At 45.2% G+C, this 72,089-nt stretch overlaps 1 protein-coding gene and 1 pseudogene across 4 annotated transcripts; one reads left to right on the top strand and one right to left on the bottom strand.

The window, feature by feature from the left end:
- Nucleotides 1-23,273: 23,273 nt before the first annotated feature.
- Nucleotides 23,274-49,163, bottom strand: LOC127300944 (protein DCL homolog, chloroplastic). Of its 4 annotated transcripts, none has more exons than XM_051331140.2 (4): nt 48,811-49,156; nt 37,684-37,798; nt 23,829-23,995; nt 23,274-23,756 (listed from the first exon to the last, which is right to left on the bottom strand). In XM_051331140.2, exons 1-3 carry the CDS (start codon nt 49,074-49,076, stop codon nt 23,831-23,833), a joined length of 546 nt encoding a protein of 181 aa, XP_051187100.1. In that variant the 5' UTR covers nt 49,077-49,156; the 3' UTR covers nt 23,274-23,756; nt 23,829-23,830. The 4 variants fall into 4 exon arrangements, 3 of the variants coding, with proteins under 3 accessions (XP_051187100.1, XP_051187102.1, XP_071680715.1); XR_011749667.1 differs by lacking the exon at nt 23,274-23,756 and adding an exon at nt 24,845-25,095 and having other exon boundaries at nt 23,828-23,995; nt 48,811-49,162; XM_051331142.2 differs by lacking the exon at nt 37,684-37,798 and having other exon boundaries at nt 48,811-49,158.
- Nucleotides 43,811-48,221, top strand: LOC139833075 (uncharacterized; annotated as a pseudogene).
- Nucleotides 49,164-72,089: the final 22,926 nt, after the last annotated feature.

The raw sequence follows: 72,089 nt of genomic DNA, 5'->3' as shown, positions 1-72,089 counted from the left end.
CTCCAATCCGGACGAAAATTTCGCCGGATTTGGGCGTGGGGAGCGCCAACGAGTGGGGATGCTCTAAGGATCAGAGGGATGTGCTAGGATCAAGGAAAGAGAATGGGAACAATATACTACAACTAATACCTTCAGCGGCGACGGAATACCGGCGGCAGTGTTCGAGGGCGTTGTACCTCGATGACGGCGGCGTGGTTGCGGGTGTCGGTCATCGCGGTGAACTGTGACAAAATGATGAACCATCATGTCCTGGAGGTATGCCAGGATTAGGAGAGGACATTGTTTGAAGGAAATGAGTTAGAGATCACTAGAGACGTCCTACCATCGTGATGAACTCGGCAAGATGTGAATGAAGACGTCGATGGTACGGCAAATATAGGTCACCATTGAAGAAATTTTGTGAAACAAAGTGAAGGACAAGAACAAGGGGCGCACGGTGCTCTCCTTGGTTTATCTTACAATGATCTAAGGAGGGAGATCAGGAGACGTATGCCGACGGGCGGCATTCGGGCCACTGTTTTCCTTTGATCAATTACGTCAATAAAGAGGGGAAATAATTCCCTGAATGGAATCTCCATTGAATTTGGAGCATTTTTCGTGTTGGAATTGAATGCTAAATCTTGATAGAAATTAGGGAATGGAGGTGGGAAAGTTTACTGGCCATGGAGCTGTAACGCTCCAGCTCACGAGCTTCATCGAGAAGGAAGACGATGGATTTTGGTTGGGCTGGTCTGTTTAGTGGACATGGGCCATGAGGAGAAGTGCAGCCATCAAAAGAAAAAAAAATAGATGGAGTGAGGCCACGGTGGGCTGGTCTTGGCTGCCTAGGCCGGTCCGGTTGGCCCAGTTGGTCTGGTTCACTTTTTTTTTTCTTTTGATTATTTGCCTTTTCTGATTTCTTCATAACTTTTTGGATTGGGCCTCAAAAATAATTGGAAAAATACAAATGAGCTACCGTTGGATTCGTTATGAAAAATACTTCAACATAAGACCAAATTTAGAACAAAAAATAAACTTTATAAAATCAAATTTTGACATACATGTCTATGTGGCTATAGTGCCTTTTTAGGGTTTAAACCGTTTCTCAAAATAAAGATTTTATAAGTTTCAAAACCTCCGAACAAAATAGAGTATTGTTGGAAAATCTTTTGAAAATCAAGGTTTATGAAAACTCTATTTTTGGCAAAACCTTTTTAATAAACACAAAAGTTTTAAAATCCTTGTAAAATTTCAAATATGACAAACAAACAAACACTCGTTTTATTTTATTTTCACATTCCAAAATTTTGAAAATTTCAGGATGTGACAGTATATATTTAGGAAACCTATAATGGAATTAATTAAGAGATAGATATATTACTTGGATGAACGATAGGATAATTTCCAGAAACAACACGGCATGAATCCAAACCCTTTAATTTATCAATGGAGAAAAACACCTTCTAGCCAATATGAACGCAATATATTCTACAAAATTCCTCCCATACATCACCACTAACGGTAGTTGTTTCTGCTTCATTTGTAACCGTGAACAGAAATTTAAAATTCTCTGATGTAAGAAATGAAGCATGGAATATCTTCTTTTCATCTTTGTTCACTCCATATTTTTTGAGGAAAAGTGATCTTGCGTAGCATGGTAGAATCTACATGTATAACACAATTAGAGGAGGCATATGCTTGAATGGAATAATAAAAGATCACCGCCTACAACATTTCTTTAGTACATGTAAGTCCCCTAGATATGAAATAATAGATTAATGAACATACGTAAACAATGTGCGAGTTCATATGTATTTGGATAACAGCTCGTACCGTCCTCTTCTCGAATCCAGGACATAGGGTAAAATCGAAAAACTTTTTCATCAAAATGGCGGCAGCACCCAAACCCTTAGTGTCAAAACAAACACCACATTACATCGTACACAAATAGGATTGTGAGTACAATCGCTCAGATCTACAAAACGTGCCGACTATTTTCAACCCAAAGAAAAAAGAACCAACGAGATGGAGGTCATCTCGCGTTGGGAAAGATACATACCTGCACATTCGCCATAGCTCTCCTTCTATACATACTACCACTGCGACGACGTCGGTAGATGAAAGAGAGGGAGGACAGAAAAGAAGAAGATGGTTGCGATTTCGGTAGAGGGAGCATGCGATCCAGATCGTCAACGGGCCTTATATATATGGCTCCCAAGACTGTGTGTATTGCTCTGAAGATTGTGGTTATTGTTTGTTTCACCTAACAACGAAATTTGGTCCCCCAGCCCACAAAAAAAGTCATGTTATTTATTTCCATGTATATTTTGCGGCCAATATTGTGCCAAAAAAATTCAGAAATTATTTATGGAAAGTAATAACTACTAACCTTTTGCGGCAGATTTTCCTCTAGTGCTATGATATTCTCCATAATTTGTTCTTGAGCTTGCCAAATGTTGTTTTAAATAACACACACTTTTCCGGGGTAATGTGGTGATGCCAAATCGAACCAGCATGTGCTTCCAATTCTATGAGTATCCTGCTTGGTACTTGCTTCACAAATGGTAGCCTCCGGTTTGAGTTTGAGTGTGATTTCAGTTTGGTTTGAGTTCATCAAACCAAAATGGCTACATATCTTGGTTTCATCATTACCAATGTGGTGATGCACCCATGTTCCAAATTTCACACCATTTGGACTAAGATAGATCAAAAAAAAAAGTGTGCACGGGTGCCTGTTTAGGGTAGACGGGCATGACCGTTGAACTACACACTCGATCACTTCCTCTAGTGCTATGATATTCACCACATTTTTCCATGCATGATATTTTTTATCCAACTTATTATCCACACATTGAGCAAAACTCAAGGTTTCACAGCAATTCAACCTCTTTTTCATTTTTTTTAAATTTAAAGTGCTTTTTCAAACCTAGGTTTACCAGAGCCTACAAAGAGCTTGCCAAATGTTGTTTTAAATAACACACACTTTTCTGGGGTAATGTGGTGATGCCAAATCGAACAAGCATGTGCTCCCAATTCTATGAGTATCCTGCTTGGTACTTGCTTCACAAATGGTAGCCTCCGGTTTGAGTTTGAGTGTGAATTCAGTATGGTTTGAGTTTATCAAACCAAAATAGCTACATATCTTGGTTTCATCATTACCAATGTGGTGATGCAGCCCTGTGCCAAATTTCGCACCATTTGGACTAAGATAGATCAAAAAGGTGTGCATGGGAGCCTGTTTAGGGTAGACGGGAATGACCGTTGAATTACACACTCGATCACTTCCTCTAGTGCTATGATATTCTCCAATTTTTACATGCATGATATTTTTTATCCAATTTATTATCCACACATTGACCAAAACTCAGGGTTTCACGGCAATTAAACCTCTTTTTAATTTTTTAAAAAATTTAAAGTGCTTTGTCAAACCTAGGTTGACCAGAGCCTACAAAGAGCTTGCCAAATGTTGTTTTAAATAACACACACTTTTCTGGGGTAATGTGGTGATGCCAAATCGAACCAGTATGTGCTCCCAATTCTATGAGTATCCTGCTTGGTACTTGCTTCACAAATGGTAGCCTCCGGTTTGAGTTTGAGTGTGAATTCAGTTTGGTTTGAGTTCATCAAACCAAATTGGGTACATATCTTAGTTTCATCATTACCAATGTGGTGATGCACCCCTGTGCCAAATTTCACACCATTTGGACTAAGATAGATCAAAAAGGTGTGCACGGGTGCCTGTTAGGGTAGACGGCCATGACCGTTGAACTACACACTCGATCACTTCCTCTAGTGCTATGATATTCTCCACATTTTTCCATGCATGATATTTTTTATCCTACTTATTATCCACACATTGAACAAAACTCAAGGTTTCACAGCAATTCAACCTCTTTTTCATTTTTTTAAAATTTAAAGTGTTTTGTCAAACCTAGGTTGACTAGATCCTACAAAGAGCTTGTCAAATGTTGTTTTAAATAACACACACTTTTCCAGGGTAATGTGGTGATGCCAAATCGAACCAACATGTGCTCCCAATTCTATGATTATCATGCTTGGGACTTGCTTCACAAATGGTAGCCTCCGGTTTGAGTTTGAGTGTGAATTCAGGTTGGTTTGAGTTCATCAAAGCAAAATGGCTACATATCTTGGTTTCATCATTACCAATGTGGTGATGCACCCATGTGCCAAATTTCACACAATTTGGACTAAGATAGATCAAAAAGGTGTGCACGGGTGCCTGTTTAGGGTAGACGGGCATGACCGTTGAACTACACACTCGATCACTTCCTCTAGTGCTATGATATTCTCCACATTTTCCATGCATGATATTTTTTATCCAACTTATTATCCACACATTGACCAAAACTCAGGGTTTCACAGCAACCTCAATTGCAGGGAATATTTGAGATGGACAGGCATGATTATCTAGCCAAAAAGTCTGCACTGACATTATTCAAAACGGTATTCGCCAACAACGGTACAGGCTGAAGAAGGCTTACTGGGAAAAGGTACAACATCTCACTCCTGAGCAAGCTTACTTGATGAAGCCAGGCAATGTAGATGAGGGAAGCTGGAAAAGACTTGTGAACAGTTGGTTCGATGAGCACTACCAGGTAAATATTTTTTTTGCTCTTATGTACAATCTGCATTCAACTACATGTTATCTACATAAGTAACATATTTACAATGAACATAGCAAAAATGTGAGAGGAATAAAATTAACCGTGAAGTTGTAAAGCAGCCGCATACAACAGGACCTAGAAGCTTTGTTGCCCACTTTGAGCATGTCGTGAGTATTTTACCTCTTCTTGACATAAAAATGATAAATATAAGAGTATAGTACTAAATCATTTCATTCTCTGAATCTTGCAGAAGAAACAACGAACTACGGAGGAGGAAATAGGTGCAACTGAATATGCTTGCAAGGATGGTCTCATGAGCGACACAGCACATGACGTTTATGTAAGTAAATGTATATGCTTGCAACTACATTTACTACAGTGTAACATAACTTATGTATTAATTAAAAATTGCACACTTTATTATTTTCTAATTAACATGCTAACACGGTGTTTCAATCCTACTGCAGGTGAAGATGGTTAACATGAAAATGGGGCCACACATGGAACACGAGCCTGTCAAATCTGATCTACAGATTGTTGAACAAGTTATTAAGGAACATAGTTCTTCGCGATCGAGTACCTTCCTATCAAGCATTGAAGGTGTCAGCTAGCTCCAGGAGGACTTCCACTTCAAACGCACGGATTAAAGAGCTAGAAGCAAGACTGGCAATTCAGGAGCAACAAGCTGTAGATGCAAGTGCAAAGTATCAAGAAGAGATGGAGAAGAGAATGGAAGCCCAGGAAGAGAAATTTCAGGAACTGAAAAGGAAGCAGGCAAAACAGCTTGAAGCTGCCAACAAGGCCAGCAAAGAGACTCGTCTTGCATTTAAAAAAAGGCATCAAAAATGGATGTAATGCTTAGTTTCCTCTTAAGGACATCACAACAGTCCTAGGGCAACGCCAATCCATGATCACCAGCAAACTGATGATATACTGTCCATCAAAAAGAAATTGCTACAATGATTAGTTGTCTATTTTTCCTACTTTTCGTCCCAATTTTTGTAACAAGATTATTCATTTGGGTTACAATATTATGTGGTTCCAATCCGAAATTTATTGCCATATTATTTTGTTTTACATTATTCCATGCAATGCCCGTATTTTTTGTTTCCCCAATTTATTTATTTTTATTTTTAACGTGGCAATAAATTATTACAACGGAAAATGTAGTGTTGCGCCAAGTCTCAGTCACCACGACTACCTGTTTTGTTCACATGTTGTGATAACTTGCCACCACGAACGAGAGTTTTGTTTAAATAGTTTTTCTCCACTAACATTCTGGACGTTGTGATAGAGTAGCGCAACGAATAGTTTAAACTGTTGCTCTTGTTTGTAGCTACTAATATTTAGGCCGTTGCGACTACTATTTGGCGCCAACAAAATAATTTCTGTTAAAATAAAGTATCGCCACGGAATTTTCCATTGTCGCAGTAGTTTGTCGCTTCAACTAATTTGGCCGTCGGAATAGCAGAAAATTCTTTTACCACAACTGAGTTGTTTGTGGTCATTCGTTTTTTTCCACGCATATAAGGTTTGTTGACATAGTTTCTTGCCACCAAAATAATTTCTGTTGAAATAAATTATTGCCACGGATTTTTTCATTGTCGCAGTAGTTTGTCGCTTCAACTAATTTGGCCGTCGCGATACCAGAAAATTCTTTTACCACGATTGAGTTGTTTGTGGCCATTCGTTTTTTCCATGCATATAAGATTTGTTGACATAGTTTCTTGGCACCAAAATTATTTGTGTTGAAATAAATTATGGACACGGAATTTTCCATTGTCGCAGTAGTTTGTCGCTTCAACTAATTTAGCCGTCGCGATAATCATAGATTTGACAATGACAAACAAATGTAATCTGCCACCAGAAAGTAATCTATGAAGGAGATTCCATGACGAACCTAATGACGAACAAATTTTATCATCCGAGAGTAATACATGACAAATTTGGTATATTAGGTGACAAAAGTTGTTTGTCATTAAAAATAATATGTGGCGTAGTGCTAGGAGAAAAAGCGCTGCCCTTTTACGCGCTCATCAAACAAGGAGAAAATTTTGAGTGGAACGAAGAAGCATATGGGGCTTTCGAGTACCTCAAGCGCACAATCTCGACACCCCCGGTACTGGTGGCGCCAAAGGAAACAGAACCTCCCTGCTGTATATCGCGGCCACACCTTAGGTGGTCAGCACAATTCTTGTGGTAGAAAGGGAAGAAGAAGGGAAAATCCATGGAGTCCAGAGGCGGTATATTTCATCAGTGAAATTTTATCGCCTTCAAAACAAAGGTACCCGCATTATAAGAAGTTGGCATATGGAGTGTTTACGACCGCAAGAAAATTGCGACACTATTTTTTGGCAGATCCGATAATAGTGGTCAATGAGGCGCATTTATCAAACATCTTAAACAATCCAGAAGCTACAGGTCGTGTCTCCCGTTGGGGAATAGAGCTTTCCCTTCGGGACATCACGTATGAAAAACGAAAAGCAATAAAGTCGCAAATTCTGCCAGATTTTGTTGCGGAGTGGATGAGGCTGCAAAATACGAGACCCCCTGATTTGTCGAGTACTTGGACCATGAACTTCGACGGGTCCAAGAGAGTAGAAGGAGCTGGAGCAGGCGTGATATTAGTTTCACCCCAAGGAGAGAAGATGAAATATGTACTACATATGACGTTCCCAATGCATCCAATAACGAGGCGGAATATGAAGAACTCATACATGGGATGAAGATGGCGAAGGCGTGTGGAGCAACTCGACTGAAAATCTTTGGCGACTCCCAATTGGTGGCTCAACAAGTGATGAACCAGTGTGATGCAGTCAATGACAATATGATAGCATACAAGGAGGTATACAATGAACTCGAGAAACTCTTTGATGGATGCGAAGTGAACCATATCAGCAGACTCAACAACGATGAAGCCGATGTTTTGGCAAACATCGGGTCACAGTGCTTAGCAATACCACCTGGCATATTTTGGGAGGAAATAAGTGAGAGATCAACTAAGGAGAAGAAAACACCAAAGCAGTCGAAGAAGAAAGAGAAGCCCGAGAAGGACTCGGGGGCTCCAAGAGTCCCAGAAGCAAATATATCGGGAGATGAAGAAGAACCACACGAGGTTATGATAGTGCAAGTTCCTTGGATTCAAGTTTACGTAGCATATATCCTAAGGAAAGAAATACCTGAAGATCCGGTAGAAGCAAGACGAGTTATTCGACGATCTAAAGCCTTCACCGTGGTCAAGGGGGAGCCGTACAAACGGAGTATATCGGGAGTATTGCAAAGGTGTGTTACACCAGAGGAAGGAAGAGTTATATTGAAGGATGTACACGAAGGAATATGTGGCCACCACGCAAGAAGCCGATCAATAGAAGCCAAGGTTTTCAGGGCAGGTATTTATTGGTTAATAACGGTAGAAGACGGAAAAGATATAGTCCGCACCTATGATGCGTGCCAAAGGTTTGCGGCAAAACCTCATTCTCCGGCAGCAGAGCTAATGCCAATACCATTGTCGTGGCCTTTCGCACAATGGGGTCTCGACATGGTGGGGAAATTACATAAGGCTTGGCCAGGAGGATACGTATACATGCTCATGGCCATCGACAAGTTCACTTAATGGATTGAAACGGTATCAAGAAACGGCTGTTAACACCATTGGAGAAAGCTCGACATACTTGGCCAGATGAGTTGCCTAGCGTGCTATGGAGCATACGAACAACACCCAATACAACAACTCAGGAAACTCCGTTCTTCTTGGTCCATGGAGCTGAAGCGGTGCTCCCGATAGAAATAGAACACAACTCTCTGAGAGTAGCATAATATGATGAAGAAATTTCAAGAAAGGCGCTGGAGGACGATGTTGATGCACTCGACGAAACCAGAGATGAGGTGCTGTCAAGAGTCACCAAGTATCAGCAGGACCTGAAAAATTATCATAGTCGACGTTTGCGACCGAGGTCTTTCCAAGTTGGCGACTTAGTTCTTCGGCTTACAGAGAAGAGCGATGAAAAATTTGAGTCACCCTAGGTAGTACCATACATCGTCACCGAAGTGATCGTTGGAGGATCATCAGATTGAAGGACAAGAAGACATGGGTCGCAGAACAAAACCCTTGAATGTGGCGCAACTTCGGCATTTTTACGCGTAGAAGTCGTTATACATGTAAACATACAATGTACTGAAAAGCTTGCGAGTTTTCAGACGCACTCTTTTCCTTTCAGGGCACCGAGTGGGGCTAAAAGGTTTTTAATGAGGTGGGCTCGCGATGCTGCAATATTGTAAAATTATTGGTGATATACATCTTCTTCGTCAAGGCTCGGGGGCTTACAACCCGCAAATTTAAAGAATATATACTTGATCCTTACAATATATAACTCCAAATATTATTCGCTTTGGTTTAAATACCTCGCGAGTAATAAACATACATACACCGAAAACACTCGGGGGCTTGAGAAAAAGAAAAAACAAACAAACTTATTTTTACTATACATGGTTCTCGCAATATACAGAATTTATCTTTTCTCAGATAAAGTTCGGCAGCATGAGAAAGAAAGGGCTCAAATAAGGTTATCTATGTTTATTCTTTCATCTTCCGCAGAAGCACCCATAGTATCAGCATAATGATAAACATTGAAGAAATCAGCATCCATCTGGAGAAGATCTTCAATCATTTCTTCAGCTACGGGTGCCACCGGATCGTTGTTCTTGTCAACGTTCCTTTTTATTTTTCTTATACTGGCGTGACAACGGTCAACAATGTTGGACATATCCAATTTTGGATAACAGATTTGCAACATGATCAAAGAAAACCTAGCACCAGCCGTTAACTGGGTCTTCACAAATTCGTGGATTCGATGAATACTCTTGAATTTGTCCATAAATTCAGGAAGTGTTTTAGGTTGAGGATTCCGAGGAAACATGGCGTTATAAACTAGGGCCAGTGTCTTTGTGCAGAACTCAAGAAATTCTCGGACCTGAGCAGCACGATCTTGGAATCGAACAATTTGACGGGAGCGATCCTCACTAGCCCAAAAATTAACACCGTTTTCTCTGGCAAGTTGGAGAAGGGTTTCAACTCGCGAGTTAACGCGTTGATCTTCAGCAGAAGCATCAGCAAAGGAACCTAGGACCAAAAAATAAGAGGCAACATATGACAAGATATACAAGTAATTTCGAGGAAAAAGTAAGAAGAAGTGTAACGTACCAGCCATGTCTTCACTTGCGTCGGTCATCAGCTCAAGCATGCAATTTTCTCGGGCAGTAGCCTGTAAAGCTTCAGCTACTGCAGTTTCTTTCAATTTTCGAGCTTCCTGAGCTTGTCCAAGAGCAATTTTTTCGCGTTCGGAGGATTTGCGGGATTGATCCATGATAGTGATGGCTTGTTTTTTCATGGCCTGAAGTTGTTGTCGAAGTTCAGCCATCTCTTGCTGAGCTGAGTCAGCACCCGAAGAATCGCCTGGCAAAATATCGCTAGGAGTTTGTTAAGAGCGAGACGGGGCAGGACAAGCAGAGGATGGTCCACCGGCCACGAAATAGTTATCAAATACAAACTTGAAGAAGGAAAATGTCGATATCAATCATTCAGCAAAAGTCATCGTTTTTTCATTGATAGATGAGATATTTACATAATTTGGGCCCCTCACAAAAGCTAGTTCCTAAGGTAGTCGCAGATCGTAAGGATAGCGACAACTACAAAAGGGAAAAGAAATACAAAGAGGTAAGATGGTCTATTTGACCTCCGGCTTGGCAGTGCTGGTGGATGTAGAAGGTTTGTGTCCCAAGACTATGAGGATCTTCTTCGAGTGAGGCTTTGGAGCCTTCACCAAAGTCTTCCACTTCTGCGTGTTCATTCCCTTGGGGTCGCCAACCTTTGCCCAATCGACATTTTGGCGGCTGTCGGCAACAAGAGCAATGGTTCCTTCAACTCCAACCTTCAGGTTTTCTTGTTGATAAGCCAGCGCAAGGTCTTCTTAAGGAAGGAAGCGCCTGGCAAGCTTGGAGAAAATTTGCGGATGCGTCTGCTTGGGGAAGAAATGGGGAAGAGGCGCGTGAACGCAGCCCGCACATCGGAAATATTGGTGCGCGCCAGATCCCCGTGCAGTTCAAGGATTGAGAGGGTGTCGAAAAGGCGATCCTCCTCAGCCGCATGCAAGGTGAAATGTTCACCCATTATTCTTGCTAGAGCAAAAATCGAGTTCATCAAAATATACGGAAAACCAATTTCAGAAGCTTGGAAGATAAAGGTGAAAACTTACTAACAAACCGTCGATTCTGAGTCTCCAAACGAGCTGTGATGGCGTTTTTGCGCGCTATCTGTTGAGAGACCTTATCACTTAGAGCTTCTTCAGCCTTGTGAAGCTTTTGTCGAAGATCTTCAACAGTAGCGACTTCTCGTTCAGCCTTTTCGCGAGCCTTTTCACTTCGCTCAAGCTTAGCGGCAAGATCTTCATCATGTTTTTCGGCTCGCTCGAGGTCCTCTAAAATGGATCCGAAGGAAAAAATAAGTTCAGATACATAATAACTTTGCCGAGGAAAAAGTGGAGCACGCAAAGGATAGAAGATATTACCCCTCAGATCTTCGGCGGCGTCGCGAAACCCAATAAAATGGGTACCAATCGTGATGAGGTGCTTCATCAAAGGATGTACACAGTGTCGGGTAAAAGTTTAGAAGAGGAAAAACTTGGCAGATGATCAAAAAAGAGAGTTTCAAAGCAAAATAGTAAATCGAGACTAACAGGAAAACTTACATCCTCCAAAATGGAAGTCGAGGGGCCTCCTGCAACAATCGCATGGCCATCACTAGCCTCGATCCTTGCTCTCTTTGGTGAAGGGGCTCGAGGGCTGGATGTAGGAGGCGAGGTTTCCATGTCTTGTTGAGAGGGAGGTGAGGATTCCTCGGTAGCACGGCGATCTTCAGAAAGAACCAAAGTTTGGGAGGTACTCGTAAGAGCCGCACCATGAACCTCGTTTTCTTCTCTTTCTTCGGCGTCGCCGCTATCAACATAGAAAAATGAGTGCGTAAATACAAAAAAGAGAGGAGTGGAATAAGTAATGATGGTAAAGAAACTTACGAGCTAATGGAGCCTGCGTCGTCATAAGGGTTGAAGGCACCCTCTTCCTCGGGTGATGTTCCTTCGACAATAGGTTCCGTAGGCTTCGAGGTGCCAGAATCTTCGACTTCATCCCTTTTCTCTTGCTCCTTGGAGACACAGCGGAAGGAGGAGAATGGCCTGATTCAGAAGGCTCCGATTCAGATTTTTCGGAGGAAGTCGCGGATTTTTGAGATCCTACGACTTCACTCTCTGGACGAGAGGGATCTTGCGAGTCATCATTAACAACAGCTCGCTCGTCCACTTCTCCACCTTCAGGAAGAGGAAGAAGGCAAGATAAAATTTGGTGGTTCTGCAAGAAGGAAAGACAAGGTCAAAGTCAAGATAAAACATTAGATAAGCAAGTAGTCGACATATAGAAGTACAACTCGAAAGACGAAAGTTACTTACTTCAGAAAGGGCGTGGCTGCCGCTATATGGCTCCACGCGGCAGGAGGTTGGAACATCGTTTTTCTTGCTTAGCGAGGAAACACGTCGGATGAGCTTCGCCAAGTCCTTCACAGAAAGATCCTTGGATAGGCGGTCAACATCCTTCTCGCCAGCATACATCCAAAGTGGGTTTTTGCGAGCCTGCAGAGGCTGCACCCTGATCCTAAGGAAGTAGGCGGTAATTTGGACACCCGACAGTTCTTCACCGCAGGTGTTTTGCAGTTCGTGGATGCGCTTCATCAGAGCATCGGTAGCCGATTTTTCTTCGGCAGTGGCTTCAGCGTCCCAGGATCGGCGCCTGAGGATTTTTGCGGTACCATCAAAGGGAGCAATGTTGTATTCTTGTGAGTTGTTGTGCTCCTCCTGGATGTGCAGCCATCTCCTACGCCACCCTTGGACGGAGTCGGGGAATTTGACTTCGAAGTAGTCGACGTCGGGACGGATGCAGATAGCAATATCGCCCACATTGTAGGCGATATTGCTGGAGCTGTTGCGGCAAAGATAGAAGATGCGCTTCCACGGGCCCCAATGAGGATGGGTCCCGAGGAAGCGTTCACACAAGGTGATAAAGATGGAGATGTGGAGGATGGAGTTAGGGGTCAGCTGATGTAGCTGAATCCCATAGATAAAAAGCAATCCACGAAGGAACTTATGGATAGGGATGGAAAGGCCACGGATGAGGTGGTCGATGAACGTTACCCGGTATCCGATGCGCGGCGTAGGGAAACTTTCGTCGCCAGGAAAGATCAGCGCTTCTTTTTGCTTCAGCAGCCCGAGCTTCTTGAGGGTGCTCACATCTTGTTTCGAGATCTTGGATCTCTCCCATCCAGAGATCTCCATCTCCTCTGTCGGTGTGTTGGTCCCTGGAGCGGTGTGCTTGAGGAGCTTAGTACGTGGTGGAATTCAAGCAAGCGTTGGGGGAGAATGGAGATGAGCGGAAGCGTGAGGAGCTTGGGGGACATAAATGGCGATTTTGGAGAGAGAAGGGAAAGTTGATCGGCGCAGCGAAGGGGAGATTGAGGAACAAGGAGAAGATTTATACCAAGTAATCGATCCGTCGCACCGTTGGATAAAAAGGAAATGAATCTGGTGCCCTACACGTGTCATCAGGGGTATAATCGTATTTTTACTACGAAGTTACTGGACAGGTGCTACAGCGCGCGTGCCAGGAATTACGGAGGACGTGTGTCCCTCATTTGCGCAACGTGTCAACGACGCAGAGTTTTGGACCCACATGTCAGCGAAGTGACAGGACTCGCGCCTTTCCAATGTGAAGGTCATGGCCATCGTCAGCATTGATGTCGCCACAAGAAAGTGGCGACTAAGTTTTCTATCAAAATAGCGACAGAAAAAATGTCGATCATACAAGTAAAATAAATTCGTGAGCCTTTGATCAAATACAAGTATTTGTTCAAATGCTCGGGGGCTACTTTTTATCAGAAGTTTGGTATGGAGTTGATTCAAAGAAGACAAAAAGATGAGCCTACAGCCAAGTATAAATACTCGACTGTAGCCTCGGGGGTTACTCCCATCGGGAGCGCTGGTCGCGCACCCGATAAAATATAAGGAGTCAAATTGAGTATATTTCGAGTTAAAACATAACTCTTCATATACTCCCATCGGGAGGTCAAGATAGCAAGTTATCATATGATTCGAGTAAATATGCCATTCCAACAGCCAAAAAAGGCACTCGACAATATATTCTCAGAGTGCGTCCATCGCGAATAAATTTCTGAATTCGTAATACTTTATGAAGGTAAGACCTCGGGATCCATCCTGCGTGGCGTGGTATCGCACATGAATGCGCTCTGCTACTTTTTCCGTATCAACAGATGCGAAGAAAAATCCTAACAGACGCATTACGTACCCGATAAAGTATGACTGGAGTTCGGCATATGGTAAGACCTTAAGCGGCACATGTCGAATTACGCCAGTATACCGGGGTCGAGTCCAGGGACTTGACCTTGAAGTAGGTTTTTGCGGGATTGCTACGAGAGCAGTTAACTGGTACCTGATCCGTCAGATGAACCAGCCACATTTACCATTATCAATGTGCAATATATGGCTATTTTATGAAAAATGTTTAGTGTCTTGAAGAAATTATGTGTTAATTCTAATGATTGAGATTTTACTCGATTCTCCGATTGAAGCAAAATCTCGGGGGCTACTGACATAGGCATCCCCAAGGGCCTGCCGAAGAAGGTACCCGGGGTTTACTGAAGGCCCATAACTCGAAGAATACGAAGCCCGGAAGCCCAATAAGGTGTCGATATGGAAAGATATAGTTGTATTAGGAATAAAGACTTGTAACTAATACGGAACGAACTCAAAGAGTCTCCCGCTGTTTGTAACTTGTACATCACGAAACCCTCGGCTCCGCCTCCTATATAAGGGGGAGTCGAGGGGGAAAGAAAGGATCGATTTCATTGTCAACACAACCCTAGCTTTTAGCAGTCGAGTACCTTTTCGGCTGAAACCTTCGAGATCTACTTGCTCTCTACTTTCTACGAAACCCTAGTCTACAACATGTAGGCATTGACAAGTTAATACCTTGTCCCTAGGGGAATTCATCATGTATTTGGCTACTAATTGTGGGGTTGCGGGAGCGACAGAAACCCCAAAGTCCCGTTAGGAAACCGGTGCATGAGGGAGTGTAGGATCTCATAGTTTAAGGTTGTGGTTAGATTTATCTTAATTACTTTCTTGTAGTTGCGGATGCTTGCAAGAGGTATAATCATAAGTATGTATTAGTCCAAGTATGGGGTAGTGCATTAGCATAGATTCACCCACACAACACTTACCCAACCATTGAATATTATTCAGCTATGTGAAGCGAAAGCACTTGACGTAATTCCCGTGTGTCCTCAGGGACGTTTGTTCATCATAAGTAAAACAACCGGCTTGTCCTTTGCTCTAAAAAGGATTGGGCCACTTGCTGCAATTATTATTATTGCACTTTATTTACTCGTACTTTATTTATCTACAATACCAAATATCCCTGCAAACTTGTTTGCTAGTGTTGACAGTGAATCCTCGATCAAAACTGCTCGTCGACACCTTCTGCTCCTCGTTGGGTTCGACACTCTTATTTATCGAAAGTACTACGACACACCACCTATACTTGTGGGTCATCAGTGATATTGTGCTATGAGATCTGATCATATTATGTGCAAGATGTATTGATAGATGCATATTATTTACCCCGTTCTTAAGTATTTGTTCTGATCAAACATCTATGCAACAGCGTGTGTGGGGTGATGTGTGTATTAGATAGAGTAACATGGTTTTAATGATTAGATAGTGACAACAAATTCATGATCTATTATGGTTTTGCCTTTTATTTTGCTACCTCACTAGGGATAAAGTAAATGCATGTGTTATGTTTGTCATGTGACAAAAGTGATAATCTTGTTTGTTCAACGTCATATTTGATATTCAAACATCATGTCAAAATACTTATGGCTCTGTTGTGTTAATCCTTAATACAAGATTGCATGAATTTTCCCTTTCTTGTGGAGTATAAAAGAAATATGTTGCATCATCTCTATGTTAGGACGTGATGCCCATATGAATGTGTATCTTTCACATGTTATTATTTTGCATCTTCATATCTGATTGATGAATTGCTATTGTCCACTACAACTTAAAATGCAGAATAGTCAAGTGAACCCATGAACCTGGGTTCACTTTTTATCATAAGAAACACCTTTATATTGTTTTATCTTGTTTTCTATTTGCTACACTATTTTAATCCGAAAATACAAAAATAATTTTTTTTCTTATTGCATCCAAAACACCTAAACAATCAACTATTTTACTATTTTTACTTAGTTACTTTATTCTATCTAGTTTTATAGTCTTTATTACTATTTGTGTTTTATTTACTTACGCGAAACCTTGATCTTGACAACCATACGATGGAGTTGGGGACACAAGGCTTTTATTTTACTTTGCAGGATTGCTAGAAGAAGAGAGGGAGAGAACGCTCTTTGCTTAATTCCCCGAGGTTCGATATAAACCCTCGAGTCACCCTTGTGGGGAAATACTCTGCTGACACAACACTGTACACTTGGGGTCCCAACATCATCAGACGGCCACCCATCATTTTGATGAACTCGCGAAAGACCCATCTGAAGCTTGCTATCGTCTCCTCCCACAGTCAACACACCGCCAAGAATGATGCTCTGGAAGTGGTTCTTCACGCCCACAAACAACCCAAATGGCATGTCGTACAGATTGGTCATGTAGGTGGTGTCAAAGGTTAATATCACCAAAATTGTGGTACTGGAGCTTGCTCCGCCCATTTGTCCACAACAACACCCTGATCTTACTATCATTGCCAACTTCAACAACATACGAGAAGTCCGGGTCTTCGGCTCCCATCTACGAGAATACATCCATAGTCTTGCGGATTTCACCATCTTCCTGCCCCCTGCTGAGCTTACCGTAAAAGTTCCGGAGGACTCTCTTTGTGAAAGGAACATTTTCATCTCTCCCGAACAAGCTCCCTATGATGATGTATACCTTGCTGAGATTAACAATGTTATCCCTCAGCTGCTTCACCAAGTCTCTTGTGTATTTGTCTATGTGTTTGTGCGACTGGCAATAGATCTTCTATGCGCAAGTCTTCAACATTGGGTGGTTGTGCGTCACCCTATGCTCGCTAACGTACCACCCATGGTCATCTATGCGCAGCAGCCGCATCATAGCAGGGCAGTTCGTCTAATTCGACGAGCTGTTATCCTTGATTGGTTTGCCCTGGTAAAACACGGTCATAAGAACATAATTACTATCAGAGTGTGCACATCCCTCAAACATGCAACGAACAACTAACAAAAAGTTATTTTTTGGTGCATACGAGTAGATCAGGAAGAACTCACCGCACACCCACACACTATTTCTTGCATACACTTAGATCCACGGACATTCTGCCTACTCTTGTCATACCTAATGCCGAATCCACTCTCCCACGAATACATATTGTAAAACTCGTAGGCCTCTGGAAGTGAATCAAAGACAGCTCCCAACGTTGGATGGACAAAAATATCTGTTTGGCGATCAGCGAAGCCACTGCAACTCTGCCGGCCGCCAAGGGCTGGTCATCAGGTACTGCATCACCCCTAGTCTTGTAGATAATTAGAAAGCAGCCATCAGTCATGATGGGTTCATTGCAACTGATCCGACAATAAATTGAATCCATACATACACGTGGCGGCAGAAAATCGCTGCTTTTCTATTTCCCAGACATTTTTTAATACCACCTATGTTCTGTTGTCAAGCTAAATGTAGATTGTCTCACAAGTTTTAGCACCTATGTTTTTGAAGACAAATGTAGCTTGTGTCCAACAATCATGTTTCTACTGACATAAATTTTTATTCGTTCGTACTAAAAAAACACTTGATTATTTGGTCGTAGTGTCTGCACAACAGACACGACCGTTTTTACCATGGAGGGTAGTTTCCTACACAGATTTCCTCTAGACATTACCGCATGATTTATTTCGGTATCTGTTGCCCATGAGAAAGCACATTCCGAGAGGATAACCTGCATAGTTCTTATCAAGCGGTGTGCTTGATTAGCAATCCAAAAACCAGCAAAAACCTACAAGTGATCTTGCAAGCTATTGGGACCGTGATCACAAAAAACACTTTCCGACATCCACCAGGAAAACATATATGCTTATGCCGAAAACTAAGCATACAGCTTTGTCACAGCTCTTATTAGAAATGTTCATGGGAACATGAAGCTAATTTGTCAGAGTCATCACAAATCGCAATGGGAAAAAGACATGCTGAATAACAAAATTCATACTCTAATGTATTTTTAGAACTATGCTGCAGCCCCTGTGTTAGCTTTTAATCTTGATGTTTGTATCTGCATATTTAGTTTGAGTTTTGCATGTAGTTAGATGTTCATACAGGCGAGCCGTGAGCCACTGAAGCTTTAGCCGTACGTGTGAATGAGGCGAGATGCCATGCTGCCGTGCTATGCGGCGAACACGGTGAGATGCCGACGTGGTCGTGCGATACGGCCAGGCCGTGAGAAGCGGCAAACACGTTACAAAGACTGGAGTGTGACAGGCTACACTATCAGGCTGAGCCGGGTGATCCGGTTGTTTTGGCTGGGTCAATGGTCGTTGAGGAGGCTGCGGAATCGCTGAACATGGACGTGCAAGTAGCTAGTGGTTGTTAGCTGCATGAAAGTAGTTATCTAATCTAGTGCGTGTGTGCATGAAATTAGTGGAGTTAGGGCATGTACTAGTCCATGTCATCTATAGATAATGATATAGACAGTGTATACAATAGTCTGTCTGTAAGTTATATATTTTTAGCTATAGCTATATGTGACTATAAATTATAGACACCCTTCATACAACAATAAAAATGGTGTCTGTAAGCTGTCTGTAAGAAGCTTACAGACTGTATGGAACTTTACAGACAACCTCCTTCTCTCTCCTTATTCTTTTTCTTCCACATCACTAAAATCACCTATAACTACCTCTTACAGACAGCTGACTCATCACCATTGTACATGCCCTTAGTGGGCGAGTGTGGCCGATGGCTGTGCGTGTGTTTGCCTATATAAGGCACTGTAACTAGCATGTTTATTGGTGACACATATAGAGATCAAGAGAAAAGCTGGCTGTGAGAGCCAGGCAGCCGGCATCAAAATTTGTTGAGTCTCCATTGCCATTCTTTGTGAGCTCGAGGAAGAAGAAGGAGCTGTGAGTTGCAGCTCCTACACCCTGCAGCCCATACAGGTGAATAAGAACAAATGAAGAAACTGCTGCTAGCATGCGTTTCCACACAGCGGGATCGCACCGAGCATGTGTTGTTACGCATGAGAGACCAGAGCTTTCCTAGAGAATCACCTGCCTAGGTGTACTAACACACGATTTCTGATGAGGATATCCCTACCAAATTACTACCTCCGTTATTACAAAATAAAGAGAGTAAATTACACATACATACCACTTTTCAGGCGACGGTTATGAGTTGGTAATTTTAACAAGTAACTACCACTTCTAGGGCAGGAAGTTATAAATAGAGCAACTCTTGTGTTGACACTGATTTAACTGCATGGGCCCACATGTCAGAGCAAACGGTCGTCAGCCAGCCGTTAGGGCACAGCCATTAGACATGTCTGGTCGTACTCCTGGTCGTCGCACAGCTCACTCATTCTCCCGCCGGTCCGCTCATCGCTTTGAGAAGTTTGGCAGCAGCAGCACGCTGCGCTTGCTGGCCGCACCCCCGCGCTCGCCGGATGTCGGATGATGCTTGGCCAGCTTGCCGCGTCCCCGTGGTAGCTCACCCGCTTATGCTCGGCCAGCTTGCCGTGCCCCCGCGCGCTAGCTCGCCCGCTGATGCTCAGCTAGCTTGCCGCGCGCGCCCGTTGATGCTTGGCCAGCTTGCCGTGCCCCCGCGCTCGCCCGCTAATGCTCGACCAGCTCAACGCGCCACTGTGCTTGTCGGCCGATACGAGTGGCAACAAAAGCTAGGATACATGCGTGAGCTGAACACGCCCATTACGGCCGTGAGGACAGGTAAGTTTCCACGGGAATTTCTCCATTGTGGGTCAGACAGGTCCTGCGATATGGTAGCAGGAAATCAAACCGGTGGCTCTAAAATTTGAGGTGAGCTGAAGACAGACTAGAAAAAGCGATGGAGCGACTTCCGGATCATGACGAGGTAGAAGACCAACGCGTAGGCGCACACTGGGGATGTGGGTCGAACGGTGGTGTTGACCTGGTGCCGACGGGCCACGGCTGTGCGCGCGCGGGTGGGCTTCGCGGATGGAGCAACGAGTGGAGATGCAGCGCGGCGTGGTTCTCAGGCGCGGCAGCGGCACGGGTGGAAGACCATAGCAAGGTGCACATGCGTTCGCCGAGGGTGCACGACCTCCGCAGTAGAGCTTGCGGGCGCGCAGGCGTCGCAGGCGAAGGCGCGAAGGAGCTTGCGGGCGCGGCAGCCGGCACGGACGGAGATGGTGCTGTCGCAGGGCGCGGTCGAGGCGGGGCCGGACGGTGTTGGCGCAGGCCAGCATGCGCGCGCGGGCGGCGCGGACGGACGGGCGCGGGAGACGGCGGTCTGCGGCTCGTTCTTGCCGCTGCTGGGTTGCCGCACATGCGCGCGCATGGTGCACGCGTGCCTGCTGGTGCATCCTTGGACACTGCTGCTGCTTTGTTCGTTGGGCTGCTTTAGGGTGCGCACGCCATGCACGCGCAGCTGCTGCTTGGCGCGAGGAGATGAGCGAGGAGGTACTGGTGGCAGCTGCATGCAGGCGGACGCGACGTCGCGCGGAGGTGCCGGTGCACGCCGTAGGTGTTGTGTGCACGCGGAGGAGAGGTCGACGGGTACACGCACGGCCACGGTGCGAGCGTGAGCAGCGCAAGCCGTGGTGTCGGTCATGGCCTTGGAGAAAGATGGGTCAAAGAAAGAAGGAGAAGATGGGAGTTGACTGGTGGTCCCCGCGTCCATCTCATCTCTTTTTCCGTGAAACAGCCACGTTTCGTGGCCAAATCGGTCAACCCCACGACCGGATATTCACCAGCGTTAGTCTAAACGGGTCAACTAGCATGGTCTCTTATCTACTCCTCCTGCCCTAACGGCTCGCACACGAACGTTAGCTATGATAAGTGGGACCGCGTGATTAATTCGTTGTTAACTACAAAATTGCTCTATTTGTTACAAACTGCCCCAGAAGTTGCACTTACTTGATAAAATTACCAGAGTTGGTACCTACTCGCAACCGTTGCCCCAAAAGTGGTACCTATATGTAATTTACTCAAATAAAGACGATGTTGGTGTGAAGCTCAAGTCCAATGAAGTTAGGATTGGACCCATTACAAGGACTCGTGAGAAGCTACTTAAACAACAGGTGAATTCGCTCCTAAATGATACTTCGATCGATGAGAACTTTATACTACCTAACTCTTTCCACTTATGTATGATCAGGTATGAAGGTGGAGCAAGCGTCGCACGAGGAGGAGATAAGCAGCTGGACATGGTGCTGGACGAGAAGACATCCCACGGATGCGCGAGGGAGGAGAGAGAGGCATGCGCGAAGGAGGGAGAAGAATCGTCGAGGCCGGCGCCATCGGGTGCCACACCGGATGGGCCGGTCCAGACTGGGCCGCACACCAGTGCACACCAGGGCAAGTTCCAGTAAAGAAGCCGCGCTGGCCCGGTGCTCACCCGGTGCCAGGCCCGGCAGTCGCTGGATGGTCAGGTGCCACGGCCGGTCCCGCCGGACCATGCACCGGTTGTGTCCGAATCAGTCTTGACCGAAACCAGATCTGGGTCGGTTTGTATCAGTTATTTTCGACCCCTGGTCGTCCTGAACCCTATATAAGTGCCCAGGATGCCCCCAAATTAGGTTTAGATCACTTTTAAGATAAATCCTATTTCATAGTTGTTTGCTGAGCAAAACTATTGATACCAACACTCTTCAATTTGTGTAGATCTGAAGTTTTATGCTACTGAAATTTACTGTGATATGTTGTTCCATTGGGGATTAGAAGATTGCAATTTACCGTTTCGTGGTCGGTGGCCACGTGCGCAAGTGTGTGGAGTTACGAATATCTTGCAAGGTTGAGAGTTGTTGCATTGGCGACAAAAATCAATCGAGGGATTTCGTCAGTGTCATACAAGTTATCTCCACTTCATCATCATGTATCTCCGTTGTGTTCATCGCGTGTTCATCACCATTCACCTCGCTTACTGAGAAGATCGTGACACCCCTTATCAATTCCTGCATGGTTGGACCTGCACGGCCGCCGGAGACCACGTCGCCAGCGGCGCTGGAGATGCAACCGAGTTCAGCCGTGGTGTGGAAGAGATCCCGGTGTGGTGGGCTGCTTGATCCGCCGCTAGAGTGCCCCGATCTGTCTCCAGATCCCATCGCGAGATCCCAACCCGCCACAACCACCTCCTCTACGGGTATTAGATCAGACATCAGAGGCAAGCAGTGGTACATCGGGATCTACTATTTGCGGGGGCTATGGTGGCGACAGGTGCGGCGGCTGCAGTGCGGCGGTGTGCGACGATGTTCCGACAAACGACGGACACGTTTGATGTTAGAGGGGAGGAGGCAATGCTCATCGAGCGATTTTTCGCGGCCCCGTGATCTGTGCAGGTAGGCAGGATAGTACAAAAGTAATTCTCACTTTGCACGCCCGGGCAGGAACGGGTGTTCTGGTGGTCCATCCTACATGCACTCCTTGTATCCCGGGTGTGGCTCTGACAGTGTTAAGCTCTGGTCCACTGGTAGATGCCGTAGCCTTCGTCAATCTCAAGACCCGCCGGATTAGTTCTTCAACACGGTCTTTTAGAGGTGTTCATAGAGGTAAGGTGTGCGTGTGTGCATTCATAGGGGTGAGTGTGTGTGCATATGTATAGCGTCTTTGATTATACTGTGTTTCGCAAAAAAAAAAAGATGCCATAGCCGACGGGTATACGCCACATTGCTGCTGGCATTGACCATTACTTTGGCTCAGATCGCGAGGTAGCGCCTGCGGTGAGATATCCGAGAGCAAGTGCCGACGGGTTCTACTTATTCACTCTCCTATCTAGTTATCTCTCTGTCTTCCTCGCCTCCTGCTGTTTCTCTTTTCTCTCAGTCCAATTTCCCCAAGCCCTTCCTGCTGTTTCTCTTTTCTCTCGGTCCAATTTCCCCAAGCCCTTGTGCGATTTCGATGCCAACCAGGTCAGGTCATCCCAATACATACAAGACTTATGGACGGCGATCATCCTGATCTGCTGGTGCACTTTGAGTCACAAGAACGACATGATCTTCAACAGAGCGTTGGCATCTCCGGTGACTGTTGGAGATGATCAAGGCAAAGCAACTCTTCCATGGAACCACTTTCTCCTTCTCGGAACTAAGAGAGTTAAAGTGGAACCACTTTCTCCTTCCCGGAACTGAGAGAGTTAACGTGGTAGTAGTTAGGAGAGCAGGCTTTGGGGGGGAGCTGCCTTTTTTGGCATTCTTCTACTCCTATGTGATTGATATACACCTTTCTATGGTGTATCCTCGAAATAAGTAAAGTTCTCAAGTTGTTCTTGTGTAAAATAACATACTTATTAATGGATTCATTCTTGATCAATTATAACATATGACCTTTAAATTTTGCAATTTCAGTCAATAACATATGGACTTTTGAAGTAGAGTGAAGACTGTCATCATAAGTTCCAGATCGTACTTCAGCATACAGAAGGGTTTCATTCAGATGACGAGGCTGATATGCTCTAGATTGATATTTGAAGTTCTGCATCTGGCCGCCATTGCGGTCTCCAATTTGGTCTCCTTTTATTGGCTGATATGCTCTAGATTGATATTTGAAGTTCTTCGTGCAGCAGAGCTGTGTAACTCAGCGAGTCTACCAGAAAAAAAAAGCATGAACAATGCAACGAACTTGTCTATGCAGTGGCCTCCTTTTCTTGGCATGTTTCACCATCACTGTTAGTTCTGAACCAATACCGGGAATTATGCCGTTTATAATTCAGTTCCGAGAATACGTTTGGCATATGCCTCTGAAATCTTTTGTCTTCTTGCATTAAACCTTGTAAGTGTGGTAACAGTTTTTTTTTCCATGCACACATCCTCTAGAGATTATTCCTGTAGGAAATGAAACAAGCAAACATAAGCGGGGGGCTCAATAACCTTACATCATCTTTGCACTACACCTACCTTCAGGTTCGCTTGAAATGTTCTTGTATAAATCTCTCTCCATGCGATGGATACTTTTTTCGGATGTACTCACGGATGCACTTCTGGTATGAGAAATCAATCCATACGCCATCCGTGCGAACAACAAAGAGGCATCTTGACTTCCTGAACTGTGGGTGTCTATCAACCTTCAAAGGGAAGTTCAAAGTTATAAGATAACGCCAATAATCACTTGCATTTGGAATGTTGAATATGTGATGTGTTGTTGAGGATACCATTAATCAAGTGCATATAGACTGTAAATTACGCTGTAACATACTATATCCACTAATCTCTACTAATAAATTATGGATCGGTGGTGTTGGTAGGTCAAAAAAAAAAATGTCCAGTGCGTCAAACAAACCAGTGCATCGTACGTCAAAGAAACCCGGAACATGTCCCCGTCAAACCCGGTCCATCGTATGTCAAACAAACCCGGAACACATCCCCGTCGTTCCTAAAATTCCCCCGACCCGCAGAACCCTCCACGCCGCCGGGCACGACTCCCTCCACGGCCGCCCTGCTTACTCCCAGGCGTGCGGGCCAGCGGATGTTGTTGAGAAGGGCTTACTCCCGCCGGTGTGCGGGCCGACGGAGAGCGTCGACAAGGGCTAGCAACGGGTGTGGAGTCGGGGCAGGACGACCCGGACATGAGCGGCGGGGGCAGGCGAGGGCTTTGCGCGACAGAATCCAGCAATTCCCGGCCAAAGGGGCGCTCCTACCAGTGGTATTCTGTTGGTATTCCCATGCCGGAGATGATGGTTCCGTCGTCTTCCACAATCTCCTGCTGCCGGCCTGTCACCGAGCTGCTGCGATGGCACTAGAATAACAACAATGAATTTCTTTTTATTCGATTCAACACACAAAAATTGATGGAGAAAAGCAAGCCGCAAAAAATTGATTCACCACACGAAAATCGATTCAAGAAAGCCAGCCAAGTCTGTCATGCTAGAAGTAGCAGGAGCTCCACGAAACATCGTTCCAGTGATCTGGCTTACCAACAACGCCTCTTCTTGATCTTGCAGCGTCTCATCTCCGTTCAAAGCAGCAGCATGTGCAGCCACAGATGCCTAAGTCCCATCCAGTAGCCGCGTCGTTTCTTCCCTTCCTGCAGTCGCGTGCGTCGTCTCCTCCCGTCCGACAGCTGCTGATACAGCCTCCTTCAACAAAGCTGTCCCGCCTACATTGATGTCCAGCCGATCCGACCGCTACTCTCTTGTCCGGCAGCTCTTCCGGCTCTCGTCCATGTCTGATTTGGGAATTTCGGAATTGGCAAGAGGAAGAGAGAAGTTGTGTGAGGAAAGTGCATCAGGAGAAAACATTACTCGTGGGTCCCGCGAAGAGAACTAAACACTGGACTGGAGTAGACTCGAGTCAAATATTTTACTAGCTAGGCTGGCCGGCCTAGGAGTGTGCTATGGTTTCTTTTTGTTGTTGAATATTTTTTTGTTCTGCTTCTATTTTTCATATAAAATAAGAAAAATAAATGTTAAGAGATATTTTAAAAGGGAAAGATATGTTTAAACTGAAAATAACTTTGCAAACATTTGGCCAAAATACTCACTGGTCACGAGGGTGCATGAGTTTGGGTTGTCCTATTTCTGGACAGACCGCATGAGGTAACCATGGCTATAGATGACGCACATGGGATCATCGTCGCTATTAAATGATCTTGTTACCTATGAGTTCTTTGTTGGATAATAATGTCGCTTGAGCTTGACGGTTGTTTTCCCCCACGCGTCAGAGAGCATAGTCCTAGAGTATGTGGTACATAGTACATACTATCTCAGGCCATCGGTGCTCCTGCTTTGGGTGAAGGACCTCGTGTCATCTTGACATATCGATTTGCTTCTTCGTACAAGGTGTTGCCGCATAGAACGACAACGCCCGACACATGCCAATTGGCTTAAATCATCAGGAGATTTTCATTATTGCATGTTTTAAAATTGTGATGTTCAGTAGTCGCATGGTTACCATCCGGGTAAATTAAGGACTCCCTAACATTTAGATTCGATTGAAGTAAGGATTTAAATGTATAAAATATTGTTCACTTAATTTAATGTGCCCGTAGCAGCGCACGGGTTTTGTGCTAGTTACACATAAGGTATTGACTTAATTTTCTCAACTTCATCAACCATACAGAAGATTCTAAGTTCATTGTTTATAGGATCAACATTCTGGTTGAGAATGCTAAAATCACGCGACTTCTTGTAACATTGTACTTCTGTAGTTCTGTTTACAAAAAAATATGTTTTACATGTAAATAAAATGGGTAGGAACTATACATGAATTAACGTAAGAGCATTACTAGCATAACCCTCCAACTGGTCAAACCCTCAAATTAACTGCTTTTTTGAGGGTTGAGGCTCGGCTCTCATTTCCCATCCCAACCTGTACAAACACAGGTTGAGAGGCAAAATACACAAGGCCCTTCATCCGGTCAACGCCGCGTCGCAGGAGGGAAGTTTCCTCAACTGCTTCTCCTTCCCTGCGCCCCGCTGCCCCTCGTCTGCCCGCCGCCGGCCATGGAGGCCCCGAGCGCCCCCGTCCCTGCCCCCGCCCCGCCAGCGAATCCCGCGCCCGGTCGTGGCTCGAGCGGCCCCGCGCCGCCGCCTCCCGTCCCGGCCCCGAGCGCCGCCGTGGTGGCCGGTATGGTGGACTCCACGCACGTCGGCGTGAAGAGGAGGCAAGCGCACGTCGTCCTAGGCCGCGCCACCGTCTCCCCCGCCCCGGCCCCGGGCGCCCTCGTCCCCGCCCCGGCCCCGAGCGCCTCCGCCCTGGCCCCGAGCGCCCCCGCCCCGAAGAGGAACAAGCCGGCCAGCTTAGGGCCAAAGAAGGCCCGACCGAAGAAGCCTTCGACCGGAGGAAGGCCGCTCCTCTGCCCGTATCCGTCCCTCCGCTCCCAAGCGCCAATGAGGTGCTCGACGAAATGGAGGCCCCAACTTATTACATGGGACGTCTCAATGATGCCGAGGTGAACATTGGGGCTCCTCTCCTCGATTCGTTCGACTTTGAAGGTGTGGAGGAAGAGGAAGAGGAGGAGGAAGAGGTGGTCGAGATTAATGAGGCGGCATTCGAAGCCGCTCAAGAGGAAGGTGCTCGCCGGCCCGTAATCCGATCGTCGAACTACACCGAGGTTGAAGATGTTCTTTTGGTTCGTGCTTGGTCGGAAGTTGGGATGGATGCGGTTCATGGCACGGATCAAACCGGGAAACACTATTGGCAACAGATCGAGGACAAGTATTGCAAGCTCAAGCCCAAGACCGTCCGCTTGGTCCATCGTTCTTACCGGTCACTTCAAGGACGGTGGGAGGTGATAAAGCCCGCTTGTGCTCGCTGGAGTGCAGCTATGGACCAAGTGATCAACGCTCCACCAAGTGGCACCGTTGAGAGTGACTATGTGAATAAACTCAACCTCACTCTTTGGTCATGCTATGCTTCCTATTTTTACATTATGCACGGTTGTGATCATGCTATGCTTCCGATTATGCATATTGTAGGAGACATATGCGGACTTGCGGTACAAGGACATGGCCGGTTCCAAGGGAAAATCTTTTGCCTTCAAGCATTGTTGGGCATTGCTTAAAGATCTTGACAAGTGGAAAGTAAGGGATCAAGAATCTAACCCCAAGAAATCGGATATGCTCAATATGGATGATACCGATGATGAAGGAAGGAACCATGGCAAGCCTGAGGGATCCAAGAAGGCCAAGGAAAGGATGAAGTTGGAAGCGGATGCACCAAGCTTGAATATTGTGTGTTGATTACTTGTTGTGTTGAATATTCTGTTCTGTTTTGAGGGTTGGATTGAGGGCACTGATCTGCGCCGGCCGTTTTGGGCCTTCAAATTCGCGTTTTCTCGACCCTCAAATTGGCTTTGAGGGTTTCCAGTTTGAGAGCACTACTAGCTCTAACAAATAGCTTATCAGAAGCTGGGACACCTAACGAGGCATGGGCTGCCGCATCCTGACACATGTCTCTATGTGATGATGTCATCGGGAAGAATCGGGCTCGCACTTGATGGTCAGTCATCCATTTACCCGCCAGGAAGGCTCCAGGTTGTCCCATCTAGGGATGATGTTCTCATCTCCTACCTTTGCCCTCCAAGACAGCAACAACGACGACTACACCGCTGCCATTTGGAACTCTCCGGTTCCAGGCAGGGTTTAAATCTTTGGATGGCTATTGCATCTTAACAAGCTAAACACAAGAAGCAATCTACATCGCAAGACCATCATCGACTCCCCATTCTGCTACAGATGCCCTCACGTTACTGAAGACAGACAACATTTGTTCCTCGATTGTCCTGGGGCGCGTGCATTCTGGCAGCATGCAAAGATTGAGCCGCAAACCCTAAACTTCCCCGACATTTGGCGAGCCCCACTATCACCAGATATACCATCATCCACATGGCCAACGGTACTGCTCACCACCCTCTGGAAAATCTGGGAAGCAATGAATGCAATAATCTTCACAGAACAACTGCTCTCTACCCAAACCTCCTTCTCAAATGTAATCTCTGATCTCTCTCTATGGCTATACCGTTTTAAAAGGCCATCGTATTAAAAGGCCATTGCAAAAGGAGGACGCCATGTGATGCGGCCCGACCTTCGGTCTTCACCGCATCATGTGCTTCAACGCCAACATCTCCATCAAAGGTGAATCTGATCCTCTATGCGAGTCACTTTGCTACCCTCTTGAATGGTATACTACTTTAAAATCCATCCCGTGTCAATGGTAGGGATACATCATCATGGATGGAGAGAAGAGAACGAAGCATCGAGGCTCGAGGAGGGAAGGCCAAGTTCACGGAGGAAGAGGAGAAGCTAGATGCTCCAGGGCCAGCAGTACCGCCAGCGACCGGCGACACTTCCGCCAGACGCCAGGCCGGCAGTACCGGCCACACCCCAGTGGCACCACCACCGTCCCATCACCAGGATTCGCCGGCACTACTGCTAGGGCCAGCCGGCACTACCGCCTTGACCACAACCACCTACAAGATGAACTGTTTGATGCCACATGTGTGGTTGTGATGTTTCTTATCTTATGCCTAAACTACCACTCTTAGTGGCTCCCTATATGTAGGCTCCCATCTCCCCCTTCATTAGGAAGACTAGGATGAACCAACTTAGGCTAATGCCTCCACCATCCCTAGTGGATTAGGGAAACCCCCTCCTCTCTTAGACATCAATCTATGAGTTGTATCATGGCACTCCTTATATGATTAGTCTTTCAAATTTCTGATTCTATTGCGGTCTTTCACATGTGTGACTCTACCGATCGTATACCGATCTTTCTCTCAAGATTCAACCTCGTGTTTTTCTCTCGAGAGATTCTATCGGGATAGTGGTCCGGGTTGTCGGGAGTAAACCGAATTGTATCGGGTTGTATTGCATGTGTTCGTCGTGTTCTTCGTGTTCTTATTCGTGTGCTTCGTGTTCATCCCTCACCCTCTCCATTTCTTGGTCAATTCGTGAGATCGGGCCACCCAATCGAGGCTTAGCCCACATCATATGGTATCAGAGCTCTAGGTTGCCACGAATTTGACCCCCACCGTTCCAATTTTCGCCCCAATTTTTTTCTGAAAAAATACCCAAAAAGTAGCTCGAAATTTGATCTCCAGATTTGTTGTGTATTTTGTGGTTTTGATCCACATATCTGTTGTCTTAGTGGTTGATCTACAATCCCTCAAATTTTGGTGCTCCGATTCCTTCTAAATCTCCCGGAATCGACGGATTTTTGTTTCGCTTTCCGCTGCAATTCATCGTTCGTGCTCCAAATTTTCGATAGCTCGGCTTGTCCTCACGGCACTGCCGCCGGCCACCTTCACTCGCGCCTCCGGCCAACGCCATCCACCGCGCTACGCGCCTCAGCTCCCCAGCCAACAGCTTCCAGGCCCTGCCGCCACCATGCGTTGCCTGCCCACCCGCCCCGCCCCTGTGCTCGCCCCAGCTTGCCCTGCCCGGCGCTCACCCCACGCGCACGCACGTGCCAAGACCTCAACCGAGCCGCGCCTCACGTTGCGCGCCCGCTACCGCGCCTCGCTTCACTCACACGCGCGGCTTCGCGCGCGCACACGTCACTACGCTCATGCTCCCCGTCGCGCCGCCATCCACTCGCGTTGACCTCCGCCAAGCGCCGCCCTACTCGCATTCAGTCGCCTCCGCCCCTGGCTCTCACGCCCGCTCAATCCCTAAGCCGCCGCTGCCACCAACTCCCATGTACAGCAGCGCCCGCATCCAGGTCCTGCCATCCTCGTTGTAAGCTCGCGCTCGCTTTCCTCTCCACGCGCGCAGCATCCACAGACCGGCACTACCGCTAACCCGCACGCAAGATCGCGCTGTGTGAAGCGGCATTTCATTGACATTACTCAAGATCGCTGCCACTTCTCGGTACCGCCGCCAAGTTCCACGGCACTATCGTTCCTGTGCAATTTTGACCAAACTTTTGGCAGAAATTTGAAACAGTTTTGAATCTAATTTTGGCCCAAGTTTTGACAACTTTTCAGACCACATTTGACTTCAAATTTTGACAACAATCTGACACCATTTTGACTCCAATTTTGACAACTTTTCCGACCCCGTTTGACTTCAAAATTTTGGCAACTTCGACCGCTTGTTTTGACTCAAATTTTCAGGCATTGATTTCATTTGCTTGGTTTCCGATTTGGAGTGCATTGGTTGTAGCATACGCGTCCACGCCTACATCAACACCGCGGCGACACCTTTGGCACCCCGGATTCTGGCGCAACTTCGACACCATCATTGACATCATCGCAAGTTGTGTGTTCCGACACCGCCTAACTTTTTCATTTAGGTATAACTTGCTTCACCCCTTGTAGCCCCATTTCTTTTCTTTGTGTACCTAGGCTTTCCGAGTGTTGCGAACCATTGCACAAGTGCCACGACCGTGAGAGGGTGTGTATGCGTTGAGTTGAACAAAGCTCCGAAGCAAGCACGGTGAGAAAGGTACACAAAAGAAGAAAAAGTGTGACATATAGAGAAAAAATAAAGTTTCTAAGCATAGAGAAAAAAAAGGAAAAGAAATAGATACAAAAAGAGTGTGTTTGCCACCGATACAAAGGAGTCGAAAGCTTCTAAGCAAAGAGAGATAAGAGAAGAGTGGCATTTTATGCAAATCTTGTTGCTTCTTTCTTGTAAAACCAAGTTACGGTCTTTCTTGTGTTGGCGTGACACCGAGCTTATAGTCTTTGCTAGAATAATTTTTGTTACTTGCTCACTTCCTTGGTCGCGCTAACCCCACTGTTCTCCTTGTGTGCGTTTCCGTGTTTTCTTGACATAGATCACCACTTTTGACATTTGACTTTGGATTTTACCCACATTTGATAATAGACTTTTCTGTTGGTATTTTTTGTTTGCTATCCACCCCACTCCTACCACCATATAGAGTTCTTAGCCTTTTGCTCATGTTTTAAGTGTGTGTGTGAGTACCCCGATACAATTTGACTTTGCTCTTGACTTGAACCATTTTTCCGGAGGCGGGAATAGTAGTTGGCTTCGTGAAGGCGGCAGTACATCAACACCTGTACCATCACATAGGTGGTGCATAGGACGTGCTAGACTTCATGAACAGTGGTTACTGGTTAGGACGTGCTTAGACATCATGAATAGTACATAGGACGTGCTAGACATCATAAACACATCACATCGGACTCCGATGTGATATTACCTTTTGGCTTTGTGGTCACTTGGCCAGCTACATATAGGGCCATGAATGAATGAGAAAGGTGTGCCAAATCATTTCTTTATTTCGATCAGCCCTTCCTTTCTTCTATTTTCAGTTCGTAGATCGGTAAACATAGTTTGGTTCAACAATTGGTAGCACAGCCAGAGTTCGTGAGAGTTTGGCGGCGGAGATGACCGGTGACAGCAAGGCTGTGGTCACCACCTAGGAGAACGAGTAGGAGCTCACTGGCTTTCCAGCGGTTGGTCCGCGAAACCGGTAGTTCGTGGCTGATGCTGACTCGCAGGAACTACGCACATTGGGCCCTCCTCATGCAGGTCATGCTGGAGGTGCCAGCTTTGGGTCGCCGTCACAGACGGGACACTAGAGCGCGAGAATTACAGCACTGCTATTGAGTGTTACAGCACTGCTATTGAGTGCCTGATGCGGTCTATCAGGCCGGAGATGGTCTCCACCCTGAGTGGGAGGCTGTGAAGACAAGGTGGCTCAGGGTGCCCTGAGTGCGTAGCGCAAAGGTAACAGGGTTGAAGAAGCAGCTTGAGGCCACCAAGTTAGGCGACGGCAAGGTCATCGACAACTTCGGCATGCGTTTGTCGTCACCCGTGTCACAACTTAGTGTGCTCGGCGTGAACATCAGTGAACCATACCTCACCCATAAGTTCCTCTCCGTAGTCCCCAAGAAATTCTCGCAAATGGCATGTTCCAATCGAAACCTTGCTCAACCTCGACACACTCTATGTGGAAGAGCTCATCGGCCAGCTTAAGGCAGATGAGGAGTACCACGAGCATGAGGGGCCAGAGGCCAAGCATGCCGGCAACGCGGAGGCGTCAAGCCGCGAGGCCGTGGACATGGCAACCTAGGTGCGCGAGGCACCGGGAACCACGACACGTCGAAAGACACGTATCGGTACTACATAATCGCTAGCCATTGGGCGTGGGATTGTCGCAAGAAGCGCGAGGAAGTTCACCTCGTGTGCGGCAGAGCCGATGATGACGTGTTGCCCATGATGCAGGTGTGCACCGTGGCGTCCGCCCCGCAGCTCCAAGTGTCGACTGGCCAGAGCGTGGAGTCGAGCACGTTGGAAGACACACCCTCGTCTCGACCGGTGGCAGAGTTGGTGGGAGAGTCGACTCCTCCAGAGGAGCGCTCCTGGATCCGCTGGACAGCCCGTTGGGATCTCAAGCACCTCGACTCACAAAGCCGAATGTGGTGAAGTTGACTGCAGGGAGTCAACCCTCTTCCTGGTGAAGGGAGAAGGCGCACGTCAACCTGGCGCAAGAGGAGGACACCAAGGAGGGTGCCTGGTACCTCGACTCGGACGCCACCAATCACATGACTGGTGACCGCGCTGCGTTTGCAGAGTTCGACTCGAGCGTGACCAGCTCCGTCAAGTTCGGAGCCGACCCCACTGTCGACATCTGCGGGCAAGGGATGCTTTTCGTTCGTCTGCAAGTGAAGCAGCATATGGTTGTGGAGGAACAACTCCACCATGTTGCTACAATGTGGAAAACACAAATGTTGAAGGAACCGCTTCAACATGATGCGCTAGATATCGCTCTAGGGGCGTAAACTAGATATCTCTCTAGGGGCGGGGCTGTCAAGAGTTCAATCCAAACTCTCAACACAAGATCTAATCCAAGATCTTAAAACAAGAACAGAAAGTTCTCTTTATTGATAGGTAGATGGTACATAGTCTGGTTCCATATGTAGAGCCTAGACCTCTATTTATAGGCTGTATGAGCCTTCACTCCTTAGCTCTACTCACAACTAGAGTGTTCTAGAGAACACTACATAAGCTAGGAAAAGAAATACAAATATTCTAGTTACAACATATAGCTAGACCATGCTAGAAACTATTACAACACATGTGACTAAAGGATTCTATTTCCTAGAATATAGTAGAAGTGTGTAGAAGCTAGTACTGGACCTTACTTCTGTTTTATTTTAATTTATTTTCTCTACTGCCCCTCATCATCCTCCCCTGGTTGTTTAGAACTCGACCTCGAGTTATCTTCATAAAGTGTTTGTTCTGGATGATAAAGGGCCAAGTCTGACACATTGAATGTGTGAGATATTCCCATCTCCGGGGGAAGATCTATCACATGTGCGTTATCATTTATCTTCCTTAGAATAGAGAAGGGTCCATATTTCCGTTGCCTAAACTTTCCTCTAACGCCTAAAGGAAGTCTTTCTTTTCGGAGGTATACCATTACTTTATCACCAACTTGGAAGCCTCCGTTTGTAATCAGCCAACTGTTTATACTTCTGATTTTGTGCCTCCAAGACACCACGAATTTCTTCAAATAGTTTTGTGTAGTTCTCAGCAAAGGACAAGGCTGCTTTTGAGCATCCTTTTGATGGTAGCTTCAACAGATCCACCACATGTGTTGGAACTTTAGTGGAGACAAAAGAGAATCTTGCGGCATGGGATGAAATGAGCCATTTTGGAGAATCTGTCCACCACCACAAACACAGCATCATTCCCGCGCCTTGTTCTTGGCAAAACCCAAGACGAAATCCATAGAGATATCCTCCCATGGGGCATTAGGAATAGGGAAAGGCGTGTATAATCCTGAGTTTTGGACATGGCCTTTGCATGTTTGACATATGGGGCATCGCTGAACAAACTTTCCAGCATCTCTCTTCAGTTATGGCCAATAGTAGCGGGCCTCTAGATTAGAGGTAGTCTTGTCACGTCCCACATGGCCACTAAGATCACTTGAATGGAGCTCTGTAATCAACTTGTCACGTAGAGAACTTCTTGGGATGCATAACCGATCACCCTTGAAGAGATAACCATCTCGCACTAAATAGTCATCGCCTAATGATTGGTCTCTTAGGTGCTTTACCCAAACATGGCCAAAGTCTTCGTCCTCTTCATACAGCTCTTTTATTTGATCCATGCCGGGAAGTTCAGCCTCGAAAGAAGTCAAGAGGCATGCACGACGACTCAAAGCATCGACGACTCTGTTGGTTGTTCCAGATTTATGCACAATAAGGTAGTTAAACCTCTCCAAATATGCTGCCCATCTTGCTAGCATGCTATCCACATGCTTTTGATTTCTAAAATGCTTCAAGGATTGATGATCACTGTAAACAATGAACTCCTTAGGCAACAAATAGACTTCCCAGGTCTTTAAAGCCCGGAAAACAGCATACAATTCTTCGGCACCGAGCCAATTCTTCGGCAACAAATAAACAATTTATAGGCTGTATGAGCCTTCACTCCTTAGCTCTACTCATAACTAGAGTGTTCTACAGAACACTACATAAGCTAGGAAAAGAAATACAAATATTCTAGTTACAACATATAGCTAGAACATGCTAGAAACTACTACAACAAACAGATGTGACCGAAGGATTCTATTTCCTAGAATACAGTAGAAGTGTGTAGAAGCTAGTACTGGACCTTACTTCTACTGTCCCTCATCAGCAAGTCAGGCGAGCACCGAGCCATCACCAGGGTGTATTACATGCCCCGACTAACACACACATCATCAGCCTAGGATAGTTCGACAAGAAGGGCTGCTAGGTGCTAATCGAGAATGGATTCCTCTGAGTGCGAGACCGGCAGTGCAAGCTACTTGTGAAAGTCAAGCGCAAGGCCAACCGAATGTACAAGTTGACCGCGCGAGTCGCTCAGCCGGTGTGTTTGGTGAGGCATGGACTTGGCATGCGCGGTTCGGGTACCTCAACTTCGACAGCTTCACCGACTAGCCAAAGGAGACACGGTGCATGGACTTCCCCTTTTGGAGCACGTGAACCAGCTCAGCGACGCTTGCCTAGCAAGGAAGCAGCGGCGGGCATCGTTTGTGCAGCAAGCATGATACCAGGCGAAGGACCGACTCGAGTTGGTTCACGGTGACCTCTGCGGGTCGATCATGCCGGCTACGCCAAGCGAGAAGAGGTACTTCCTCCTACTGGTCGACGACTTGACGCGGTACATGTGGCTCACCCTTCTCGTGATGAAGGATGAGGCCGCAGAAGCCATCATCCGACTCCAAAGGGAGTCAAGTCGGCTGGCTACAATGTGTAGACTCTACAGATATTGCTGAGGCGAGTTCGCCTCCAGCTCCTTCACCATGTAACACGCGGAACTTGAGTGAAGTGAAGCGCCACCTGACAGCTCCATATTCCCCGCAGCAGAACGACATCGTCAAGCGGCGCATTCAAATGATTGTGAGCATGGCCCGCATTATCCTGAAGGCCAAGAGAGTCCCCAGTAAGTTCTCGGGTGAGGTGGTGTCGGCGGCTGTGTTCGTTTTGAACAGGTCGCCAACTAAGAGTGGACGACATGACGCCATTCGAAGCCTGGCATGGTCGGAAGCCGGACGTGCATTTCATGTGCATGTTCGGTTGTGTGGTGCACGTTAGAGAGACCTGGCCCGGGCTGAAGAAGCTCGACGATCGGCCAATGATCTTCATGAGATACGAGGCCAGCACGAAGGCCTATCAGGCCTTTGACCCGACTATAGGCCAAATCCACATCACCCGCGACATTGTGTTTGATGAGAGCACGCACTGAGACTGGAGCTCTCCGAACTGGTTGGTGAACATCTTCGGAACGGAATAGGTCGTGGTTGAGCACATGGTGCTCGAACGACCAGGAGACGAGAGCGAGGATCCTGCATCCGACTTGCCGTCACCACTGGCTCCACCACCAAGGAGTGCGACTCCGCCAGGCGGCTCGCCCCAGGGCACCCGACTGCAGAGCCCTGGACTACGGCTGCCGTTGGCGTAGAATTCGTCACACCACCATCGAGGTACGCGAATACACTTGATGCAAAAGACGACTCGGCGCTCGAGCCTCGGTTCCGCACCCTGCAGAACATGCTCGATGCTCGTCTGGCTATGGAGCCGAACGAGGAACTTCACTCCCGGCTCATTCAGTGAGACGAAGTCCGACACTAGCTGGAGGCATGCGATGGAGGAAGAAATGGAGGCTATCGAGGAGAACTCGACCTGACGCCTTACCACCTTACCACCAGGTCACCGTGCAATTAGCCTGAAGTGGGTGTACAAGGTAAAGAATAATATGCATCGCGCGCTCCATAAGCACAAGGCTCGCCCCATATCAAAGGGTTACGAACAGCAGCACCAGAACGACTACGACAAAGTCTTCGTCCCCATGGCCGGACTCGAGTCCGTCTGGGTCCTACTGGTTCTGGTTCTGGCTGCAAGTGCTAGGTGGGACGTTGACCACATGACGTCAAGTCAGCCTTAATCAACAGTGAGTTGGAGGAAGAGGTGTATGTGCAGCAACCACCCGGCTTCGCTACAACCGGGAAGGAGCACCTAGTGCTCCGACAGGACAAGGCGCTCTACAACCTCAAGAAGGTGCCAAGGGCAGGGAATACCAAGCTCGACTCATACCTCGTCAAGCTCGACGTCGCGCAATGCAAGTCGGAGCACAACATGTACGAGCGAGGCGCAGCCCTGATCGACTCTTAGTCAGAGTATACGTCGACGACTTGGTGATCACCAGCTTTGACTCGAGTGATATCAACAAGTTCAAGCAAGAGATGAAGAGCTTGTTCCAGATGTCCGACCTCGGAGTGCTGAGCTACTACCTCGGCATCAAGGTGCAACAAGGGCTAAACGGATGGCCAGGTCTATGCCTGAAATTGTTGGAGAAGGCGTGGATGGCCAGGTCCAACGCATGTCATGTGCCCATGGAGTCGCGCTTCAAGCTGTCCAAGTACAACACACCCCCACGACTGATACGACCGAGTACCGGAGCATATTTGAGAGCCTCTGGTACTTGGTACACACCCGACCGAATCTGTCCTTACCTGTCGGATTCGTTTCACGCTTCATGGAGGCTCCAGCAAAGCAGCACCTCGCTGCCGTGAAGCACATCCTACGCTACATCGTCGGGTCCATGCGACTTGGGTTTAGATACGGCAGAAGCTCAGGTGCACCATGCATAGTCGAGTACAGCGACAACGACTTGGGTGGCGGCATCGGCTCACGCAAGAGTAAGTCCGTCAGACTGTTCTTTCAGGGCAGCACCACCGCATATGGACCAAAACGGCCCGTTGGAGGTGGCCTAAATAATCGCAGGTATTCTATACTTCTAATGTAGCAACAATAGTTCCTAAAGATATTAAGCAGTTGATAATAGTGACTCACCATTATAGCATCAAGCCCACAACCAATCTTATCTTCTGCACGTGGATGGTAAGCAAGAAGCTTTTCTACAATAATAATTTCGTCCTTTGAAGTAACACATTCACCATCTCCATATCTGGAAGTAAAAGAGTCAATTTGCAGTAAATTAGCAGACAAATTTACAATCTTTTCACTTGGTAACTTATAGCGAGGATGGAGGGACTTTTTTTGAGGGACTTTGGTACTCCCTAAGAAAAGAAACATATTGGCATCTGGTTAAAACAAATGTGTATTATCATATTCACAATTGTTAAAACAAATGAGAAAAGAAAACAAATGTTCAAACCAGTGAATCTTATTCCATTAGTATTATCATATTTATAAGATAGTCATGTACCACGTGAGCCAACCCCTTACACCCAAGGTGGAAAAGGTAGATCTATGAAACCAATATGTTTTCGAGTTATATGTCTAATAGAACAGAGATCAATCTAATAGATACGCATTAATTAAAGAGATAAAACATCTAGCAAAAGACCTTATTAATCTTCCTCATCCTTAACATGGTCTCTTGAGTATACAGTACCTATTATGCTAAGTTTTACCACCATTCACGAGCATCTCAATGCAGAAGACAGTTGCAACTTAAACTGGGGATCAATTGGTATTGACTATAGTAGAACCCACTTTTATAAAGATTACTGGAGTCTATTTCGATTATGGTACAAGATTTAATGATCGACCCATAGGATTGGATGAAAAGACCGTAACTATGATAAAAAAAAAGGTTTCATCATCTCTCCTCATTAGTTATACGCTACACAGACAAAATCTGACGTGTGTGCTAAGAGATGGCGCTATGGTGGAGCATTGGGAGCAGCTTTAGCAAGATGCTCTGCCTAGCCCACCACTCAGCACAAAGGAGCAGTGTCACAAGTCTGCCTGCATTTATTTTTTAAGAAAACGCATGAGGTCCGCCTACATGAGCACATTCTTACCCACTAACGCCATTAACTCGATGGCATGATTCCATTCTGACTCTAAACCTGATTGCTCTGACCTCATAGCTGCTCACCTCTTCGCACTATATGGTTTCTCTTTTTTCTGGCTGTAAGTTGTTTCTTTTCTCTTCTGTTTGTTGCTCAATGCTGAGTACAAAACACATTAGATTGGAAAAATAATACTTGCTCGGTGTAAATCTGTGGTACCACTAAGATACTGCTATATTATTGCACATAATCGCATTAATTTGGTTATGCCATTTATCTATACCGTACTGGAAAATACGGTATTTACCGGTCCTTATGGAAATTCTCTTTTTTCAGTTTGTTACTGTATCTAATTTCAGTTACCATATTAAAAAAAATTACTTAGAAAACATATTTACAAAATTCACTCATGTAACGTTCAACCTGATATTTCACATTCTAGTCAGCTCAAATTTAAACGCTGCAATGTTCATACCTTCCTAATTTGATCTGAATGGTCATAGACTCATAGGTATAAATTTCCTAGTACAAGTGAAACATGGATTTACCACTGTGGACCATCTTGACTCTTATTGATGGGACATGCACACCGAGAGGGCTTTTTCTGTTCACTCCATGTATTCGAACTTAATGAATGTGTAGGTTCATTTTAGGTCGAAACACTTATGGCGACTCAAATTACCCTCATAATCGAAGTGTTCCTTTGGTTTCTATGCCCAGGATTATCCTCACCAAGATAATTTGATCAAACTAAATCAGCGGGGCACATGAGACGCAGCTTGTCTTGAACAAAAATCCCCATCCAACATTTATTTATTTTATTGTGGTTAGCACACATTATTTGGCACGTTGTGTATTTACTATTTAGAATTCACCATCACTACATCTAGTAGTATTTAAATATGTTCGGGTCATGGCTACATAGGTGGAAAAGCCTTTACGAGCACTTACTATGGTCAGGGCTGCAGCGGTGTTTTGGTCCATATAGCTATGTAGAAATGATGTTGTGTGTGAAAAGAAAGAAGTTCATTCTGAGATGGCTTAACTTGGCACCGAGGGCTAGGTGGCTATGGTTGAATCAAGTTGACAACATGAGGCCCTGGGCCGAATTCTACACAGAGGCTCCAGCGGAGTCCCTATCATTGTTTATGGCGGCATCAAACGTCGCCATGGGCACCATGGCTTCCGCATTGTTCTGGAAGAACTGTTGGCTGGATAGGCTCTGCACACGGGATCTGGCACCCTTCATTTGTGCACACGTCTTATCTAGGGCCAAGGGCACTCGCCGAGTGAGGGTTTGTGACTCTCAGACGTTGGCCAGACCAAGAGCCAAAATCTATCAACAATTCATGCCGCTATCAAGCAGGTTCGAGCACGTGGTTTTGATTGAGTGGGCAAAGAACGGCATCTTGTCGGCTCGATTCGCACAAGCGGCCTTCTTTTGTCGGGAGTCACGTGGTTGGCGTGAAACATCCAACAGGTTGGCGAGTCGTGGTTTGCCACACTAGCCAGCATGGCGCTTCTTTGACCAACATGTAGTGTGGTTTGAGGAGATGGGAGCGTGGGTTAAAGCGGTCAGGTACCATTGGCGGACGAGCATCTGGCTTATCTGTCGGTCGCTATACCTCAAATCGCAGTCGATTGGTGCTCTAGGAGTCCCTGAGGCAAAGAAATGACATCATTTTCAACCACGTTCTTTCAGTGTTGACTGCTCTCACTGGGTAGTGTAGTAGGGGGAGGCCTCGTGCCCGCCAAACGTTATCCATCGCGATCTGTTTTGCTCTGTGGCCTGTTGGACATTAGTTGAGTACTTTTTTCCTTCTGCTTTGCTCAATAGACTATCGGCATGATGGCGAGATTGCGACACAATGTCGACTCGACTATCTAAGACACTTCTTTATATGATACGCATACTTGTGCATATCTTCTAGTAAAAAAAGCAAGCTACTGTCATTTCGCAACTGGAGCTCATCATGAGCCTCTAAGGGCATCCCAGCTGTGTCCCACAAGCGGCGACCGGATCGGGGGTGCTGGCAAGTGTTGCTGCTTTTGGGGGGCGCCTCTGCCCAGCGGCATCCCTCAAACGGCCGATCTGGCTAAGGTTTTTCAGCTTTTTTTAATTCGCCCATGTTTCTAAATAATCTAATATAGTTTAGAACTAAATAATTTAGCACACAAATAAATAGCTTTACAATAAATAAATAGTTTAGAACACAAAAACAAATAGTTCAGCACACAAATAACTCATACAATTCAAATCAACTAGTCTCTTTTGAGCCTCCATAGATGCTCGACAAGATCATTTTGCAGTTGTTAATGAGTATCGATGCCACGGATTTCCGTATGCATGGCAAGAAAAGCAGCAAAATCCGCAAGCACCTGATAATCAGTCTCGGCAAGACGACACTGGCCATCATACGGTTGATCATCCATGGCTGGATTCTTGCGGTGACTCTCGATGATCATGTTGTGCAAGAACACGTAAGCATCTCTCTTCTTGAGACCAATAAGAGCACGATACCCAACAATAGAAAGTCGAGCTCGTAGCATACCAAATGTCCTCTGTGCATCCTTCTTACAACTCTTTTGTCACGAAGCAAAGTGAGACTTTTAGACCTAGAGGATTGATGATTGTCTTCACAAATGTCGACTATTTTGGATAGATGTCATCGGCTAGGTAGTACATATTGGTATATTGGTGATCATTGATCTCATAGTTGCAAGGTGGAGCATGGCCTTAAACAAATCTAGCCAACACCGAAAAGCGTGCCAAAATCCGCTGCAAGTACCACACTGCAATATCTATGATGCTCTTTGTACAAACCTTGCCATGTAAATGAACAATTCTTCCATGATCAGTGCATGCAATCGATGATTCCCAGCATCCCATGAAAATCTCTAGCTTCATTTGGAGTTGTCTCCTCTGCATTTAGCCCTCTCAAATAGTGTGGCCCAAACTTCCCGACCACTGCCCTATTAAATTTGTACATGGATTCATGAGTTGTTGACTCAAACATACGTAGGTACTCATCTTTTAGATCTCCTCTCATCTTTTGGATCTCTAGAAACTCCATATGCAAGCATCCTCATTGTCGCAATGCATTTTTGAATTGATGAGAAGCCTACATCTTTCTTCATCGCGAATTAGCTATGGAACTCTCTCACACCATGTGGTATCGTCATGAACAAATCCTTGTTCATCCTAAACCCCCGGCGGGAATTCTTTGGGGTAAATGTAGGATTCTTCAACGAAATAGTTGGTGTAGAGCATCGCATGACCCTCCATTCTCTGCCTTGGTTTCCTTCTCTCACACTTTGAACCTCCACATTTGGGAGCGGTGCTCTCGTATCCTAAGTGGCATGTGGAGGCGATGTGAAGGTTGGAATGGGGTTAGGTCACTGGCATGTGGAACCCGACTTGTATCCTACGTGGCTTCGGCCGCGACTCCCGTCCACTAGTGGTGGGGGATAGCCTATGGGCGCTAGACAGGCTATTGGGCAGCGCCGGACAAAAAATGGTTTGGGGGTCGTAGCTAGGCGCGGATTTTTGTCCGGCGCATCCCAAACCCTTTGAAGGCCGGTTTGAGGGACATGGCTGGGGATGCCCTAAGCTCCATAGAAATAGGGAGGTGTGGTCGCTCCAGGCTCATATCATTGTGTGGGACCTATGGTCAAAGGATCCTCATCCCTTCCCCTAGATCCCTCCATATCGTCTCTCCCGCGTTCCAACACAAATTGGCGTGGTTTTACCACGTCCATCTTTCTCACCCACATCGCCCTCACACTTGTCTTTCCGCACATGACATGATAACCACCACAGACGGAGCAAGCACGACAAGCGTGCGATCAATGTTGTGGGAACAACAGCAGGGATTGCGAGACGACCAGGGGACAACAACAATGCTTCGTATGAGAGGAATGCCATAGGTCGGAGTTGAGCATCGGTGCATCCGGAGGGACGCATCCCGGATTTCTCACAACCTGCGAGCACCTTAGGTGCACTTCCATGGTGCAGCGCCCTTCTATGCGTGCCAACTAAACTAGGATCTGACATGAGAAACGAGTAAACGACCAGTGTGGTGCTGAACTCGCCATGCGACACCTCCCAACCTTTTTGTCAGTTGTTCCCATCTCCTCCATACTTCCTTCCCCACTGTGATTGCGATGACACTTCATGCAGCAGGTTCTTCATTAAGTTTGTTGTGTGGCTGAATCGACAGAGATGGAGGCACTTCATCTGTCCCAAAATTCTCATTGATTTTGAAAGTAAGTATGGTAAGTGGTTCTCCTAATGCACGTGCGCTACCTCAACTAAAGTACCTCATATATGTTTTAGGCTTGTTCTATAACAAGTTAACAACTCCCTCTATTCAAAACTAATTGAAGACCTAGCTATGTCAAAATTACCTTAAGTTTGACCAAGTCCATAGAAAGATATAATCTATACCTAATAATAAAGGGAGAAACGTTTTCGTGGTTTAGTCCGTCAACTTACGCTTTTGTCCGTCCTCCTTTACGTCTTCGTCCGTTCCTTCCTGTGCTCCTTTCGATGCATTTGTACATCCCATGTTTTGTTTTTTGGAGACCGGTCAGTGCTAGAAAAGAGAAAGAAAAACGCGTAAGGACCCGTCTCCATGTCACATACGATTGCCGAGCGAATCAGAGAAGATACCCGATCAGAGCTTTCCTATACGTATGTTAGTCTAGGCTCTCGTGAAAGGAAACAATTCCACATCGACCCGGTTTAGGCTTCTCGTAGCTTCCACCCAGGTGGTTCCCTATAATCATGTATTAGATTTAGGAGAAGAGATCGATCACCACGAAAACGAGGAGTGTTTCTGCCACACAGCCGGGTCACAACCACGCGACGAACCCGAAAACGAGGAGATGAGATATACAGCCACCAAAATGACGAGACTGACGAACACGAGGGCACGCGCGACCCATCTTGGTTTCGGCACCCCGATCATGGACACCCGACCAGGTAGCATAGAACGTCAGCTTCGCTGCCTGAGCTCCTGCTAGCGCGCCATGGAAAAAGAGGGCTTGAAGAACAGAGAGACCAGCAGAGCGACGAGAGGGGAGGCCGTTTCTGTAACAGCCATGGGCGTCACGGGCCAAGCGGCCACCTCGTCGACTTCACGAACCAGGGCTCAGTGATGGGACCCCTCCCTCACTCTACCCCGGCCAAGGGTACGTACAGTATCCCTTCGCCTGAGTCGACCCTTCCTTCACCGCGTGAGTTTACAGGAAAAACTCCGAGAATGGATTGCCCTGGATTTGATGGGGAAGGGCCATTGGAGTGGAAATTGAAGTGTGAATCCTACTTTCGTGTGTCGTATCGACAGGGACATTTGGGTAGATACTATTGTGGTGTACTTCACAGGGGAGGCTGCGCTTTGGCTCCAATGGACCAATGCCCACCTCGCAGTTGCTACTTGGGAAGAGTTCGTCGGAGCAGTGTGTGAGAAGTTTGGACGGCGTGAGTTTGAGCAACTGCTTCATCAGTTCTCTCGACTCCGCCAAACAGGCACTGTTGCTGAATATGCTGCGCAATTCACTGTGGCAATGAACAGCTTAATTGCGCATCATAATTCATGGGATCCTTTGTATTTTGTTACCAAATTCATAGATGGTCTTCGCTCGGACATTCGTGTGGTAGTTATGGTTCAACAACCTCGAGATTTGGAAACTGCTGTTCTCGCTGGTTTGCAGGAGGAGGCCATGGAACTGACGAAAGAGACGCAACATCCTGAGGCAGGACGCGCCTCTTTCCCGCGGGCGCCACTGCGCACGGCGATGCCACTGCCACCCCCACCGCCCGTGGGACGACAGCCGGGACCACCACCTGGTAGACGCACAGAGGATCGACGTGGCCCGGCAAGCTCTCAAGTGTCGTCCACGGACGACAAGGTGCAGGCGCTGCGCGCCTTTCGCCGTGCTCGTGGACAGTGTTATACATGCGGCGAGAAATGGGGACGAGATCATGTCTGTGGCCCGACGGTTCAATTACATGTCGTGGAGGAGTTGATGGAGCTGTTAGACAGTGAGAGGGAAACGAATTCCTCACTGAACAACAGTCCGGCTGAGATATGTGTGATATCAGAAGCTGCACAGCAAGGTGTCGAGCCGCCACAAACTGTGAGACTCAAAGGGACTGTTCATGACCAAGAAGTGTTGATGCTTGTGGATTCTGGGAGCACACACAGTTTTATCAGTGAAGCTATCGCAGCAAAGTGGCCAGAGGTGCAGCGTTGCAAGCCTATGCAAGTCAAGGTAGCTGATGGAGGTTTGCTCATATGTGATCTGGAGGTACCTAACTGTACTCGTGGGAAGCACAAGGTGTTCAATTCACCACTACTTTGAGATTGTTTCCTTTGGGCTGCTACGATATCATCTTGGGAATGGATTGGTTGCAGAGTATAGGAGACATGAATGTACACTGGTGTCTCAAGAGACTATCATTTCCTCATCAAGGCCGGCGAGTACAGTTACAAGGGATTGCTCCTAACACTGCCACCTGTCAAGAAATTTCACTACAGCAACTGGAAGGATTGGATCGTATCAATTCCATCTGTCACTTGGTGCACTTGAGTGAAGTGAAAGAAGCTACAGAGCAGGAGCCTTGCCCACCAGAAATTGCTGCCCTATTATCAGAGTTTGATTTGCTGTTCGAGGAACCGCAAGGTCTGCCACCAAGGCGCGAGTTTGATCACAAGATAACTCTGCTGCCGGGATCAAGACCGGTGAACCTAATGCCATATCGATACAACCCAGAGCAGAAAGATGAGATCGAGCGTCAGATTGCTGTGATGCTTAAGCAAGGGATAATTCGCTTCAGCACTAGCCCATTTGCTTCCCCTGTTCTGCTCGTTCAAAAGAAAGATGGCACCTGGCGATTTTGCATCGTCTATCGCTATCTGAATGCAATCACGTTAAAGAATCGTTATCCTCTTCCTATCATCGATGAGTTGCTCGATGAACTGTCCGGTGCCGCATGGTTCACAAGCCTGGACTTACGAGCAGGTTACCATCAAATTCGCCTAGCAGAGGGCGAGGAACATAAGACAACTTTCCAGACCAACCAAGGCCACTACGAGTTCATGGTGATGCCCTATGGCCTGACTAGTGCCCCAGCTACTTTCCAAAATGCCATGAATAAGATCTTTGCACCTCTCTTGCGCCGTTGTGCACTGGTCTTCATCGACGATATATTGATCTACACCAAAACGCTACAAGAACATCAGGAGCATCTCAGAGCAGTGTTTCAGTTGTTGGCAGAGCACCAGCTCAAAGTAAAGCGTTCGAAATGCACTTTTGTTCAGCCACAACTCAAGTACTTGGGTCATATCATTTCAGCCTCGGGTGTATCAACTGATCCTAAGAGTATCGAGGCAGTACAAACCTGGCCAGTACCACAGAGTACCAAAGATGTGCGCAAGTTTCTCGGTCTGGCGGGTTACTACCGTAAGTTTGTCCAGAACTTTGGCCTCATCAGCCGCATTCTTACTGACCTCTTGAAGAAGAACGAGTTGTTCATATGGACACACGCTCATCAACAGTCATTTGATTCTCTCAAGCAAGCGCTGCTCACGGCTCCAGTTCTTGCTCTACCAAACTTTGAGAAGCCATTCGTGGTTGAAACTGATGCTAGCGAGCGTGGCCTTGGGGCAGTTCTGATGCAGGATCATCACCCAATAGCTTATCTGAGTAGAGCTTTGGGCCCGCGTCTGCGTGGTCTATCAACATAAGAGAAAGAGAGTCTTGCTATTCTCTTGGCAGTGGACAGATGGCGGCCTTACTTGCGACAATCTCCTTTTGTTATCCGCACACAGCAAGCCTTATCTCACTTGGATGAGCAGCGCCTCACCACACCTTGGCAGCAAAAGGCTCTCACTAAACTGTTAGGATTACAGTATAGTATTGAGTACAAACGAGGGAGCACTAACCAAGTGGCGGATGCCCTATCTCGACATCCAGCTATTTCTCTTAGTGAATTGTTGGCGGTCACTGTCGGTACGCCGGACTGGCTTCACGAGATTCGGGAGGGTTATGCCTCAGACTCTTTAACCAAAAAGTTACTTGAGAAACTCGACAAACCAGACAGCACAATTAAGCATCTAAGATGGGATGATGGTATTCTGCGCTATAAGAGAAAAATCTGGGTGGGTGGTAACACGGCTATGCAACACAAAATTCTGCAAGAACTTCATGCAGGAGCAATTGGTGGCCACTCTGGTATACACGCGACTTTGCTTGGCCTCACATGCGCGCATCGGTCCAACACTTTGTGGATGCTTGTGCGGTTTGCAAACAAGCAAAACCAGAGAGGGTAAAATACCCTGGACTCCTGAAACCTTTGGCAGTACCAGACGCAGCTTGGCAAGTTGTGACGCTTGACTTTGTGGAAGGATTGCCACGATCTGCTGGGTACAATTCAATCCTGGTAGTCGTCGATAAGCTGACCAAGTACGCTCATTTTCTGCCTCTTGTTCATCCTTACACGGCAGCTCAAGTTGCTCAAACATATTTCGACAATGTGTTCAAGCTTCATAGTATGCCTGAAGCACTGGTATCTGATCGTGATCGTATTTTCACAAGTCACTTCTGACAGAACCTGTTTCGTCTGGCAAAGACAGAAATGCTTATGAGCACGGCTTACCACCCTCAGACCGATGGTCAGACAGAACGGGTGAACCAGTGTCTCGAAACTTACCTCCGTTGTTTCATCAGCTCGTGTCCCACAAAATGGAGCAAGTGGCTCCCTCTGGCGGAGTTTTGGTACAATACTGCCTATCACACGGCAATTAAAACTTCTCCGTTTCAGGCACTATCGGCGGCCACCGCGATACCTGGGATTGACAGCCGAATCTGTACCTGTGACAGATCTGAAGGAGTGGCTGCAGGAACCCTCAACTGATGACTAATGTGTTGCGCCAGCATCTTCACCGTGCTAACAATCGTATGAAGCACTTTGCCGATGGTAAGCGAACTGACCGTTCCTTTCAGGTTGGCGACTGGGTGTATTTGCGTCTTCAACCATACATCCAGTCCTCGTTGGCCTTGCGATCCAACGCCAAACTGGCCTTCCGCTTCTTTGAACCCTTTCAAGTGGAGCAGACGGTTGGTGATCGCTCCTACAAGCTCAAGCTACCGTCGGAGTCCAAGCTGCACCCTGTCTTTCATGTCTTGCAGCTACGGAAACGGGTTCCACCGGCGCCAGTGCATCAAGAACTTCCTCACGTCGACGACCTCGCACCTCACCTCCAGGTGCCACAACAAGTGCTTCAAACTAGGCAAGTTCGTCGTCGTCACAAGGTTCTGGAGCAAGCTCTTGTCCGCTGGTCTGGTTTGTCTGCGTCCTTAGCCACATGGGAGAACATCGCGGAGTTGAAGACTCGTTTTCCGCGAGCACCGGCTTGGGGGCAAGCCGCTCATGAAGAGGGGAAGAATGTCATGGGCTCTTCAGGAACCGCACATGTACCTGGGCCACAGGAAGGGCAGGCCCAGCGACCACGCAGAGCACCAAGGCCTAACCCGCGGTACACAGGCGAAGACTGGACGGGCTAGATCGATAAAGACAAGGGTGGACACTGAGAGACGGCATCGATGAACTGAAACCTGGAAGCGGCTCTCTTCTCTTTCCCCTTTGCTGTATCCTCCTCTCCTACCTTGGCTTTAGATTTCCTCCCTCTTCATGCTGTGATACTTGTATCAGACCGTCCTGTGTTGTGATTTGGATAGAGAGAAAGGTTGTGACAGGTGCGAGCGTCTAGAGTTGCGTCGTGTAACAATTGTGAATCAGTATGTCCGGTTGCTGCCTCCCAACACCGTCGCCGAGTTGCATCAATGCGTTCTAAAGCGTTCGATCACCACGGCATGGCACTCGCATCAGGAGATAAGTGATCTAGAGTAGATATGTTCTCCATCGAATTAAATCTATTTGAAAATTCACCCCGGTGCAACGCACGGACACTTTTGCTAGTCAATATCTATAACACTAAATTAGATTAATCATATAATATATTTTTCACACTGCACATATCTATAACAAAAGTAGTTTCGTGTTTCATATACTAATATGCAGTGGGAAACAGCCAAACAGGGGACGGGAGGGGGTGTGTGTGTGGGGGGGGGGGGGGGGGGGGGGGGGGGGTACCTGTCGGAGTGGAGGATATCCTTGATGAGCTGCACGACGGGTTCGATGTCGCGGAGGATTTCCGCCTGCGCTTCCCTCCAGGGCAGCTGGGACTCAGGCTCGGCCAGCTTCGACGCCAGCGGCCGTGCGGGGGGAGGGGGCGCGTCGGAGGTGGTGGAGCATGATAGAAGGCGGCGGGGATGCAGGGCCGGCGCAGAGCATGGTGCCTCGCGGCCGCGGAGGAGCATAGGGGCGGCGGCGCGAACGAGAGCGGCGGCCAAAGCCATGTCCCCGTGTGTGGTGGTGTGGTGGTTGGGTGCGGGAGGGACTGACTGGTGAAGGTGAACGCGTGGTCACATGTCAACCTAGGAACCGGCTCCTCTAACTTAGCTCTTGCTAAGTTAGGCTAAGAGCATGTACAATGGTAGGGAAGACATGCCTTCTCTTAGTAATCCACGTCAGTTAGAGAAGACGATAAATATTAGGGATACAATGCATTATCTCTTATTGTCATCCCTTATAATAAATAAGAATTAATTGTTTTTAGTAGAAAATTGTGTGTCTAAGGGAAGACAAGTCGTACAATGGGGAAAATAGTCTTCTCTTATTTCATAAGAGATCATTCCTTAGCTAAGGGAAGGCAACCTTCTCTTCCTTCCTTCTCTCTCCTCCAACTAAGCAAAAATCCTACGTGGCAGGCATAAGGGAAGGCTGACATCACCCCATTGTACATGCCCTAACATAGTCGTTGGATCTAAAACAAGAGGCAAAGACGCATTTGGAACGCCCGGTTGCGAGTGTCCGTTTTGCGCCTCACGGATATATTTTACTAGATTTTGATGTGCGCCTTGGCGCACGACCCCGTATAAGTCGTGTGTAGGTGGAAAAATGATAATAAATTTTAGATTTTACAAAACGTAACAACCCATAATAGATTACAAAGACAGAACAAACATTTATATACAACCAGAGAAATTTGAGGATAATATATAACATCAACTAACAGTTATTAATTTTGTCGAGAACAACAAAAGCAAGGAAGGAACCCCAAATAATCATCTACATAGGCAAGCGCATTGTCGCAACTTATAAGAGCATTTCTCAATGCTAATAGTTGGGTCAACCGGCATATCACTTGGTATGAACCAAAGATTTAGATGTGCGCCTTGGCGCACGATCTTGTTGAGCTCGTGCCAATATATATTTTGTATAACGACAATAAAAATTAAATGCCAAAATGATATTACACCTTTTAGGTTTCACAAACCGATGTCGGAAGGATAAAATTAGGATAAATCATATGAAATTATAAATGTAGCAGCAAACCAAGTGTACCAAAACCATTGCGTAATCCGAGAGTTGTAGCAGAAAACAAACATATAAATATACAAATGGATATAAAACTATGAGGACCTCAGTGACGGTACCAAAATATGATTTAAGGCCGCACCTTGGCACACGGCCCGCATCTTTCACACTGACAAACATTATCTAAACACTTTGTCTTACGCTTAGAGAATAACAAAGGCAGGAACCAATACGAAGAGCAACATAACTTCTATTCATTTTGATTACACAGAAGTGGCTTTTGTTGTCCTCGCTTTCACCTTAATCTTTGGTTCATACCAAGTGATATTTATAGATTATACAAAAGCTTCTCACTTCCTACCAAGTGATATTTACAGATTATAAGAAATCTTTTAAATTTGTCTTACCATTAATACAGGGGAAATGTTGATATCCTGTAATAGCATATAAGCTTCTAAACATAAACATCCAGACAACAGCCCGTAACAGCTTATAAACACAACGATTTAGGGGTGCGCCTAAACAAATGGCCGAGATCTCGATAGTTTCCATCAAGCTGCAACCATGAAGTGGAAAATTATTATTTTGATGGACCTAAACATATGAAAACAAACACAAGTAAAGCAATAGAAAGGAGAATTTAAAGATATTAAGTAAACCTTTGATAAACCAATGATTCACAAACAGCTAGCAGAGAAGAGTAAGCAGGCTTATAATATCTCCAATCCTTTCTAGCCAAACATAGGGATATAAAGGAAGCAAACAGCTTACATGATACATAATCCTATTTATGCAAAGAGATGCCATGTAGCAACTTTAAAATAAAGTGGTACAAAACGAAGGATAATACTACTGAACAACAACAATGAGGCATCCATAGAAAAGAAGACACATTAGACATTGTACAGAATACACAGGAATAAACAATCTGTGGTTATCTCCATATGCATTAGAAACGGAAGCAAGACCTTGAAAAAGAGGCTAGTAGCAGAACTATGTTTCGTACACCTAGCTTGACAGCTGGAACACTAACCAGTTAAGAAGCATCATTACATTAACTAACAGCTTTAGGCAAATCTAAATATAATAATCTTGATATCATCTAATCAACTATCAATATTTATGACACTGAAAAGGAAATCCTCCCTGTCTATATAGCACCGTCTTCACCTAGCAAATCTTTTGAAAGCTTGACATATGCTATTTATATTGGAACCAATGTACAATCTGGTACTCATGACTGATATAACCCAAATGTAAAACCAAGCTAAAAGATAATCATACATTCTTGAATTGTGAAGAGCCCAACACCAAGGAATAGTGTGCTTACAAAATAGTCGTTGGCTGACTATGGAAAGAGTAAAATAGAAAAAATGCAGCCGAGAGATGAGATGGCAGAAGCAAAGAACAAAATATCATATAAAACATAACCTATTTGTTGCACTTCAGAACCGAAATGAGATTTTGTAGGGAGTATAATAAGTCATTTTTGTGAGATCCTAACCTTCATTTCCACAACCATGTATGTATACATCCAGAAAAGGCGAGCATGCCAATACAGTGTCACATGTGAAGAACAACAAAATGCTCATAACCTAGCTACTGGAAGCACAATGATTGATAATTCACGAAATTGTAAGCCATATGAAAGTTCCTACATGTCATCAACGCGGATAAAACAAGGAAACCGAAAGTCAAAAGAAAGCAAGTAAATTTGCTTGTGGCAGTGATTAAACTTCCAGCAAATACTCAATAGGATAGCCACAGGAAAAAAAACCTGATTTGTGTCTTCTTGTCAGCATTGCAAGAATTCAGAGCTCAGAAGTAATCACAGCCCTCCTCTAAAAGTAGCCCCTGGAAGTTTCCGCACAAAAAAATCGCTGACCCCATATGCAAAGTGCAATGGCAGAAATCTGAATAGGAAGGGATGAAAATAACAAAGAACTCAAGAGAAAAAGAGAAGAAATATAAACCTGCACCAACATGCTCTGAACTGCTGCTTGGCATCTCCAGCGGCGATAGGAGAAGAGGCGGAGGAGGCAAGGCAGTTGCTGACGGCGCACTCCATGTGAATTCATCGCATCTGCACATCAGCCAGCAGGTCTCACTCATTTCTGGTCAATGAATGGCAAATATAGTATTGGAAACTACTGGGTCAAAAAATAAAATCAAATATACACACTGATTTAGCCACTAATTTATCATCTCTATCTTTATTCCCCTAAATGAAAGAAATGCTTGTAGCGGCAGTTAAACCAAAATGTCAACAACTAAGCTGAAGTCTAACATATGACCATCTGAACAAAACAGAAAGTTCAATTGGATAGTTCCAACACTTGTTGATTGCCACGAACACAAAAGTAGCACGGTACTGATAAATACTACTAATATATAAAATAGTACTAATAAATATTCATCATTTCTTTGAGGCGATTCAACTTAGTGCAATATAGAAGGTACACCTCCATTCCACAAAAAAACATGTCGCAACTTTGTGTAGATAAGAATGTATCTAGACGCAAGATACATTCATATCTAGACAATTCTGTGACAAGTTTTTTGAAACAAGGGGAGTAATATTCATTATTAGATGACACATGGCAGAAGTTTCTTTTAAGCTTTACCACAAAGACACAGAAAATGTGAAATTCCAAAATGAAAAGCTAACAAAAATGTACGAGGGCCTCAACTGAAGAAGCAAGGATAGGGGCCACAACCAGGTTGCCGATGTTGTGTCCTAAATCACTATCACCGGCGACCGCGACACCAAGAGTTGGTGCTACCTCAACGACTTCGTTCCTTGTCTCACGACCGATAGTTGCCCTATATAGTGAACCAGAGGTAGTATGATTGGAGGTGTTGGAGCACTATTTTTAGTAGAACTTCCAAAACACACATGAAAAGAAAGGAAAATTCACAGACGTGTATTGCAGCATGATTAAATTTATTTGAAACTAACATATTTTATTGAAAATAGAAGATGAATAAAAATATAAAAAACTTTGACTTCAATCCCCTTTATATATAAACTAACTATGCAAGGAAAACAAATACTAACAAAGCATGCATGAGACATTTGGCCTTTAAATCATTACGTACCTTATTTAATCAGAAGGATTTGGTATAAAAAGTTAATTTCTGGTTGTAACAATTAGCAGCCACCATCAAGAGTTGCATACTCATTTAATTTTGGATCAAATAGAAGGACCACAAATTCAATTAAACAGCCCAAGCAGATTATGACCTCTAGAGAAGAAATTGAGGCAAGAACTGAATCTTGAATAAATGCTAAAGCAAAGTACTGCAATTCTAGTTAAGTTAACGTTGAGAATAAAAATTACACACCTGGATGTCTTCATCTTCCTCCTATAATATAATGTGTACATCAAACTGCAATATCTATCAAACTCGGAATAATTTGTAAGCACAACAGATTCATCATCACATATTTAATTTTATAGTGAAAAAGGTAGTACCTACTTTTTAAAAAGATGATAAAAGCTGCAGGAATAAACAACATTCAGCATAGAGAAATGTATTCTAGCTACTGTAAATCCAGCTAAAAAGGCAGCCTAGGCTGGTCACTTCTCACCATAGACACAGAAGGGGCTATAAACAGTGTACATTCGATGGTCCTGTTGAGCACATGGAAGGAGGGAGAGACATGCCACAGGGAGAGCAACATGGAGGAGAACAGCAATGACTTCTCACCTTGGCACGTCATTGTTGTCAAGTAGAAGAAAGGTGTGGCTTAAGCACCTAAGCTTGGCGTCCTCTTTCTCGATGCAGAGAAGTCAAAGAGCATGCATGGTACAAAGTGAAGGGAAATGTTTGAATTTCGACAGTAAACTGAAATCTAGAGCAGAAAACTATTCAGATCTCACTTAACAGGACAAGTGATAACAACAGAGACTAATGGCATATATGGCAATGCATTATTTTGTACTTTAAATAGGAGAAATATAACATAGCATCACTATAAACAAGTCTCACACGAGGCAAATGATGAGTAACAATACAATCCAAGAAATGACTGCTTATCATAACTTAATAAGATACAAATGGAGATTAGTTTCAATTTCAAAGAAATCACAAAAGTAGAACTAAAAATTGCATATATCAAAATGTTCTTGATGTGCAAGGTGTAGGCTAATTTGCAGCTTGGAACACAAAATAAAATACGGTAGGCAGAGTATCTATTGTACATGTCGAACCCATCAGTTGCAAGCTCCACACCAAGGCTCTAAAATATGATTAGACAACCATGTATTCAACTGAAAAATGGAACAAGGAGAAGATGGATTGTCCTGGAGAAGGTTTCAGTCATGAGCTTAAATTAATGACATCTATCACCCGGACATCTTGCATTGTCTAAAGATAGAAATAATGGACAACTGGATTCACAAGGAAAAAAAATCATATGGCCTTAACCAAACCAAAAAAACACACCAAGACAGAATGATGTGTGTATGCAGACATTCAAAGATGGTCGTCACTATCTGATGTGCAAGTAAAAATCCAAAAAATAAACTGAGAAGAGAAATACATACGGAGGAGATATACTGAAATTATAAAATATACATGGGCCATTATCGTTGATATAAAGAACATCTTGAATTCTTGATCATGCTCGTGGACACCAGCTTCCATATACCCGATACCGATAACAAAACTGAGCATCTCTCCTTGAAATAATATTAGAAAACTATCAGCGAGGTGGTCGTTTGCTTTCTGCAAAAGAATGTAGCTAGAATCTTTCAGGAATATAAGCTGGAAGGAACCAAATGAAGTTGAGTGCTGAAGCGCTAGATCACCTAGGGATTCATATATGTTGAGCAGATGACGATTCATAAACATCCTATATAACTAAGAAGTTCATCCCCACTAACCTATTTCTCTAAACATGCAGCTATGCCACCTCATCCATCATGCCATCTAAGCAATTTTCGTTTTTATTTTCCTGAATTTCTGTTGCGTGACAAACCGCACTAACCAGTCCTCCTATGGCCATTTATTGCAGCCCATACGCAGCCTATTACTCCAGATGCTCATGTATCCAAAGGACAGATCCACTGGGGATTTATCTTCACCATTAACGACGATGCATCCGTTTCATTTCCCCACTATCTCTGTGTAGAACAGTTGCACGGAAGATGAATGGAGGCATATGAGAACTTCGACTATATTTATCTTGTTTCTATGACATGCTCTTCCTCAAAAGGATTTGTTCAAATCGTCCTACACAGCTCATACTAGCGCATCTGGTGAGCCTTTCATTCCTTTCTTCTCCCCTACGAATATTGCTTCTTACTATATCACAACTTTTCAGTTTTTCAGGTGCTGCACAACTAGCTTGGATGCCAAAGCCCTCCTGTTTGCTGATCCTTCGTTGCTGCATAGCCATGAGCCTAAAATTGAGGACTACTATTGGTACATATCCAACCTTATTTCTGGATTTTTATTTGCTTGATCCAAATCTAAATATGAGCAATCTCAGATATCCTCACACCCTGTTAGCCGCCTAGGTTTTCTGTACCGGCAAACTGCCCCAGCTCGCGATGTACATTGTCACCAAACCTCAACCCTCGGTGAGCTCATCCTGCCAATTATTCATAGGATTTGAGGTTGACCTTATATTTTTCCACTCTGTTATTGCAAGATCCGGCGCAGATTTGGTTTTCTCTGTTGAGAATGTGTTCATATTTTCTCATAGGATTTTGAACTAAAGGATTGACGGAGGTTGTCTTGGGGACCGCCACGACAAGACGAAAGACGACGTAGAGGGAACAAGTTACGGAGACAGGCGCGTAGAGTCAGGTCATCAATGTAGCGAGATTGCGAGTTCACTGCCACAATATTATCCGAGTCACCACAATGAGGTGAGCGCGTGAAGTGCATCAACAAGGTGAGCCAGTAGCAGATTGCTTCTTTCTTCCTCCACTACGGCAACGACATCCTGCCGGGACATGTGTTTTCCTGTGATGATGCAACGCTGATTTCCTTTTCAATGTACATGCTACGTACGACTGGGCATCAGTTGACATGGATTTACTTTTACAAAGCCAATCTATATTTTATTTTGATTAATTTAGTATCTACTAATTGGTTTGAACTAATCCGGGTTTTTTTTGTTTTTAACTCATCCTGTTGAAGTTGGCTACATTGCCTAACAGATAATTCATGAAATGGGTAAAAAAATCTCTCTTCTATCCTCAGGTTAATTCCCTGTATCTCTAATTCTCTATTCAATTATAATTCTGTCAGCTAGATCAAGATATGCTTCGTTCAGGTTAATGAAATTCCATTTCACCAACTGTGACACCAGTATGGCCTGTAATATCATAGCATTAATAATTTTCTTTTTTTATTTGCAACAGATATATACAGCATTGAGCAATATGAGAGAACATAAGTGGCAGTGAGGAAGCTTTGATTTCAGGTACATGCTAATCCTTTCTTCCTCTGGATATGTTGCTGATAACATTCAGTTTTTTTTACACATCTGAAACTTCGGCAACATTCCTCTAATGCTTCTTATAATGTTCAGACTAAATATATGATTGTGCCAACAAACTTTGTTTGCTCACAGTAATTTGGTTGTTCGAGGGATTCATGTAAGATATGTAATCCTCCTATTACATGATTTTACATGGTCAGATATTATTGTTTATAAATAATGTCCATTTATTAAAATATTTTATGTGTTCTCCCTCCTACATATGATTTTTTTTCAAATAACCACCTAGCTTCTTCACTTGTGCTTTTTGGTAATAGAATTTTTTTTCACAGGTCATTCGCCAACTGTCTTTTTGAAAGATGAATTGTGATATCATATCACGTTGCTACCTTTCTGCCTAAGACAAATATGCATGTATTTTACTTCCAGGTGGAGCCGGCACTTCACACTACCAAATGTATAACTAGCAAAATTTGGATTCCCCGGATCTTCAATGTGATCACCGGTTTAACATGTAGTTCTCGATTTTCTTTTATCTTCAAGGGAAAGTGGATTTTATACATGACAATTAGGAATTACATATCGGCATCATCCTTTTTTTCCAAAAATAGATTTTCCAAATGTAATGTTACATGACTAAAAGAATGATTTCCATTTGTTTCTAATTGGTGCTTAATAAATTATGTTGTGTACCATAGATTGCCGCAGCAACGCGCGGGGTATCATCTAGTAGAGTAAAATTATGCGAGCATACATAGTAAAACTTGAGAAAACCACCATTCTCTTTCCTTGCTTAACTCAACCTGCACAAAGAAGCAACATGAAAAGAAATCTGAGAAACACGTCTAACTGAAGCTGAATAAAGTAATAGCAGAATCTCTACAACTAAGAACATATTTAGCTAAGAAAGATATATATTTGTACTTAAATCAAATAACTCATCGCAGGTAGCAATATATGGGTAATATAACAGAAGCAGAAAATTGAATAGATATTACCATTGCCCAAACCTATCATTTACTCACATTCTCAAGCCTGGAGCACGCATTGCACAGAAAACAATAAAAGGGAGCCATGAGAAGCAATCGAGTAAGGGGGCTTGCTACCTTGTTGTTGTATTACAGGACGGCGAACAGCCAAATGGTCTCATGTACCCATTGATCTGCACCACACAAATACGAGACAAAGCATGCCCCGCGAATAATACAACTGTGTGGATCCATTAGTCAACTATCAATAATACATCCACTATCATCCAAATCCATACATCTATAAGCCAAACACTTTGCTAAATTAGTATAACGAGACCTAATTATAACCTAATAGATCTATAAAGTTTACTAATCCCACCATGTAAATCTAGAGTCAAGTGCTCCTGTTTAGGCAAACACCGCTGAAATCGCTCAAACATTCTCTATGTAATAATATGGATACCTCATGCTCATTGGGAATAAAGTGAGGGCAATAATTGGTTAGATGAAGGTATAACCAACTAATCAAAAGCAACCTTTTCTATTTTCATTGGCTCAAAAATATTTGGTCAAGGATAACTGGTAATTAAGCTGCAAAAGAGGTCAGACTGGTATTCAATAAAAGAAAAAACAAATAGAAATTTCTGCAATTTTGTAGTGCTCCTTGTAAACCATGATATTTTTAAATTTTTGTACAATAATCCGCATTAGAATTCTCCATATAATGCTCGGTGCAAATTCAGAATTTGCTTCCACTTATACTTTTCTATCTTACTTGTCTACAGATTCTTCTAGGGAAGAGAAGTACTGGACTTTGCATGAACCAAAAAGGAAAAGCAACACGGCATACCTCATTTACAAATAAGGAACCAGGGGAGAAGTCAGAGGAAATACAATGCGTCGCACGCCACAACCTCCTTAACATTGACGGACCAGGGCCAAACATAGCGCTACATGAGCTCCTGGAGGGCAACCAGCCTAAGGGTAAAAATATCCCATCAATATTTAAAATCCTATAAACGACATAGGAGACATCAACAGACCGCATCACAAAAAAATGATTTTTGGAAGCCAAAAATGTTACATGAACCTGGGTCTATGTAATATCTGCATGAGGAGCAACTGAAGAATGGTAAAAGGATTACCTTAATTAACCAGAGAAGAATTAACTTCTGGATGGAACAATTGGAAGAAACCACCAAGAGTTTAATTCTCAATCTGGGTCAAACAAATGATATGGAGTCAGGAACCATAAACTCATTGAATAACAAAAATGGATTATGACATCCAGAAAGAAATTAAGATGAAAAATGGGAATGAAATCCTTTGGAGGTACCCATACAACAAGTTTCCGTACAGATACACAAACACACGTCGGTAAAAGAATATTCAGCATCAAATTATATAAAAATAACATCATTGTTTAAATATCTCAACTGAACCGAAATACAAAAAACCTACACTTTAAATCCCATTTAGATCTCAAACTTGGATTATACACAGAAAATACGATCATGAGACATCTGAACTTCAAATTATTACCTTATAAATGAGATGAATGACTAAATGAGGTATATTTCCAGATTTGCGAGCAAAATGTGCATTTCCATCTTAATTGGATTACCTGCATTTCCATCTTTACACTAAATTAAGTCAGATGCAAAATGTGCATTTCTTATAAATTTAGAGTAGCTTTTGAGGCAATATGAACAGATCACCAAGTCAATAATTACGGGGAAATGAGCAGAACACAGGACTCGAACCGAAACTCCTTTTTATTATTGGTACAAGAGATGCAACACATGAGGCAAGAGTGGGCCATTGGAGCTACCTTTGTTGAGACGATGGAGTCCAAAGTGTGTGGCAGCTGACCATGAAAAGAAAGTCTAATAAGAATAAGCACCATACTTTTAGTTTCAGAGATTAATAAAATCACCTAAAATGATAGAGGAAGGGAAGATCCATCAAGTTTAGTATTATCCAGTTGATAGAGCCACAATTACGTATGATGATCTAGAACAAACAATTAGTGATTTTGGCAAACAGTAATCATATCTAGGTAACAACCAGGTAAATCAGGACTGAAAATAACCTGAGATGAGGGGAATGGTGAGAGAGACGTCCTACTTGTCTCTGCAGTCAAGGAGGACAATACCTCGGGGAGCAGCAGCGGCAGAGATGTGCAGCTGACCCAAAATATATTAGATACCAAACAATATGAAATTCATCTTTTTCCTCGAAACACGGCTGAACGAAAATAGACAGAGAGTGAAATCATAAACTTTATCTTCAAAAGAAGATTCAAATTTACATTATGACACACACACCATCGCATGTGGGCCATGTTAGCAGATTAATGTAGGATCTTAAATCTCATGAATTAGTATCATGTAGCTGGAACACATCTACAGGTACTAAAGTTTTTGAGGTTATTTATCTTGAACATCATTGGGGACTAAAACTGCTGGTCTCCTTGAGCATGCTTTCCATTGTTTCTTCCCTGCAAGAATATTGGCAGATGAACCAAGCCCTGTATAGAAGAAATCATAGTAAAATGAAATGAATCTTCATCTGTGTGACATGGCTCCATACCTAGGCCGGCGTCACCCGGTCTTGCCTAGCTCGTCCGCACCTGGCATCACCGACATCTTTTCAACACATGTCATCATCCTGCTGAGAACCGAGCAAGATGAAGAAGAGGAGAGAAGGAACATCCCACAAACCTTGTATTTCGCTCCAGGTAGGAGGGCACGACGGAGGTCGGCGGCGGCTCGAGTGGGGCTGCATCGCTCGGCTGCTGCGCCGCTTGCAGTGCATGCCACAACTCGGAGAAGAAGCCTCCGTTGCATCGTCGGATCGACCTTGGCGAGAGAGAGGACGGCACGGGGAGGCGCGCACGAGCAAGAGGGAGTCAGCGAATGGGTGGGTTAGGTCACTCAGACCACCACACTCTGTATTTATATCATCTGAATTGGGGTTACAATACTACTGGACATGGGCCTCTATGGGCCTCACACTGGATACAATAATACTACAACGCTACTACTAAACTCACTCATGGTCCAACACACCCCCTCAAGATGATCATGGGTAAATAACAATGGCCATGTTGCAACAACAACATGAGACATATGACAACTACCAGTAATGAGCATTCAGCATAACTCCTAGGATACATGACAGCATTGCACTTTCCATCATCTTGTCATCTTGATTCATCTCTTCATCAGGAGCGAAGACATCCAGCTTCAACCATCTGGCATACACACAACTCCTAACCATACACGTCCTCAACAACCCCGGCTGCCTCACCACGCAAGTTCCGCAGAACCATCCTGATAAGGGCTAAGCCCAAGGATGTGCCCGATCTTCACAGATTTGGGTGGAATTCGTTGGGGAGGTGGATGAACGCGATGAACACGAAGAACGCGAGGGGAATCGTGGGGATACAACACACACATGCACACAATCGGTTTTCCCTCGTTGGCCTGAACCACCAACTCGATAGAGGTTGCAGGAAAAGACCTTCCGGTAGAAGTCCCGCAAAGAGATCGACAAATCGAAGCTCGCAAGATCTAGAAGGGTGAAAAGATCGGAAGGTTGATAGAAGTGCAAGCAAAAGACCAAATAGGTGGAAGTGCAAGCAAAAGATCAAACAAACGGTAGAAGTCACCAAAGAGATCTTCACGAGTCGATAAGGAGCCCGGGTGGGTACAAGATCAAAGATCTAGGTAGGGTTCCCACAAGGGTGAGCTAAGCTCAGGTTTAATTTCACATCAAGTCTAATCTCAGATCTGAGCCACAAGGCTATTTATAGGTGGGGGCGAAGGGATAAGTTACACGCTGAAAAGTGCTGTTGTGCTGAAGTTCAATGGGGCGGAAGTTCCGGTCGTCCTGGGCGGAAGTTCCGGTCAGGGGCGGAAGTTCCGGTCTTGTGGGCCGGAAGTTCCGGTCTGGGCGGAAGTTCCGGCCAACTTCCGACCTTGTTCCGGAAATTGGCGATTTTCTTTCGGCACTATCCAGTGTTGTTTTCGCGCATTTCCGGAAGTAGGGCGGAACTTGGGCGGAAGTTCCGGTGGGCGGAAGTTCCGGTCCTTCGGGGCGAAAGTTTCGGCTTGATCCATTTCTCTGGGCGCTGGAAGGCATCTGGAAGGCATCTGGCCGGAAGTTCCGGTCCTGGGGGACGGAAGTTCCGGCCTGGGCGCTGTAGCTCCATCTTCATCATTTCCAGCTCCCTCTCCATTGGCTTGGTCTCCATGGCTCGCGTCTTGGTCGATGTACCTGATTGAACATAGTGTATTTGCATGAAGTAGCAAGCCATCCAAAGGGGTATCAAAAGCATACGTGGAGAGGAGCGAATTCACCTCTTGGTGTAGGGCTTGGGCTCGAGCTCATGTCATTTGACCACGAGGAGGGCTTGTCGGTCTTGAGGCGGAGGTGTCCGAAGGCCACCCCGTATCATCTCCCCCCCCCCCTTGGGAAAGAGTCGTCCTCGACTCGATGTTCTCCGCATCGCCATGATAGGGTGAGAGGTCGGTGATGTCTACGCACACTCCTTTTCCTGTAGACAGTGTTGGGCCACCAAGAGCAGAGGTTTGTAGAACAGCAGCAAGTTTTCCCTTAAGTGGATCACCCAAGGTTTATCGAACTCAGGGAGGAAGAGGTCAAAGATATCCCTCTCAAGCAACCCTGCAATCACGATACAAGAAGTCTCTTGTGTCCCCAACACACCCAATACACTTGTCAGATGTATAGGTGCACTAGTTCGGCAAAGAGATAGTGAAATACAAGTGGTATGAATGAATATGAGCAGTAGTAACGGCGCCAGAAAATAGCTTGCTGGCGTGCAGTTGACGTGGGAGATATTGCAGGAAGTAAAGATGCAGTAGAACAGTAAATAAGCGATGATTGCAGTATTTGGAAACAAGGCCTAGGGATCATACTTTCACTAGTGGACACTCTCAACATTGATCACATAATAAAACCACTCTACACTCTCTTGTTGGATGATGAACACCATCAATTGTGTAGGGCTACAAGAGCACCTCAATGCCGGAGTTAACAAGCTCCACTACATTCGATGTTCATATTTAAATAACCTTAGAGTGCATGATAGACCAACGCAATTATACCGAGTACTAACATAGCATGCACACTGTCACCGTCAGACTATGAAAGGAGGAATAGATCACATCAATACCATCATAGTAATAATTAACTTCATAATCTACAAGAGATCACAATCATAAACTATGCCAAGTACTACATGATGCACACACTGTCACCGTTACATCATGGAGGAGGAATAGAGTACTTGAATAACATCACTAGAGTAGCACACAGATTAATAGTGATACAAAGCTCATCATATGAATCTCAATCATGTAAGGCAGCTCATGAGATCATTGTATTGAAGTACATAGGAGAGAGATGAACCACATAGCTACCGGTACAGCCCTTAGCCTCGATGGAGAACTACTCCCTCCTCATGGGATACAGCAGCGGTGATGAAGATGGCGGTGTTGTCGATGGAGATGCCTTCCGGGGGCACTTCCCCGTCCCGGCAGGGTGCCGGAACAGAGACTTCTGTCCCCCAGATCTTGGCTTCGCGATGGCGGCGGCTCTGGAACTTCTCTCGTATCGTGGCTTATTCGTATCGAAGATTTAGGTCAAGACGGCTTAAATAGGCAGAGAAACGGAATCGGAAGGGGTCTGGGGGCCCCTCACAGTAGGGGGGCTCCCCCCCTAGGCCGCGCCGCCTTACTGTGTCACCACCTCGTGGCCCCACTTCGTTATCTCTTCGGTGCTCTGGAAGCTTCCGGGAAAAATAAGGTTCTCGGCGTTGATTTCGTCCAATTCCGAGAATATTTCCTTACTAGGATTTCCGAAACCAAAAACAGCAGAAAACAGGAACTGGCACTTCGGTATCTTGTCAATAGGTTAGTTCCAGAAAATGCATAATAATGACATAAAGTGTGTATAAAACATGTGTGTATCATCATAAAAGTAGCATGGAACATAAGAAATTATAGATACGTTGGAGACGTATCAGTCGGACACATTGAATGTGTTGCTCACCAAGTACTTGGATGTTGGTATGTCGATGATGTAGGCGTTGTCGTTGATGCGCTTGAGGACCTTGAATGGACCATCGCCTCGTGGCTTGAGCTTGGAGTTCCTTTCTTGAGGGAAACGGTCCTTGCAAAGATGTATCCACACTAGGTCTCCTTCATGGAAGATCCGTGCCTTTTTCGTCATGTTGAGGCGTGTTACTTGACGAAGAACTTGTTGCTCGATTGTTGCCCTTGTATCTTCATGTAGCTTCTTCATGTATTGTGCTCGCTTGTCGATGTTCATGTTTACTTGCTCATGTAGCGGAAGAGGAAGGAGGTCAATCGCCGTAGGTGGTTCAAACCAGTAGACAACCATGAATGGGCTTCTCATTGTTGTAGAGTGTTTGGCGCGGTTGTAGGCAAACTGCCCATGCGGGATGCAATCTTCCCATGACTTCAAATTCTTCTTGACAAGGACGCGGAGTAGTGTGGAGAGGCTTCGGTTCACCACTTCGGTTTGCCCATCGGTTTGTGGGTGCGAGGATGACGAGAACAAAAGCTTGACGTTGAACTTGGCCATTAGTGTCTTCCAAAGGTAACTCATGAACTTGACATCTCGATCCGACACAATGCTTCTTGGTACACCGTGGAGTCTCACAATTTCCCTAAAAAACAAGGAGGCAATGTGTGAAGCATCATCCGTTCGGGAGCATGGTATGAAATGAGCCATTTTAGAGAATCGATCAACCACTACAAAAATTGAATCATGACCATATTTGGTTCTAGGCAATCCTAGCACAAAATCCATACTTATATCGGACCAAGGAGCATAAGGAATAGGCAATGGTGTATAAAGACCATAGGGGTTGGAAGTTGACTTATCTTGTAAGCATGTTGTACACCGTCGGCAAAGGCCCTCCACGTCGCGGTACATTCTTGGCCAATAATAGTGAGTGGAGAGCATGGCATATGTCTTCTCTCGTCCAAAGTGTCCCATAAGACCACCACCATGCGATTCTTGTAAGAGCAAAATGCGAAGCGAAGACATGGGAATACAAAGTTTGTTGCCCTTGAACAAGAATCCTTGGCGCAAATAGAAATCATTGATACCCTTCTCACTAGAACACTTTGCAAAGATTGGGCCAAAGAAAGTATCGGAGGCATATACGTCTTTGATTTCATCAAGACCCAAAACATGGACATCCAAACGAGTGAGTAAAAGGGTGAGCTTGCGGGAAAGAGCATCCGCAACTACATTGTCCTTGCCCTTCTTGCATTTGATTACATATGGAAAGGACTCAATGAACTCAACCCATTTTGCATGACGTTTGTTCAAATTGTGTTGACTTTTCAAGTATTTCAAAGACTCATGGTCGGAGTGGATAACAAACTCTTTTGGCCAAAGATAGTGTTGCCAAACTTCAAGAACACGAACCAAAGCATAAAGTTCCTTGTCATATATAGGATAGTTGAGGCGTGCGCCATCCAACTTCTCGCTATAGTATGCCACGGGTTTTCCATCTTGCATAAGAACTCCACCAATACCGAGTCCACTCGCATCACATTCAATCTCAAAAGTTTTGGAAAAGTTCGGAAGAACAAGGAGTGGAGCCTCGGTGAGTCTCTTTTTCAACTCATCAAAAGCTTTTTTTTGGGCCTTGCCCCACACAAACAGAACATTCTTTTTGGTAAGTTCATTCAAAGGGCAAGCAATGGTGCTAAAATCTTTCACAAAGCGGCGGTAGAAACCGGCAAGTCCATGAAAACTTCGAACTTGACCAACATTAGTAGGAGTGGGCCAATTGTGGATGGCCTCAACCTTGGAAGAATCAACTTCAATACCATTAGCGGAAACCACAAATCCAAGGAAAACCGCCTCAACCTTGGAAGAATCAACTTCAATACCATTAGCGGAAACCACAAATCCAAGGAAAACCAACTTGTTTTGTGCAAATGTGCACTTTGGAAGGTTTGCATAAAGCTTCTCATGACGCAAGATGCATAAGACTTCTCTCACATGTTTCACATGGTCCTCGAGATTTTTGCTATAAATGAGAATATCATCGAAATAGACAACCACACTCTTGCCAATGAGAGGTCGCAAGATGTGATTCATGAGTCGTGATACGTCTCCAACGTATCGATAATTTCTTATGTTCCATGCCACTTTATTGATGATACCTACATGTTTTATGCATACTTTATGTCATATTTATGCGTTTTCCGGAACTAACCTATTGACGAGATGCCGAAGGGCCACTTGCTGTTTTCTGCTGTTTTTGGTTTCAGAAATCCTACAAAGGAAATATTCTCGGAATCGGACGAAATCAATGCCCAACATCTTAGAATCACACGAAGCTTCCAGAACACCCGAGAGCCACCAGAGGAGGGCCCTGTGGGCCCCAGACGGCAGGGTGGCGCGGCCCAGGCCTTGGCCGCACCCCCCTACTGTGTCACCGCCTCGTCAGCCCTCCGCCTCCGCCTCTTCGCCTATTTAAAGGTCCCTGACCTAAAACATCGATACGGAAAAGCCACGGTACGAGAAACCTTCCAGAGCCGCCGCCATCGCGAAGCCAAGATCTGGGGGACAGGAGTCTCTGTTCCGGCACGCCGCCGGGGCGGGGAAGTGCCCCCGGAAGGCTTCTACATCGACACCGCTGCCATCTCCACCGCCATCTTCATCAACGCTGCTGTCTCCCATGAGGAGGGAGTAGTTCTCCATCGAGGCTAAGGGCTGTACCGGTAGCTATGTGGTTCATCTCTCTCCTATGTACTTCAATACAATAATCTCATGAGCTGCCTTACATGATTGAGATTCATATGATGATGCTTGTAATCTAGATGTCGTTATGCTAGTCAAGTGAATTTTACTTATGTGATCTCCGGAGACTCCTTGTCCCACGTGTGTAAAGGTGACAGTGTGTGCACCGTGTGGGTCTCTTAGGCTATATTTCACAGAATACTTATTCACTGTTATGAATAGCATAGTGAAGTGCTTATTTATATCCCTTTATGATTGCAATGTGCTTTGTATCACAATTTATCTATGTGCTACTCTAGTGATGTTATTAAAGTAGTCTATTCCTCCTGCACGGTGTAAAGGTGACAGTGTGTGCATCGTGTAGTACTTGGCGTAGGTTATGATTGTAATCTCTTGTAAATTATGAAGTTAATTATTGCTATGATAGTATTGATGTGATCTATGCCTCCTTCATAGTGTGATGGTGACAGTGTGCATGCTATGTTAGTACTTGGTGTAGTTGTGTTGATCTATCATGCACTCTAAGGTTATTTAAATATGAATATCGAATATTGTGGAGCTTGTTAACTCCGGCATTGAGGGTTCGTGTAATCCTACACAATTAGTGGTGTTCATCATCCAACAACAGAGTGTAGAGTGGTTTTATTATGTGATCAATGTTGAGAGTGTCCACTAGTGAAAGTATAATCCCTAGGCCTTGTTCCCAAATCTTTGCAATCATCGCTTGTTCTTGTTCTCTTTGCATCACATCTTGCTGCAATATTACCACCATCAACCACACGCCAGTTGTAGCATCAAGCTATTTTCTGGTGCCGTTACTACTGCTCATATATATTCATACCACCTGTATTTCACTATCTCTTCGCCGAACTAGTGCACCTATACATCTGACAAGTGTATTAGGTGTGTTGGGGACACAAGAGACTTCTTGCTTTGTGGTTGCAGGGTTGCTTGAGAGGGATATCTTTGACCTCTTCCTCCCTGAGTTCGATAAACCTTGGGTGATCCACTTAAGGGAAACTTGCTGCTGTTCTACAAACCTCTGCTCTTGGAGGCCCAACACTGTCTACAAGAATAGAAGCACCCGTAGACATCAAGTCGCATGAAAGTAGATGGAGCATTTGAAAGACCAAATGGCATGACAAGCCATTCATAGAGACCAAGTTTGGTCTTGAATGCCGTCTTCCATTCATCACTTATTGCCATGCGAATTTGGTGGTAGCCACTATGCAAATCAATCTTAGAGAAAATCGTGGCACCACTCAATTCGTCAAGCATGTCATCTAAACGCGGAATGGGATGGCGGTATCGAACGGTAATGGCATTGATGGGGCGACAATCCATACACATTCGTTGCGTCTCATCCGGTTTAGGAACAAGAATCACGGGAACCGCACAAGGGCTTAAGCTTTCACGAACATACCCTTTTTCGAGGAGGTCTTGTATTTGGCGTTGGATCTCCTTTGTGTCTTCGGGGTTGGTGCGGTAGGCGGCGCGGTTTGGTAGAGGGGCACCCGGTATGAGGTCGATGCGGTGCTCAATTCCTCTAAGCGGTGGGAGTCCATGAGGAAGCTCGTCGGGGAAGACATCTTGGAACTCCTTCAAAAGAGACAACAAAGACGAAGGAAGTGTTGTTAAGTTGTTAGTCTCCGAAGATGGCCCCTTGCAAATGAGCACGTAGTGCAATATGGTGGATGGGTTGTGGTGCAATTCTCTCATCTCACTCTTGGTAGCTATGAGAACACTCTTCATCTCACTCATATATGGCTTGTGGCGCTCACTTTCTTTTTGGTGGGTCACTCTCTCACCACTCATCTCACTATTGATGGTAGCTTCCTTAGCCCTCGCTAAAGCCTTTGCATTGTCCGCAATTACTTGGCTAGGAGTCATTGGGCGTAGGATGAATGTCTTGTCGCCGACCTTGAAGCTATAGGCATTTGTGTAGCCGTCATGGCTTGCTCTTTTGTCATATTGCCAAGGGCAACCAAGTAGCATGTGGCACACTGTCATGGGCACTACATCACAATCAACGATGTCTTCATAGGCGCCAATCTTGAAGGATACGGAGACGGTGTGTTGTATCTTGACGTTTCCATTGTCATTTAGCCATTGCATATGGTAAGGGTGGGGGTGTTTCCGGAGTGTGAGGTTGAGCTTGGAGCATAGTTCGGTGCTTGCAAGATTGTGGCAACTCCCTCCATCGATGATAACCTTTATTGACTTGCCATTGATTCCGGCCCTTGTTTGGAAAATGTTGCACCTTTGATCTTCATTGGGGAGTGCATTGGTTGTCAACACTTTGGTCACCACAAGAGATGGGCTTGCATCATGCACACATAGGACTTGCTCTTGGTCTTCCAAGTCATCATCTTCATGATTGGTTGCGGCTTGTACCAAGGTTTCATATTCACCTTCACTCAAGTACTCCACATCTCCATCATCTCGAGTTATCATAACTCTTGTGTTCTTGCATTCAAAGGATTTATGTCCTTGAGGCCCACACTTGAAGCAAGTGATGTTACTAGATCCCGTGGAAGCTTTGGAGGACATAGTTGATTGATCCGGCTTCAAGATTGTTGTCTTGAAGGCACTCTTCGTTTGCTTGGGAGGATCCTTAGAGGCAATAACACTTGCATTTTTGATGCTTGAGGAGGTGTTTGTTGCATTTCTCGCAGCGAAGAAGGACTTTGTTTTTGCACTTGCTATGTCTTCTCGCACTTGGCGCTCGGCTCTTGTAGCTTGATGAAGCAACTCAACCATGTTGGTGTAAGGCAAGAACTCCATTATCCTCTTGACGGGAATGTTCAATCCATTCAAGAATCTTGCCATTGTTTGCTCTTCTCGCTCATCCACATTGGCACTCATCATGGTCATGTGCATCTCCTTGTAGTACTCCTCAACGGATTTGTAGCTTTGCTTGAGTTGAGTAAGCTTGTTGAAGAGGTCGCGTTTATGGTGGTTGGGCACAAAGCGTTTGTGCATGACTTCTTGCATCTCTTCCCATGTGTCAATGGGCTCTAGATCTTCCTTGTCACGCTTCTTGTTCACTTCTTCCCACCAAACATTTGCATATCCTTCAAACTCTAGTGATGCCATGGCCACTTTCTTTGCTTCAGAGAAGTTGTGTATGCGGAAAATCTTGTCAACCTTGAGAACCCAAGATAAGTATGCATCGGGGTCTTCCTCTCCGTGGAATTTGGGCATGGTGAACTTGAGCTTCCCAAAGATTTCCTCTTCATTGCGGTCATTGCATCTTGGAGGTTGTCTTTCTTGACCAATGTCTTGACGTTGTTGAGGTAGATGTTGTGGACCTTGAGCATCTCTATTGTTGTTGCTATGTTGTTGACGAGGAGGTTGTCTTCCATGACCTTCATCTTGATCATCATTGTTGCGGGAGCGTCGAGGCATCACACTTTCTTCACTTGATGCTTCGTGATGACTTGATTCTTCATTTCTTGCCCTTGGAAGTGGTCTTCTAGCATGAGGGCGATCATCATGATGGCGGCGATTGTCTTGACCTTGAGGGTGTTGAGGATGAACAACATTGATGATTTGGCGCTCTTGGCGCGCTTGCCTTTGTTCCTCTTCATGAAGGCGTTTTCTTCTAGCTTGAGCTTCTTGTACTTGTCGTTGCCGTTCTTGTTCTTCAAGTGCTTGTTGTTCATTGCGGAGACGCTCTTGTTCCCTTGCTCGAACTAGCTCTTGATCATGTCGAATGCGTTGTTGCTCTTGTTGGAATTGAGCATGGAGATTCTCTTGTTGAAGGCGCTCTTCTTCAAGGCGTTGACGTTCTTGGACAAGTCGAAGTCGAGCTTGCTCCGCTTCTTGAACTTGTTGGTGAAGAACTTGAACATCCACATTATGGTGGCGTGGGTCTTCATTGGAATCATGATGAGACGGTGTAGGAGCTCTTGACCTTGAACTATGCGAGCGGGAAGACCTTGAGTGGTGTCTTCTCTCTTCTTGACGGTTGAGTGTATGGAGGATATTGTCCAACGCCGTCTTCATTTCCCTTGTCTCTTGACCTTGTATGGCGAGTGTTGCCTTCAACTCATTGCCTTGAGTTTCAATCTTCTCATTGAGGTCTTGAACTTGGTTGTTGAGGTCAATCCTTTGCACTTGAGCTCTTTCTTCATAGCGGACGTTGGTATCCTTGAGCATGGCTTCAAATTGATTGAGCTTGGCGTGGACGGCTTGAGTAGCTATCCAATGTTGGTGCCGCATCATCGGTAGTTGGTTCCCTTCTCCACTAGACATGGTTACAACTAAAACAAGAACTATGTGGTGGGTGGTTAGGAAAGACTACCAAAAGTGTCAAAACTTGCAAACCAAAATCAAAAAGGTGTTTCAAGTCTGAGGGCAACCGATATGTATGCACACACACAAAAACAAAAACTCTATATGGTGTTAGGTATGGATGTGGAAAGCCAAATGGAAGAACCAAACGAAAAGTCTATTGTCAAAAGTGGGTAAGATCCAAAAGTCACAAGTCAAAGGCGGTGATCACAAAAGGCATACACAAGGAGGAACACACGCGTGGGACAAAATGGGGTTAGCGCGACTTGGAAAATGAGCAAGAACAAAATGGTCCTAACGAAGACTACTAGCTCGGTGTCATGCTAACGAAAGAGAGACCGTGGCTTGGTTGCAAAATTGAGAAGCAACAAGATTTGCGCAAGACGCCTCTCTTCTCTTTTCTCTCTTTTGCTTAAAAGCTTTGGACTCTTTTGTGTATAGGTGTCACTCACACACTTTTTTTTTGTATTTTTCTTTCTTTTTATCACTATGTAAGGATGCTACTATCTATGTAAGTATGTCACACTCCTTTTGCTTATCTTTTCACACGAGCTTGCTTCGAAGCTTTGCTCAACACACGCACACCCTCACGGTCGGGACGCTTGCGCAATGCTTCGCAACACTAGAAAGCCACTCTCGATAGGAAAGGTACGCAAAAGAGGCTAGGGTTACAAGTTAGGAGGAAGTTATACCACTTGATGATGGTGGCCGACGATCTTGAACTTGCGATGGTGGTGGAGGTGTCAAATGAACCGCTTGGATCCTCGGGGTGCCGTCGTCGTTGTCGATGTTGCGGAGGCTTTGTGGTAGCTGAAATGGCACTCAAACCAAAGTCCAAACACAAGGGGTAAGTGCCGAAACGAAAAACGAAGGTAGCTGTGAAAAAATCGGCCAGCCGAAACTTCCGGTCCTGAGGGGCGGTACTTCCGGTCCCGGGCGGAACTTTCGGTCCTGCCGGGCGGGAACTTCCGGTCGCAATCAGATCTGCGGGCTGTTATCCGGGCCGAAATCCTTCGAATTCGAGGAAAATTTGGCACTAGAAGCTGTGGGAAGGTGTGGGAATTGCATGTAACATCCCAAATTTCAATAAAAAGAAAGTTAGAAGATTCCAGAGAGTAAAATTTCAAACCAACAAAAACTTTTTAAATTGCATATAGTGCCATGCATAGGACTTGTGCATTTGAGTGATATGCCATGATGATTGTTATTATGTGTATGTGCTATACTCTAAAACCCTAATGTGATCATGAGAAGATCACTAACCAAATAAATCAAAAAGAGAAAGAAAATCAAAGAAAAGAAAAACCCTAAAACCCTCACATATGGCTTATGTCATTTTTATAAATTTTGACCCTAGACCAATTTGGTCTTCACCATTAGTTGAATAATGTTACTAAACACTTATTACAACTTTTGTAATCAAAGAAACACCAATCAAATGGATTTCAAATTCA

Source organism: Lolium perenne, chromosome 7 (genome assembly GCF_019359855.2).
Source record: "Lolium perenne isolate Kyuss_39 chromosome 7, Kyuss_2.0, whole genome shotgun sequence".
Taxonomy (NCBI): domain Eukaryota; kingdom Viridiplantae; phylum Streptophyta; class Magnoliopsida; order Poales; family Poaceae; genus Lolium; species Lolium perenne.
The sequence above is the reverse complement of the archived record's forward strand: the minus strand, read 5'-3'. Positions and strand labels throughout refer to the sequence as shown.

What these genes read in the sequence shown, in the direction of transcription:
- LOC127300944 (XM_051331140.2), bottom strand. Translation starts at nt 49,076, where the DNA reads ATGGCTTTGGCCGCCGCTCTCGTTCGCGCCGCCGCCCCTATGCTCCTC. An exon ending in GATATCCTCCACTCCGACAG is followed by an intron (nt 37,799 to 48,810) that starts GTACCCCCCCCC and finishes TTTTACTTCCAG; the next exon opens with ATATGGAGATGGTGAATGTG. An exon ending in GTGGGCTTGATGCTATAATG is followed by an intron (nt 23,996 to 37,683) that starts GTGAGTCACTAT and finishes TTCCCTTTGAAG; the next exon opens with GTTGATAGACACCCACAGTT.